Source organism: Sceloporus occidentalis, unplaced genomic scaffold, assembly GCF_023333645.1.
Source record: "Sceloporus occidentalis isolate IW3139 unplaced genomic scaffold, rSceOcc1.0.p SCAF_107, whole genome shotgun sequence".
NCBI classification, from domain to species: Eukaryota; Metazoa; Chordata; class Lepidosauria; order Squamata; family Phrynosomatidae; genus Sceloporus; species Sceloporus occidentalis.
The window spans coordinates 1,391,154-1,446,633 of record NW_028317087.1 but is presented as its reverse complement, the minus strand read 5'-3'; the positions used below and the strand labels follow the sequence as shown (position 1 = coordinate 1,446,633).

The 55,480-nt window shown below is 41.1% G+C and overlaps 1 protein-coding gene and 1 pseudogene across 1 annotated transcript in view; both read left to right on the top strand.

The window, feature by feature from the left end:
• The first annotated feature begins 9,356 nt into the window (after nucleotides 1–9,356).
• Nucleotides 9,357–36,366, top strand: LOC149283249 (SLAIN motif-containing protein 2-like; annotated as a pseudogene).
• Nucleotides 36,367–50,412: 14,046 nt separating this feature from the next.
• LOC149283248 (putative sodium/bile acid cotransporter 4) overlaps nucleotides 50,413–55,480 on the top strand; it is an 8,424-nt gene continuing 3,356 nt past the window's right edge. The window contains exon 1 of the mRNA XM_089497788.1: nucleotides 50,413–51,062. Within this exon, the coding sequence (XP_089353914.1) occupies nucleotides 50,413–51,062 (650 nt within the window). The remainder of the gene's footprint in view (nucleotides 51,063–55,480) is intronic.

Here is a 55,480-nt window from a genome sequence, read left to right as displayed (position 1 = left end):
AGCAAAGAAGGCACAGACCACTGCTTAGGGCAATAATGGCACAGATAAGCTGTTTGGGGGGCACTGACAAGCTGGGACCAAAACAGACAAGTTGTTTGGTGGTTAGGATGGCACTGATTGCCTGCTTGGTGGCAAAGGCACTCACAAGCTGTTAAGGGTGGCACTGTGGGGCATGTTGCTTGGTGAAGTTGGGGGGCTCTGGGGAAATTTTTACCCCTGGTTACAGCCCTAGAAGAGGGCAGGTCCAGGTACCCAACATTTCTGGATAATATCTACCCATTGCATGCCTGTTTATTCAATGTTTTGCAGAAGGTAACATACTTTCTAAATTTCTTGTGATAATATGTTATTCTGCATCTTCACTCCAGTGATGTACATCCCAACCTTAACCTGTATTGTGTGTAAATTCTATGTGGCTCCAAATTTTACTTTCCGGAATCTCCCTTTTTTTAGGCTTTTTTTTTTTTAAGGCTTTTTTTAGGCTTTTTGATATTTTGTTTTAGTTTGTATGTCTAATATGTGTATATTACATGTCTTGAAGTTGAAAACATAACATGGAAATAGCCTTATTGATACAGGAGATCACCGAGTCTTAAGCTGATACCATTAATTGTCCCAACATAGAAAAAGGTGGTCACATAATGCATTGGTGTCTTCTTCAGATGATTCCATCTACAGGAGAAAACTCTAAGGTCCCAAAAGTATATGAGAATGTACCTGCTTTTCTTAATAGACCAAATAAAAGCTATAATTTTTAAATGAGTACTTTATTCTTGGAGTGTAGAGGTATAGTTTACCCCAGTAAAGAAGCATACATATAAAAGGAACAGTACTTGACACCCTTTCCTATAGAATGTATATTGTGAGTATAATGTGGGTACTTTAATGTGCATTCTTTCAAAACTAAAAAATAAATGCTGCAAAAACTACCCTTTTCTTCCTTGATCAGACATTTGTTGTCACTATTTAGCTGCTTGAAGCTGTCAATTAGTGGCAGAAAAGAGCTCTCAATGAAATCAATGGGGGATTTTGGCGGATTCTGAAAAATCCTGGCATGCATTTGCAAAAGGGACCACAGGAAAATTTAAAAGGACAACACAGCTGCCATATGCATCACAGTGATGGAAGGAGCTTCCTTTGAAAGTAGTCTGTGATATGCTTTATTCAAAAACAAAAGGAAGAAAAGTTCACGACCCAGTGCTGGAGCTGACGGGAGGTAGGTATATCATGCACATGGAGTTGTGTTCAGCTGGAAGGAAAATAGCTGGAGGAGAGCAAAGGGGCAAATGCATATGGGGCAATTCTGCAGAATCCCACTATGCATTTTTACAGCTATCATATGCATTAAAGTGTGAGTGGCGGCTTGTGAGTTGGCACTCTCCAATTTACCTACAACCTAACCTTATAGATAGACCATTGCTAGTCATTAAAATATGCTAAAAAATGTAAAACTATTTAAAATGGCATTGTTGTTTTATGTATGTTCGTAGTGATTTGGTAAACTGCACTGTGTTATATTTCTCATCCAGTTCAGGAAACCTAAGAATAAAGATCCAACATATGAATCTTGAATGTGTTTTTATATGTTTTTATTTTCTGGATAATGTTTACATTTTTATAAACAATCTGTTAACAATAAACTGGTTTCTGTCTGTATGCTACCTGCTGTAAATTATCAAGAATAATAATAGCGCACAATAAGTAATTCCACATTAAGTTCGTTCCCTTTGTTTCCTAAAGGAGCTCACACAGAACAAAACAAATACCAACTGTAAATTATACCCCAGGGTAAATAAAAAGCCTGTTCATTACCCAAGAGGCTTATCAGCCGAAACAGATCATTAGATCATTGTATTAGTATTAGTTGAATGAGCTCATGTGGAAAGTCACAACACGCCGAGAACTCCAGTCTTCCCAATGTCTATTGCCATGGAGCCCATAACTTGAGGCCCTTGAAAAGCTATTTATTCTCAGATTGAGTGTTAGATAAAAGAAGATTTGTTCTGTTGAGGTTGCCGTTATATAACGGTCTGGTGTGAGAATGCATGATAAGGACTGTTTTGGTTACAAGCTGCTGTGTCTTGGAAAATATCATTGGGTATAAGTGAAATCAGTGCTCGTGTACGTGTAAACACATTGAAGGGCAAATACACGCAAGATACTTAACACAAAAAAGATTAGAGCAAACACCTTGTACATGAATAGAAATAAAAAAGGAAAGGTGTCAGATGTTACTAATATCAACATTTTCTTGCACATCAAGAAGCATTGGGGTTCCTCTAACACGTTGGGCCGCTGTGCACAGAGGTTGTGTAAATCTCAAAAAAATTAGCCTAAAAAGAAGCAACACCTTGCTAAATGCACACAAACATAAGGCATAAAGGACAATAATCGCTGGCAGAAAAACACATGGGCACAAATATAGGAGAAAGTAACTAGCATGTCATTAAATTGATCTAATATAGTGATATTATAATTCACTATTGATTTCTTACCCCCATCTTCCTAGATGGACTTCCAAACAGTCAAAGGCATGTTTTGTATTATGGGTGCTGGTGGAGACATGTGGACAAGATATGAAACATGTCCATTCCTGGCCTCTCCACCCTGATCATACTCCATGCCCTACTCATAATATCTTTAACATTCATGTCAAATGTTGTTTCCTATGGAAGCTTTAGATGCAGTTATGACCCTATACACCATGCACTGTTGTGAAATAAGAAACGTAACACTATTTGGAAGTGCTGCCAAACATCACGTTCCTTTATTTCTAAAATAATACATTGGCATGTATGTTTACGATCCATTGTTGGAAGCCGGAAAGCCTGAGGCAACCCAGCTGCTCCTTATTTCTAGGACTTTAGTCTTTGCAATGGCTCATATAGATGTTTGTGATGTCTTTCCTTGGATTGTATTTGGTTCGGGAAGCTGAAGCCATGATCACATTTAGTTCTGGCTGGCTTAATCACCTCTACACATATATTTAGCAAACATGTATAGGTCTGGCTGCTGTAATTTCTAGAGAAAGCTTTAACAGTATCATTATTTAATAACAAGAAGCCTATAATTACATAATGGAGGAACCCCACCTCTACATTCATTAATTGCAAGGACAATGGTGTTCAGCAGGCATTAATTAAACAACATTATTCAAATCAGACAAGTGTGGTCCCTATAGCAACCAAATACTAATAATCTTCTGCCAGCCTGCTTTCATGATTGTTTGCATAACGATAACATCATGATAATCCTCAAGATTGTAAGCTTGCGAGCAGGGCCCTCTCCACCTAATGTATCGGGTTGTCTTAGTCTGTCAATTCTCGCCTTGTCATACCCCTTGAATATATATGTATTGTATTAAGTGCTGCGTAGATTGATGGCGCTATATAAATGAAAGATAATAATAATAATCATAATGATTAGTGTTCGAAAATGAACTAAAAATGGGTTATTTAACTTTCATATAACAAAATATTTCAACTGATTTCTTATGTTTTAGACCAATAATTTTTCTATCATTTTTTCTGCACTTCTACATTAGTACACTTTTTTGGTCTTTGAGCAATACATCTAAAAATGTATCTTTACAAGGTTGATGGAAACATTCACTTAACAATTAGGGCAAAAAACTGGTTTCTAGTAGAAAGCCTAGTCATTTGTGATGATTGAAACATTGATTTACTTAGGAAAATCACTAAACTATGAGGCTAACATATTTTCAGTGTACAATATAAGGCTATATATTCCAGGACCCAACAGTTTGTCTATTTACCCAAAGAGTTCCAGTATATGCTGGTTATTTACATAGTACCCATAGAGGTATTTTGGCTTGATGCTGCCCTAGGCCTAATGCAGCTGCCCCCTATTATTTGCCTACTCAGCTGCTGTCTACCATGCATACTGGGATATGACATATGCCAGTGAGATTCATGTACAGTGTGGGTATGGTCACTGTGGAGGCTGTGCCAGTTACATCTCTGATCTCCCCAAGCAGACCAAGGATAAATGGCACCCCATGGAGCCTGATTACCCAATAGGGCAATGGAGCATCCAGTTATGCGACAGAGAGACAGCTGTCCCCTGGAACTGCCACCCTAGGTCTAGTATACACTTATAATATCACTAATGTCACTTTTAAATTCCTACAGGACTTTCAGAACATCTGCAGGGACTTATCTCCAACAATTAAGACATGTATATGTAGAAAATTTGTTCACGTGTAGCTCCATAAAGTAAAGCACAAGTTCTTGTTCACTAAGTTTCCACCTGTTAGGAAATCTACACCAGCAAAAGGACTTTGATGGAATGATCCAGGGTACACATTGCCATGGTGAGGAAAATGCAAGCAATTATAAGGTGGAACTGCCAAGTCATACAGATCTTCAAGTGTGTATTCAAAGTCATCCTCCCAGGATAAGCAAATATTTCCTTGCACAATAAAGCTCCTACCAGTCGCTTAGAATCCTCGACCAGCCTCTGAAGATTGTCATACCCTGTAACAGAAATTAATAAAGTTTGACGGCAAATAAGAATCATTTAGCCCTTCTAGTTTACCCATTTATTTCTCCTGTTGTAAACACATCAGACCTCTTTCTGGTCTTTGGTCTAGTCTTACGCCCCTACAATGCACGTTCAAATTCCCTCACTGTATTCACCTCTACCACTTCTGTGTGAAGGCCACTAATATAACTTTAAGGCCAGCGGCCAATAAAAGGATACACATGAGGGTGGCTGATGGATAAATGTGCAAATAAAAGAACACAATCTGCCAAACAAGCTGCAATTAAAGTGGGAGGCATATTGGCACACCTGAGAACGTCCGAGGTCATGCAACCTGGAGGCCACCTTCTTGAGGGAAGCAGCTTAGTGAAGGGGGGGTCATCTCCTATAAGGGCTTCCTCCGTCTAGCCCTTATGCACACTTTTCTTTTTGATACAAGTGTCTTTGTCAAAAAATTATTTCTCGGATACTGATTGCACAAATGCAACAGCAAAAATCTCACTAGTTGAAGCTAGCCTGTGTGTTTGTGATTTGCAGAAATACATATGATAAAATCCTTACGATTCTCTCTTAGCTGTTGTTTTCATACGTAAAGTAAAACCAAGCTGTGGACATCCTTTGAAGTCATACTGCTACTTAATAGTGATTGATGATGATTTTGACAAGTGGTGAAGGTGGTACGGGGACATATTGAGCAATCCATTGGGGCTCGGATTCTCTTACACTGCCACAAAATGTATCAAGTTGCTGTATGTATCCATCCGGTGGGCACATTATGCCATTTTATCTGCTTATGGTCTTAAAGTGTCAGGGCTGATTTTAACGCTCAGTCCGGCCCTGAACCCAACATAGAAAAAAACAATAGTAGGGCACGTGTATGTTTACAAAGAAAGAATCTCTTCAACTCTCCTGTGTAAAAATAAATGATGTGAGATCATGACGCGATGGAATGCATCCAGTGTTATTAAACGAGTCTTGAAGAGTACTGGTAACTCCCATGTATACACATAATAAGGTGGGTTTTCAATAAATATAATACTTATTATAATCTGTAAAGACCTGCACACTGTTCTATTTAGTGCACTGAACCGTTAAAGACAGAATTTAGGAAAGTGACATATTTTATTAAATAAATCTCGCAGGTACATTCAACATACCGGTAAATATAAACTAAATGTCAAGGTAATCCATTCAAGTGCCTCCAAAACAAAAGCATTGTTTTCACGATATATCTCCTTCAAATATAGTTCTCAATACATGTTTGTACTTGTAAGCTTTCTATGTGTGCTTCTATGTATGTGCTGTAATCCCTTTGGTATCACCGCAGCATTGAATAAAGTCATTTGCGTGGCACCTGCTGTCGCTTGTCTGGAAGTAAGCCAGGAAAGTGTCCACGGTCTCGTTTGTAACCTTTGATGTATTTCAAACTCATTCAAGTCACAAAAGAACAGGCTCAATACACAACACTACACCGACACCCTTCCCATGCGATAACAATAAGGCTTAAATAGGATTCAGATTAAGTCATCGCAAAATAATATTTTTCAACTGGTACTGAAATGAATATTAGCAGCATAAAAGCTTGTTTCCAGTTATTAATCTCGACAGAGTGTACTGATAATACATTTATTGTGTTCACAAGTACAACTTGTAAAGCATTATGCAAGTGATCGTTACAGTGACTTTACAAGGCAGAAGAAAACAGAAGCGTGGGCTGATAACAGTGGGTCTGGTCAGTAGTTTGGTTTTCAGACAGTAAGTCGTTCCTCTGAGTCCAGCAGGCAGTCCTAAAATCAGTGTACAAAAAATGTAAATTAAACCGGCTTGAATGAGAAAGGTCAATGTCTTAATAGCCCGTCCTATGGTGCATCCCCCACTCTGGAGCATCTCAAGGTTTAGCTCTCTTGTGCCATCAAAGAGGAAAAATCTCCTATCCTATTATCAGCATATCAGTCTCATCCTGCCGCAAGCGCTGTCCAGAACAGAAAAGCAAGGCAAAACTCCTCTACACAAGAGAGCCAACAACCCCAAGTTTATGCTTCAGCCTTCATGGGCTTCTTCAGTGGGGAAACAGTTAATATTCCTCTGAGCAAGGAGGTTCATGTCTGAATTCACCATTACTCTTGGGGAGAATTCCAAAGGGAGAAAATGTGGACAAAAACGTACAAGACTAGCTTTTTTAGCCTCTTGTATACCCTAGGTGCTCCTATTTGTATTTAGCACTGTGGAATGCACCTGTCTGGCATTGTTGATTGATGATAACGAAGTCAGTGCTAAAACTGGAAATATTAGCAGTAGATGAAAAAGGCTGAAAAGTATGAAGAAACAATTTCACAGGGCAGGCTTTGAAAATGATTTATGTATTTAACACGCGGTACACAGGGGGAAGTCGAACTCAGACATGCAGATACACCAGATCTGCTAGAACTTGTAGAATGTCCTACTAGAATCTAGAGGAGGACATTCAGTGGCTTTGGAATAAACATTTAGCTTGTATACGATGTCCACTGAACTCTGATAATCTGTACTTTACATAATTTTCCATCTGTCCTGAACTGCCGTCATGTCTGCCATGTAACATGTAGCAGCTGGAATGGACCTGAGCAGGTGATATGCAGTGCTAGATGTGTGCCGTAGTCAGGGCCGGCCCAAGGCAAAATGCTGCCTGGGGCGAATTTTAAAATGCCGCCCCCCCCCCCCCGCTTATTTACCCTTCCTCGCCGCCCCCCCATTATCTACCCTTCCCCCCCTTGTACTTACCTTTCAGCAGTCCTGCGGCGAGTCTCCCTGTTCGGTCTCGGTGCCGGCTTGTAATGCTGAGCGCGGGAAATCTTCCGGCTCTCAGCATTACAAGCCGGCACCGAGACCGAACAGGAAGACTCGCCGCAGAGGAGAGAGAGAGGGGCGCCGAGCGGGTACTGACTGCTTGGTAAGCGAAAACCACTCGGCGCCCCTTTCTCTCTCTTTCCCTTTTAAAAAAAAAAAAAGGGGCTTGGGGCAAAGTGCCGCCCCTTCAAAAGTGCCGCCTGGAGCGGTTGCCCCACTCGGCTCCATTGTCGGGCCGGCCCTGGCCGTAGTACTAGGAGCTGCTCAACTATCATCCACATAAAGATACATGTAATAGCTGGACTGTCCCTCTAAGGAATTCTAATTGGTTTTCAGTTCTCTGTTCATCTGTGAGATGCAGAGTTAAGAATGTATTTTTTTCTTAGGGCAAATGTTTCACCCAGTGAAGTATTCTGGACTAGGCTGACTAGACCTAGGCCTCAGGTGGCAAGTCCAGGGAGCGGCAACCCTTCTGCCACATCTTGGGCCATCAGACTTCCTATAGCGACGCTGCTCGATGGCCAATTGAAAAGGAAGATCACCAATCACCCCATTAACACCACAGACCTCCATAGTTTCCTCTTGCTCAGTACCAAAAGTCTTTAAAAAGTGGAGTGCTGAGATATGATGTCATAACCCAAGGCAGTGCCGAAGATAAATACGCAACTTGTTTCACCAGCGATCTCTGCTTTCTGTGACTCCTAAGCAAGCATTTTTGTTTAGAGGATTGGGGCAGAAACTAAAATCAGAAAGCATACGCGCCCGTACACTTGTTACAATACAGGACTACACAACATGTATAATAATGTGTATTTAAAAAGTGCTAAGCACTAGACAAAAACCCTGTGATGGACTAATTACCTTTCATCAACACCATAAATTAGTCACTGGGATTAGGACACTTTGTTCCTAAGAGGGCGAGTCTCTTTAACAACAGAGACGGGTGTTTGGGGTGTAACATGTCTTCATATCCTGCAGACCTGTACTATTCAGCCAGTCTAACAAATGAAAGAGACAATCCAGCTGTCACAAGTACAAGCTAGTCATTAGAGCCTGTTGCTTGGTTAGTTTTGTCGGCGTAGGCAGAAAGACCTGCATGACAACATCGGTGACCTCATAAGGAAGAGCGAACTGGAACTTAACTGATGCATGATGCCAGCTGAGCGGTCTCTTTAAATTTACATGGCGACTACATAGCAAATGCCACAAAATGGCAGTAGTGAGTACACCGCACATGTGCAGCGGCAAGAAAAAGAGGGGGGGACGCAGATGCCTAGGGGCCTAGGGTTGCACTAACGATAAATTCACTGCTACGTAAAACTGCTAAATGTTTTTTTTTTAAATGTGACTCATACTAAATGATGTATTATAGATACAAAAAATATATCTAATGAAATGCCCATCTGCCATTGTAAAAAACATATATATATAAATTGTGTGGGTAAACCAAACATAACTAAATTTAGATAATCAGCAAAAAGACGTATAGTAAGAACGTAAAAAAAAGAAACACGCTCAGATTTCGCACAGTCGGCACGTGATTCGCTGTGGAGTCTCCATTAATAGTCACTCCAGTTACCCAGAACTCAGTAAACGTTTTTCCTCCAGAAAGATGGCCGCTCCTACGTAACTCCGTACTCAGCACCAAAAACACACTTTCTATCTCTGTCAGTAGAGTAGAAAACGGATCGCCCAGATCAAATATGTCTACATCGCCTCGGATGACGTACTTCTCGCACACGCCCGTCGACAGCTGTTAGGCAAAAGCAGCCAAAGGGCGTGGCTAGAGCGAATTGCCACGTCCCTTCAGGGCGCGGTGATGTACCCAAGGGAAGGAAAGAGAATTGGCAAGAATGCGATTGGTTTAATGACTGACTCAGGGCGTGGCCATATTTGGCGACGTCCTAACCCGGCCGCGTCTGGGCGTGGCTATATCGAAAGAGTGGCAGTTGGTGTACGAAGCCGGGATTTGCGCTCCTTCTGGGGTTGAGCTTTCACCGAGGGTCAGGAGCGACAATGCGTGTACTATGGAGGACGTGCACCCCAACATGAATGCGGACCAAGAGGTGCGGAAGCTGCAAGAGCTTGTCAGGAAATTGGAGAAGCAGAACGAGCAGCTAAGATCCAGATCCTCACTGCCCCCGGGCTCTCCCAGGACCCCGACATTACCCACACCCCCTATCCTCCAAAACAGGCCCCATGCCTCCCCGCAGACCGCCGCCGCTGCCTCCACCCTGCTGCTTCTTGGTAACGGGGGCCATAGTATGAGTCCGGGGCCTATACTTCAAGAGAAGGGCGGAGGGCGAGATGTGGCCGCTTGGGAGGAACTCCTTGAGGCAGCGGCAGTGGAAAGGAGAAAAGACGGGGACGGGGAACTTCTTCTGGACCAGGTGGTGCCTCTCCGTAAGGAGGACATGGATAGGATGGTGGCTTTTGAGGAAGATGAGACCTGGTAACTTCTTTTTACTTACTCTTCAGCTTTGGCCTTCGGAAGTTTGGTCCATGCGCCACCCCGTCGGTTCTGTCAGGCTATTACAGTGTGGGAGGTGTGTGATGTCCTACAGCAGCACATAGGCTGAGGCAGACTTGTACACGTTTGTGAAGTTTGGGGGGGCTTGGTGTTGCCCCTGCACATGGGATCTTGCGGTGCTTTGAATGTATGGGTATTGGTGATGTGCATTTGTATGGGAGACTGGTTGTGTTATTACTAAGCTGTGACTTCAAACATCTTATATCACAGTTTATAAATGCATTATGGAGGACAAACCCCAGTGAGATTTTTGTAAACAAAGTGCCGAACCAACCCTGTATCATGTATAGGTAACATGTTGAGATGAATTATCATCTTAAAAGGGTAATTTAAAGAGTCCCAGGAACCCCCACTGATAAATAAATGCCGGGGAAACCGCTAAGTATTTTCACGGGTATTCATTTAAGATGTGGGACATAAAGGCATCCCCTCTGTGCTCCAACTCTTAACGCTGCTGGTTCGAAGTGCAGAATCCCCCTCCGTGCGTTTACAAGGGGACACCATGGAAATTTAAAGGGACCTCTCGGCTAGCGTGGGTTAAAGTGCTTGTGATGGCTGGCGTGTCCTTTTAACAGTGGTTTAGGTCAGTCCGCCCTGGCTTTCCTGCAGAGCAGATGGTCCGTAACACATAGTTATCTCTTGCAGAATGTTAACTCTTGTACAAACTTATTGTTTAGACTATATACCCCTTTAGTTTTCTTTTAGAGGGGTACATTCACATACTGGCAAATCTACAAGCAATATTATTATTTAATGATTTATATAGCACCATCATATTCCACAGCGCTGTACAACAGGTAACCAGGAGATAACAGAAAAAAGAGGTGAGACTGGTCCTGCCCAAATGAGCTTGCGATCTAGATTAGTAGATAAGTGTAGAGCAGCGCTGTGCCCTTACCATGAGTTATGCAGAGTCCACTAGCCCAGCAGGGCCTTGGCCTGGAAGTGGCTGCAGGGTTTGTTTGGCTTTGGCTGCCTGTTGCACACCAGCCATTGGAAATAAAAAAAAAAAAAGCAGCTCATTGCCTGTTTTCGGTTTCTGTGTTTGTCTTTTTTCTTAGTTTAATGATTGCTTATTAATGTAATACCCACGCATGTTCGTTAGCCACAGTAATAATTAGTTTCAACCTAACGGCTGGGTGTATGGAAAGGTGAATTGATAGTGATCCTTCAGTATGATATAATGTCGGGTTTATGCATCGGCGCCATATTGGTCATTTAAACCCGTGGAAAGTCTATTGACTTCTTTAGCCTGTGAACTTTCACGTTTCCTCCCGCCTGCGTCTCCTAGTCCCTCTCCTGCTTCAGACAATACTTACAGCCAAATATTGTTACTTTTTACCTATTATGGCTGGGCTGCCCCTAACAGTGACACTTTTACCTCTTATACTACACCCCAAACCAAATTATGTCTTGCTTACCTGTTGCTCTATAAAACACACGTTGAATTACAACTTGCACTTTAAAGACTTCACAGATCGTCACACTGGGTTTATTAGGCGTATTTGTAGAACACAAGCTAGAGGAAGTTCAGTGATTTTTAAATCCCTGCTCTCTAATCCCAGTCTTTAAACATAAGTAAGAAATGCCCCATTTACAGAGTTCTGTCTTTCCAGATCATTGGCAGCTGGAGCCCGTGGAATGCTGGACCATGTTATAGAATCTTTGTGTTGAATGAATAAGAGAGCGGCAGATAAACATTAAATTGATTAAATATGTGCCGGTATTTGGGATGGCGTTCGGCTATCGGATTTCCGGATCATTCCAATGAAGCGCAGCACTGTCCCAGTTTACTTTGCAATCCAATGTGAAAAGGTTTGCATGTTAAGGGCTCCGGCCTATGGCATAGGAGTCTATTTATTTCGGCTCTTTCCATCTTAAAGTAGTATGGTGAACTTTTTAATCGCATTTTACAAAATGTAACAATACGGACCAAATCATTCTAAGTGAAATCACCGCTCTAGGAGCCGTGGTTTATGTCAAGCCCTGGCTTACAGATACAATTAACTCTTTCCATCTGCAAAGTATCTGTTGCAGATAGCAGTTCTTTAAATACGTTTAGATTGAAAAATGGAGAAGACATGGATTTCTCACACATATTGCAATGTGAAGATGAATAAGTTGACCCAACTGTTCCAAATGCTTGGTGCCATACAACAGACATGGGGCTGGAAAATGGGCAAATGCATGTGGAGGGGTCTCTTCAGAATCCCTTCATGCGTATGCAGGGGGATGCCATGAAGACTTGGAGAGACCATTCAGCTATCATATACATTAAAGTCCATATAACATCTGGAGTGTCCCTTTAAGTTGCTGATTGCTGTTAATTGGCCTTTGTAAGCACGAGGAGAAGGAGAGATATTGATACTGATATTTTGGGTATCTCTGCCGTACCGAGCCCACCATCTAGGCTGTTATTCCATGAAGCGATAACTTTGGTTATGCTGAAAGTTGTGGCAGCAATCCCCCTGCATGCTGATATACATTTCTCCTGAGTGTTCCTTTAAGGTCACTTTGTCTTGTGCATTATGTATCACCGCCGTAAATATGTCCATTAACATAACATTTCCTGGATTTGTTTGTACAGCATTGCCTAATTACTTATGGAAAGCTTTCATATAGTATGGCAGCTCAGCATCTTTATTTGTCTCGAGCTAATGGAGTGCTCTGTCATAAGTATATGTCAAATAATGTGTTGCTTCTGAGCTGCTGCTAAGACTTAAAAAACAACGTCATACGATAAGAATATTATTACAGATGTACTGTCATGTTTATCAGAAATGGGTGCCAGACCCACAGGTTGGTCATTTGGTTGGATATAAGAAGGTAAATGTTATAACGGTTTTATGGTGTATGAATGTTATTTATATTAGTATCAGTTATGATTTGAAGCATATAGCTTTATTTGGTCGTATACAATTAACACACACAGTCATACCTGGGAACTCTCCGGGTTTGGTCGGGAGAAGTTCTCCAGGTCAACAGATGAAACCTCCGGGTCGCGGGAGCGGGGTCCTGACACTGACCACACCGATCAGCCATAACATTATATCCTCTGACAGGTGAAGTGAATAACACTGATAATCTTGTTATCATGGTACCTGTCAGTGGGTGGGATATATTAGGCAAGGGCCAAAGGTTGATGGCTAGATCTTCTCCAAAACTCCAGCTCTTGTGCGGTGTTCCCGGTCTACAGTGGTCAGTGGTCCAAGGAAGGAAAGTTTAAAGCACCTTGAGTAGCAAAATAAACTTATCTGAGGTAGAAGCTGCAGCTCTGGCTGCCTCCTTTGTTGTCAGATGATTCTCTCCACTGATTGGCTGCTTGAATCAATGGGAGTTTCCCCATGAATGAACGGGGTCTGAATAGACCCCCATCCGCAGCATTCATGTAGCCAAATCTGATGCTGGCTGTTAAGTATGTCGCTTACCAAGAAATGCATGCAGTCGGACGCATCTGCTGCACGGAAAATAGCTGGGAGCGGGCAAAGGGGAAAACGCATATTGGGGGATTCCACAGTATATTTCCTCGCGGGACACCACGGAAATTCAAAGGGACTTCACACCCATCTCATTCATCAGACTGCCCATGATGGCTGAAGTGCCATTTACGCATCGCACCCATCCCTCAGCATCTCCCCACTAGCTAAGTTATTATTATTATTTATTATTATCTTTTATTTATATAGCGCCAACAATTTACGCAGCGCTTAATACAATACATAAGTTCAAAGGGTATGACAAGACGAGGATTGACAGACTAAGACAAACTGATACATTAGGTGGAGAGAGTCCGGCTCGCAAGCTTACAATCTTGAGGGAATGGGGTGACAAACATATGGCACAGAGAAAGGGTGAGAGGTGGTGCGGGGGGTATCAGTGACGGGTGAGAGGTAGTGTGGGGGGGTATAAGGCACAGAGAAAGGGTGAGAGGTGGTGCGGGGGGTATCAGTGACGGGTGAGAGGTAGTGTGGGGGGGTATAAGGCACAGAGAAAGGGTGAGAGGTAGTGTGGGGGTATCAGTGCCGGGTGAGAGGTAGTGTGTGGGGTATAAGGCACAGAGAAAGGGTGAGAGGTAGTGTGGTGGTATCAGTGCCGGGTGAGAGGTAGTGTGGGGGGGTATAAGGCACAGAGAAAGGGTGAGAGGTAGTGTGGTGGTTGTCTCAATGACAAGGAAGTTCTAGCAGCTAAGGTGGAATGCTTCTCTGAAAAAGTGGGTTTTAGATTCCAGAGATATGGGGCAGCGCGAGTGAAGTTCACTCATTCACTACAGTCACTGTAGCTTTAAATAAAACTTTTAATAGCTTTCGCTACTGAACAAAGAATGGAAAATATTTCTGCAAGTTGCCACGTCAAAGTATTAGTGGAGGACACCACGTCTCTGTGCTGGAAGATAAACCCCACATTATGTGGCTTATGTCATCTCGGTCTCCATATTGCCCGCGTAGAACTTCCAGATCAGGTCGTTTTCTGCGTTCTTCTCAAATGGGTTTCTTGTAATTAGTTTAAACTCTATTACATGGGCAATAAAAATGTCTGATGACTGCATCATTGCAGAATTCAGTTGTGTGCACATTACTGTGCCTGTTGTAATTCACTTAAACCGCTGTTACATTTAACTGTGTATGAAAGTCTTTGTTCTTTATCCAGATGGGTCGATGATATAGAAAAGGAATGGCGTGGGGTGGAGATTCTCGGGTTCTGTTTGAATATCCAAGCTTCTTTAGTAATGTCTGAGGAGACCTGTTGTCGATGTGATGTCATATGTAAACTGATGGTTTGCCCCATCTTTTGCTGCCATCTCCACTGTCCTTTCAGTCTGTTATGAATGTTCTAAGACAGGATCTTGCTGCCCTGTAGTCTTTGGAAGCGAGCGTCTTATCTGAGCCTAGCAGACCCAATGGTTTCTACATCAAGAAGTACATTATGCTCCTTCGCCATATCGCATGGTCTCACTCTTCCTTTTTCATGTGTTGGAAACTGTCAACCAGTGGGGTTTATTCACTAAAAGGAGAGTTGGCAAGAGTGTTGTGGTTTTAACTCTCACACTTCAGTGTTCATTATAGAGAGCCAAACCCATTGAGCTTCTGCTGCAGGAAGAGCACGGCTGGCCCTGTATAATGCATGAAGAAATCTTGTTGATTTAATTAGGCTTCCACTTTGGATTATGCATTATACAGGGCCAGTTCAACTCTTAAAGCTGGAGAAAGTTGCCAATGCTGACCCTTCATAATGAATAGGGAATTGAGTTAAAATCAGTGAATGAATGGAAACTGATGCCTGTAGAGCTTTTTCATCATTTATTTTTGCATAGTTGAGCTAAGCTTGCGGAACAGTTTGGTTTCTTGAGGTCCAAATGTTTATCCTTAAGAAGGCTGCCAGATTTACCCTTTGGGGAGTTAAAAACTTAGTTGTGCTTAAACATAAACTACACGAAAAGAGCACATACGACACGTGTAGAAGCTTTGTAGCGTAGCTTAATATTGATCTCCCGGGGTCAGTGTCCACGAGGAGGCATATGATAGAGACTCCGGAGAAAAGCGGCTAGAAATAGGGCAAACTGGCTAACAGGGCATCTGTATTTCAACTGCATTGTGTTTTTGTCTTTAAAAAAATAAATTAATTAAAAAAAGCCAATTCTCAGACAACATGGGTTTCTTTTTCGATAAAAAAAAAAAAAAACGGACCTTTACGCCTCTAAACTGTAGGATTTTGTTGGTGCAAAAGGCAATACAGACTGTTGGGCACGTTGCAGAACCTCTTTTAAAGGGACTCTACAGCCGTTGTGTGCACTTTAATGCAGGGATCGACAAATCCCAGGTGCCAGGTCGCCATGGCGACTGATAATTTTGTCCTGGCGCCTGGGTGTTTGTGAGCCAAACCTAAAACTGGGTTTAGGATCCAGATCCCCTGCGGCGCTGCAGGGGACTTGGATCCTCCTTTCCGGCAGCAGTGGACGTGTGTGCGATGCAGACAATCCGGCGGCTCCACCCACCCTCCTCACTGAACGGGGCTGTCATCGCCCGTGAAGATCGCGCTTTAATGCATATGATAACTGTATGGCCCCTTTAAATATCCGTGCTGTACGTTCTGCAAGTGCATGAGAGGATTCTGCAGGCGGTATACTCTCTCGTATACTCTCTGACATACTCCCCTCCAGTTTCATACATGAGCAACGTTTATTACAAGAAACCTCCAATAAATAGGCAGGCAGTATGTCTGAGATCACTGTTCACGGCATATAAAAGGATGGTTTTTCATTTATATCCATTGCTGATTTTGATCTGCTCATAATAATACTTGGTTTCTGAAAAGTAACCGATCTGTATCGATGAGAAGGCGGGTGGTTGTTGGGTTTTACGAATTTATAAAACTTGCAGCGCAGATCCGTATATATACTGAACCGGGATTTGGTGAAAGTAAATGAATATAAAGTGAAAGCAGAAGTCCTGCTGACGTACTCGATAAACAAGTCAGATTTTTCTCTCAGGGTATGTAGCATTTTCCGGTGCATGTATAGCAAGTTTAAAGGGAAAAGGCTGCAGGCACTTATTTCACAAAACTCAAATGACTGACGGATCACAACGGACAGCTGTTCTGGTTTTATGATTTCACAAAATAGTGGGGGGTTTTTTACGTGGGTATATGAATTGTCCCTTTTAGTAAGTGATTTAAGTGTACCTCGGCTCACAGGGGGAGCTGGAATATGATTGCATCTATGATATTCTGAGTGGTCTACATATACCATCATCCCCCAATGATTTTGTTTAAAATGGACAGTTTAGTTTTTTGTATAGCCCCACCATAGGGGGATGGATGTTAAAGCACTTTAACCTTTAGGGGGGAAAATACTGAACGTGGAAGCTGTAGCTCTAGAGCTGCTGTGCATCGCCCTCCTCGGTGGTCCCATTTTACGCCATTTGTGGTTGCTTTAGGTAGCCAAACCATGGCAGGGAAATGCTACTATGGAAATTAACGGAAGATGCTTTTAAGCACGCATGTGTGAGGTCTCATTAGACCCCTTTGGAATTTTTGGGAAAGCCAGCACTGCAGCTGGGGTGGCAAGTATTCTGTGCATGTGCCTTGGCTAGCAGGATATGTGTTCAGCTAGCCCAGGAGCTGGGGGTGGTGAAAGCAGCAAAGCCATTTTTTTTTTATTGTTTAGGAACTAGTTATCTACTTTTCTGCTATGATGAGGACTATTGCATGTCGCGTGTTTGCAGAGTGTCTAGTAGCGGGTAGGGTTATTTGAAAACGTGTATATTGGAACGATAAAGGCCCTAAAGAACGCACATACAGCATGCGATGGGCCTGGTAATAATATTTCAAGGATTGAACAAACAAAACCTATGATCCCTACAGCCTGCACCTATAACTCTTTTGTATGTTTCCATAGAAGATTTCAGATAAAGATGGGGGGGGTTGGTTGGCAGTATGGAAAAGTATTCAAAGTCTGAAAATTCCTTCAGGCGCTCAGATTTGGAGGTGACACGAGGCATGTGGAGAAGTCATGCAGATTTCTGACAGTACTGAACTAGTAACTATAAATTCATAGCTTTCACTATTGGCTTTATTACGGTTTTACGGTTTAAAAGCACTGCTGTCTGTCTACAATCGCATGGTGGCGTGTGGCTTAGGGACATGCTCTAGCCTTCATACGCACCGCATTCAACAGCCGTGTGTACCTTTTAACGCCTTCCCCCATTGCAACCACAACTTGCTTTGGGGAAATTACCAGATCAAATCTCTGGCCTTTCATATTGTAAACTCAGTATTAGGGGGGGTTTGAGTCAGGATAAAGGGGCATTCCAGACCTTTTTTCATGTAAATTGTATATTGTAGTTACCGGAGCACATGCTCAGTAGCAGCAGTCAACCCCGTGTATGCTATCTGAACGCAGATGTTTTAGTGGTATACATGTGATTAACTGTTTTTTGTTTTTTTAAGTCCATGCAAAATGAACTTGAAAAGCGAAAAAAACATAAAAAAAAAAATACAATGTTGGTGTCTAGACTGTTCTTTTTAACCCTTACAGTGCCATCTACATAAAAATACGTAGCGGACTAAGTGGACAACAAGCTGTGTCTCCTACGTGGTGGCAGCTTCTCTGGCAATAAGTTAGAGTGAAAAATATTTTATTAATAATAATAAAAATGCTGTCACTGCCTTTAAGCAGTGGTCGAGTCCATGAAGCAGGCAGCTAATATGGCAGCTTGCTACCATGGTAACCGAGTAATGTCAAACAAAATGTTAGCGACAGTATGCGGTCAGATCTATTTTGAGATTGGTTGTCTACCGTAGAACCAGAAAACCCCATTCCCTGCAGTACCCCTCTTCAAATAAACTCATTACACAACAAAAATGGTTCATGCTTAAAAACATTGTGGCTTTATATAGCTTCCGTGGAGTGGAGCATTTTACCGTCTTGGGCAGAATCCTTGTCATGTTGCATAGAACATAAGGTAGTCCTGCAGCCAGTAATCACTCCTAATTGATGGAAGTAAATGCATGCGTGAGCCTGCAGGGAGACGCAGCGCTGCGTATAATGTAGTATTGTGAGAAGGTTTTTCAGCTTTTAGTTTATTAAGAAAGCATTACTGTCCTCCGTTAATAACTTTAATAGACTTTTCAGGGTGTGGCCAGAGCTCTTACAATGGACACTGCAGCCATCCTATGCACTCTAGGATCCTTTCTAGGATCCCTCCGTATGTATTTGGCCCTTTGCTATTTTCTGTACACATCTCCTTGCGTGTGATGTACCTACCACCGGTCGGCTCCAGCGCTGGTGCAGCAAACTCTATGGGCAGAGATCTGTTCAGTTCCTTGTGCGAACGTCCCGAAAACTCTCCCATCGATTGCGCGGAGCACTTTCATATCCATTCTTCTATAACGGCTCTGTCAGTAGAGTTTCTCTTTAAGATTAAAGTGTGCGATGACCATCTTAAATTGCGCTGTTTTCAAGGGGGAATGTTGTACTTTTTGCTTCTGGTTTGTGACAGTGTGATTGCTGTAAGGATTCAATCATGAATTGTGTCAAATTGTAATTTCAGGTTGTATACATCACCAAAGAAAAAGCAAACTCCATTGCAAAAGCCAGTAAGTCCGTTAGTCTGGTGTCGGCAAGTTTTTGACAGTCCAAGTCCTGACCTTGAATGTGCACGAAAGTCACTTATCCATAGGCTTGAACAAACCATGTCCGGTGAGTACCAAAAAAAAAAGCTTTTTAATGGCTAGTATTTAAGGTCTCGCTCGTTATAACAGATCCTGACACCAGTCAAGAGGTAGATGAGCTTAGTTGGTTCAGCTTGTTGTGGAAAAACTACTTGCATTCCTTCCAAAGAGCTACCAAAGCTAAAAATAACATGATGGAAAGAAAGGTGCGATGTTTGGATTGTGATGAATGGAAGAGGGGTTTAATAACTTAAGTTTACAATTCCTTTATTACTTAATAAAACCCAAAGTAGTTATACAGAATCTTTTCTTGCATGATGATCTCCAATGAAAAAAATGTTTAATATATTTGTCCTTTAATTCACCACCTTTATTTCAAGGTCTTTATGCCAGGATTCACACAAGGGCTTGGATACATTTCTCGCCTTTCAGAACTCCCAGCTCTCTGGGACACTTTGTAACAGAAGCCCTCTGGCCAAGACATACAATAGTCCTTTTCTGTTATACGCTGTTGCTTGTTTTAATGCGAGATCCAGATTATAAAACATTTTCCACTTTGTACAGAAAGTCACATTTTGTTGTTGGATTCTGCCGTCAAATCCTTTTCATAAACATGCTGTCGGTGCCCCAATTTGCTTTTGTGGCAATTGGCAATTAAAATGATTTTTTATACAACTCAACATGTGAACACCCTAGCTGTGTGATGCTTTGTTAGAATGATTATTTTAATATTAATATAAGGATGTTCCTCTGAGTGTGTCCCGATAATAAATGTAAACTGCTTTTAGAATGTAATTCCCAACACACTCATCTCTGGCTTGGTAACGGTCTCTACCGTCTCGGCAAATCTATTCTATATATTGTGGGGATGCGGTCTGGGATTTTACAGCACACGCCGTAACACCGAAGACTTGTGCTTTTGAATTTGTACGTATTTTTGTTTCACCGAAACTTCCCAATTTCATCAATTTGTACGAATGGATAAGGAGGGTCCCCTAACAACACAAAGTAAAACTAAGCAGAGGGCGCTGAATTTTCTTTGCGTTTCCTTTTTCTTCACTCGCACTTATGCTGTCCAAATAAAAAGGCGGGAAACAAAATTCACCGTCTGAAAAATAGATGGACCAAGAACGAAATGAAACATTTGTCCGAATAACCATTTTTGGTTCATTTGCACTGTTTTGGATGCTAGAAAAACATGATACTGCTTTTAGATGCAGCAGCTGATGTGTAAATGTGCGTTTCCCCTTGTGGTTGGGTTCAGGATTATACCGTCTTTGGTAAATATACAGCCCCAATACTAGTGGAAACCTATACACTAGTGAGTTCAGCTCCACCTTACCATATCTATGTAAGCGAGGTCCATGGCAGCGGCTGAGGATAAAGGAGATTGGGCTAAAGGAGCAAATAACCGAGTGCGCCCGAAGTTAAATTCACTAGTGATGTGTTGGGAATACTTTAAGAAGGTGTAAAGACAACGTGCCATGTCTTTTAGTGTGTGGTTTGGCTTTGTCAGTGGTAAAATCAACCAAATTTGTTTTCCAGCCAGCAAAAGACACAGTATGTACAGCATTCCTTATAATTCAGCCGGCTACGCTAACTCATACAGCCCAAATGCTAGTGGAAGCCCGTACAACAGTGGGTTTAATTCCCCATCCTCCACCCTCGTGAGACCTCCGGTGGTGAGGCAGCTGGTACTGCCTAGCAGCACAGGTGAGCACGCAAGCTATACGTTCCTTATGCGTAGAAACCTTTCTCTGCCCAGCTTTCCACTTTCTTACTCACACCATGGGTAGTTATAGTCTGGATATTATACCGAGGGCTTAAGTGGCAAAAGTAGCTCTCATAATGCTGTCTTGTTTATGATGTATAAAGCTTACGCTATCTTAACCTACCCTTATCTGTGGACCTTTTGGGGTAATGCAGAGCTGTGTATTGCAACGTGTTACGTACTATAAGTGGAGCATCTGCCTATCAGAAAATATTGGTTTTAGTGTCTGTTTCTTCATACGCTCTATTTAATTTCTGATGAATTTTTATTTTTGGGTTCCATTATAGCAAACTATAGAAATAGTGCTGACAGAAATCTGACTCCCATCAGCCCTCAGTCATCTATAGACAGTGAGCTAAGCACTTCCGAAATGGACGATGACTCAGTCGGTTCAAGTTACAAATTAAATGATGTCACAGACGTCCAGATATTGGCACGAATGCAAGAAGAGAGTAAGTATTCATGTGAGGTGCTTGGCTTTCAGTCCATGGCTCATTTCATTTTTGCTCAGGACAGTGTTGTTTCTTAGCACAGGACAAAAAATCACATTTAATGGATTTTTCACAATTTCTAGCGAAGCAACACTGACTTGGACTGGTATCATATATAATAATAAAATTAATATAAAATACAAATGTTTTGCTTGGCAACATATATGGTGAACTAATTTATTGGCTTAAAGTGACTCCATCTTAGTCGATGTATGCTCCTACATGTGCTGCATACATACAGCTATGACTGCCACAAAATGCAGCTTTTCTTTTGTTCCGATAGGTCTTCGACAAGAGTATGCAGCTTCTGCATCACGGCGAAGTTCAGGTTCTTCCTGCAACTCGATGAGGAGAGGGACATTTAGTGACCAGGAGCTTGACGCTCACAGCTTAGAAGATGAAGAGGAAGCGGTTCCTCACAGTATGCACCTGTCCGTAAACAGGTTCACAGCCTCTCCACGCCACTCACCACGGCCGTCTCCTAGACAGTCACCAAGACACTCTCCACGCTCGAGATCTCCAGCACGAAGCATGGAATATAGAGGAGCATCGCCACAGCCTATGATCAGCCGCTTGCAACAACCCCGACTTTCTCTTCAAGGCCATGTTGCAGAGATGCAGACAAATGTAGTGAAAAATGAAGGTAAATAACCACAAGCTCAGTGAGCTACTTAAAATTGTAATTGTAACGATCTTTGACTATCCGGAAATCAAATTAATGTAACTTTCAGTGGAAAGTCAAGTAAGTTGGGGTGATAACATTTGTCATTTTATATAGAATGGAAAAATAAAAAAATAGCATTTTCCTTTTTTAAAAAAAAACTTTTAATATTAAATAATCTTTCCCTTGGTTCCCGAAGGTTTAATTAAATGATCAGCACGTTAGCTTGTCTAAACAACACAGTGGGTTGACATTGTGTTTGCTCCTGAACCTTGTCACTTGGGAGTAATGGAACCCTAACTTGACGGCAGAAAACCGTTTGGGCTTTTAAGGCCATTATACGTAAACACAGATGCACATACCTACTATATGACTGGCGTTAGAAGTCGACCCCTCAGGAAAATGAATTTATGGGGTTTCTTGGCGAACCTATATGCTGCTGAAAGACCGGAACAGTGAAGCAAGTTTAGTTTACTTTGAAGGTCCACTAAGAATGCTTAGGTGTTACTGTCCCTTTACTACGTGAAAGACAGAATAAAGTGTTTGGGTCCAATCCACCAACTATTTAAAAAATAAAATTTAAATCCCATATCAAGTACAGTTTTTACATGGTCGTTAACAAGAAGTTATCATATGACAACCCTTATGCATTACAGTATCACATGGTGTTTGTGTTAAATACAGAAACCTTGTTCTTGTATATGCAGTGTAGTTTTCAATTTGTAAAGTAATTCTGCCAGAGGTCTAGAAGGTGTTCAGTGGTGTATGATATGATCTTCTTCCTGCCAAAGGCAGATCCGCCGGAGCTGCCATCGCTTGACAAGTGTGTTCTCTATTCCCAACTCCCTTATGGTTCAGTAACTTTCTGATGAGTGCTCTTGGGTGTCCAGAACCTTTCATGTGCATAGTCAAAATTTGATTGATGTCGGTAAGTTTTAACTATTCCTAGACATTCAGCAAGCTTTAGTGCAAGATATAGGGTCAAAGCATAAATTGTTTGCATGGTAGACTGTTAAAGGGACACTCCAGCCATCATATGCACTTTAATACATATGAAAGCGGAGAGATGACTTTAAATTTTTTATGGTCTTCCCTTTACCAAATGCATTAAGGGATTTTGCATATTCTCCAAAACACATTCCCTGCCCCCCCCCGACTCCCTCTATGGTTTCTTTCTATTGGTTCTTTTCCCAAAGTACCACAGAAATTGGTTAATGTACATTTTCTTCATCACTTTATTTCTATTTATTTGTTGGAAAACTCTGTCATACAAGTACATTTTTTTCAATAAAATAATCTGGGCTTTTTTCTGTTTAGTCTGTGAAAGCGGCTGTATGGAGTGGACGTTCTTTGTTAGTTTATATCAGTGTTGATTTAATTAGCCATTTGTTCTTGGTTTCCCTGCTTGCCTCCCATTGCAAGCACAGCATCAGTAATACATTTTATTTAAAAACACTAAGTGTATATAAAATATAGTACTGTAGCATGTGTAAAAGTAAAAAAGCTAACTTAGAATAGCAAATATTTTGTTACAAAACTTGCTTACATATCAGGACATAAGTTATCTATTCCTTATCAGGTCTAAAAATTAGGTAAATACAACCTCAGATGAACAAGAACACATGACATATTACACCGTGTCATTTATTTAACAAAAATAAAGCCAAAATGGAGAAGCTGTGTGAAAAATTAAGTACAGTTTGATTCAAAAACCCCTTTAGCAGCAACAACTTGAAGAAAATCATTTTCTGTATGACATCATCAGTCTCTCACATTGCAACACCTTGATTCCTTTCTTTTTCAGCCATTCTGTTGTAGATTTGCTGGTGTGCTTGGGATCATTGTCAAGCTTTAGCTGTTGGACAGCTGGCCTCACATTTGACTCTAGCATGCTTTGGTATACAGAGGCATTCATGGTTGACTCAATGACTGCAACTTTCCCAGTTCTTGTGGCTGCAAAAACAAGCCCAGATCATCACCCCTCCACCACCATGCTTGACAGTTGGCATGAGGTGTTTGTGCTGGTATGCTGTGTTCAGTCTTCGCCAAATGTGGCGCTGTGCATTATGGATAAACATCTCCGCTTTGGTCTCTTCCGTCCAAAAGAAAATTGTTCCCAAAGTCTTGTGGAGACTTTCTCCTGGCAACCCTTCCAAGCAAACCATACTTGTTTTCTATTTGTACTGTCATGAACTTTACCATGCTAAATTAAGCCTGTAGAGTCTGAGATGTGACTCTTGTCACAGTCTGTCTTTGGGGTACATCTGCTAGGATGTCCACTCCTGGAAAGATTGTCAGCTGTCTTGAATGTTTTCCACTTTTGAATAATCTTTCTCACTGTAGAATGATGGACTGTTTGGAAATGGCCTTATAACCCTCCCCATATTGATGGGCAGAAACAATTGCTTCTCTAAGATCATTGCTGATGTCGTTCCTCCTTGTCATTGTGTAAAACACACAACTGCTAGAACTGGCTTTTATAGAAATATTCACACTTGATGATCAATTAATCAAAGGCATTTGATTAGCAACATCTGTCTCCTACTTAGCTTCACACATGGCTTCTCCATTTTGGCATTATTTTCATTGGATAAATCATGACACGGTGTAATATGTCATGTGTTGATCTGAGGTTGTATTTACCTATTTTTTTTGTTTTAGACCTAAGGAACAGATGGTTATGTTCAGATAAAACCATAGAATCCAAAGAGGGTGTACTTTTTTTTTTCCACACGACTGTATATCCAAATGCTTAGGAAACGTTTATAAAATGTATTATTCTTGCTTTCCATCTATTATAGTGTTTTTCTCCCCAGTCTAAGCTTTTTGATCAATGTCTATATAAATAATACTTTTCTCTCCCCCCCCCCCCCCTCAGAGAAGTTAAGACGCAGTCTTCCAAATCTCTCCAGGGCTACTGGAATTCAGACCGTAGAGGCTGTGAAAAACAGCAGAAGTTGTGAATCAAATTTGCAAATGCCAAATGGAGGAGCAGCTCGAGCCCCCACTACATCTAGTAAGTACCACATAAGGCGAAAAGTATGTGGGGTTAAAAATCTACAAAGATTACAATGGTTATTTTCCTTATTTCTATTGATGCTTTTTTTTGGTGGGGGAGCTGACGGCTTGTAGATTTTTAAAAATTTTTTACTTAATGAATTTTTCCTGTTGTCTGTAAATCTGATTTGGACTGAATTCTTCAGTGGGCGTGCATATGTATATGTATGTGTATATATATATATATATATATATATATATATATATATATATATACACACACACCGTATTTGCTCGGTTATAAGACGACCCCCCCCCCCCCAAATCTGAATATTAATTTAGGGGGGAAAAAAGAGAGCCTGAATATAAGATGACCCTATAGGAAAAAAGTTTTACCAGTAAATGTTTATTCATGTAAGCTATTTTTTTTTAATAAAAGCTATGATTGAGAAAAATATTTTGGTTTTATTTCCTTCTATTTTCCAACCAGTTATGCACATCTGCCCCAGAAATGCCTTATACCCTCTAAATGCCACTGTGCCCCATGATATGCTTTTTAACCCCCTATGTGCCACCCTGCCTCTAGAAATGCCTTATACCCCTATATGCCACTCTGGCACTAAGGGGGTTAAAAGGAATATGGGGCAGAGTGGCATATAGGGAGGTTTAAGGCATTTCAGGAGGCAGAGTGGCGTATAGAGAGTTAAAAAGGCATTTCAGGAGGCAGAGTGGCATTAAGGGGGTTAAAAGGCATTTCATAGAACACTCTACCTCCAGAAATGCCTTATGCCCCCCATTTAACACTCCCCCCCCCCCCCCCAAAAAAAAAAACTTACCGGTGCTTCTGACTCCCCTGTCATGTAGCCGGGGCACCGTGTAGATATCAGACTGTCAGAGATCAGAGTTCCCGGTGCCGCACCAGTGCAGGGAACTCTGATCTGACGGCCGGGGAAGGTCTGCGAGATGGACGCAAACAACCCCCGCTGCTAGCCACACCTCCTTCCGGCTGCAGCGTAAGTTGTCCATGCAAATCTCGTAGACATCTACACACTGGCCTGGCTGCACACCGGGGACTCAGAAGCACTGGTAAGTGGGGCGGGGGGGCGGCAGGAGGATCCAGGTCCCCTGCAGGGGATCTGGATCTTAGTCATCTCATAGTCAGACCTATTTGAGGTCTGATTATAAGACGAAGGGTATTTTTCAGAGCATTTGCTCTGAATAAAACCTCGTCTTATAATCGAGCAAATACGGTGTGTGTATATATATATATATATAATGTAAAAGGGTGAAGCCGTATTAGTCCAGTAGACACGATGTCAAAAAATAGAGTATTGCAGAGTATGCGGTGATACCTTTTTTATTGGACTAACATAATATTAAAAAGACAAGCTTTCGAGAGTTATCCTCCCTTCATCAGGTCCGAAGCAATACTAATCAACATGATAGAGGTTACAACTTAAAACAAGTGATGGTATAAGGGGGGGGGGGTTGAGTGGGGTGTCGTAAATAATAGGTCTGGAAGTGAGAAATGCAGAGAGGTGGAGAGAGAACCCAGGGACAGAATAAATAAACTTAGGGAACCAATAACCACAGTAAAACATCAAAGAATGAACCTGCACCGAAGCTCCATCAAAAACCACGAGGAAGAAAAATATTGCACCCCGGTAGGACATCATTTCACACAGAACAATCACTCCATCCAAAACCTAAAAATTAAAGTACTCAAAGGAAATTTCAGAGACTCTCAGGAAAGAAAAACATTTGAGATGAAAATGATTACACATTTTAACACCATAAAAGAGGGACTTAATGTGGATTCTGGTTTCCTTACACACTACCAGAACTTCATATGAACTTCATCTAGTCATCCAATGTCTAATTGCTGTTATCTTTGATGTTTTACTGTGGTTATTGGTTCCCTAAGTTTATTTATTCTGTCCCTGGGTTATCTCTCCACCTCTCTGCATTTCTCACCTCCAGACCTATTATTTACGACACCCCACTCAACCCCCCCCCCCCTTATACCATCACTTGTTTTAAGTTGTAACCTCCATCATGTTGATTAGTATTGCTTCGGACCTGATGAAGGGAGGATAACTCTCGAAAGCTTGTCTTTTTAATATTATGTTAGTCCAATAAAAAAGGTATCACCGCATACTCTGCAATACTCTATTTTTTGACATCGTGTATATATATATATATATATATATATATAATAATGTGTGTGTTTTGTATTTAGATGTATCCCTTTCCATATTTTCTGTGTGAAGCTTCATGGTCATGTAGCTTCTATAAACACCATAGGCTGCTACTTCCTTGTTGACATAGATTTGTGTTATAAAAGTAGTCCAAATGATTAACAGAGATATTGTGTTGCATGTCTTGTAAGTTTACTGGCTGCATGTTGCAAACCACAATCCGCAAAATGACATGTGCTTGGTAGGTCACGTGGGCTTGTAGCAGGATTTTGTAAGTGCTTTTCGCATGTTGGCTGTCGCATACCAACTAACAAACATAACATTGCTTCCCTTTTCCCATCATGTGGAAGTATTCTAGTAGCCTCCATGTAATAAGATATACCTCTTTATTCTTCACCATCAGTGTTTTAAACCTTGCGTAGTAACACTAAATTCTTAGTGAGAGGTCCTGTGATTCTTCAGCTCATTGTCTTCTCAGAGATTTCTTTTGCAAGCTGTGGCTGTTAGGAATCATAATTCAGATGTTGCAAAAATTAAATAAACTAAGATTTGAAAAGAGGTTTCTGGTCTTTGTTCTCCACAAACAAACCTACCACCCCAGTGAAGCCCCTATCTGTCCTTGGTGAGAGAGCTAAATAAATTGTGTGTTTATCCCCATTTGTAATTCAGTACATAAACACGGAGAATGAATGATTGGCTAACTCTTGTATTTCCCTACTTTCGCTTCCACCTCTGCTAATAAGCAAACTGCTCCTGGGAGCTGCTTCCATTTTCTATGCCCATGAATTGGAAGGAGAAATACCACTGGCCAAATATGAGCTGGTTATAGTGTTGTGGAAAGGTCTACTGAATTGAGTATCACTTACGCTATTACAATGTTTGGTAGCAAGTAGGGATTACTACTGTTTCACAGACCAGTCGTTCAGGGTCTCCTGGTAATGTGATCATAGTTTCCATGTAATTGTGGCTTCCCCTTTAATGGTTACTCTAACAAGTACACGTGTTAGGCACCCTTCTCCCAGAGGCAGAAATAAATGCAGACTTGTCTAGTCCAGTTGATCACAAGATGTAAGGACACATGGCTCACATATTCATAAGCTTAATTACAGGTTAATATTTTACTATAGGTATTTTTATGAACATCGTTCAAGGCTTACCTTTCAGAAATCTCTTAATGGAGTTTAAATCTACCACCTTGCTCCTGCTTTACCATATTTGACTTTTGTCATCCCAATATACACTCCCAGAAGAAGATATTTTCAATTAATTTTGAATATATTGAAGATGTAAAAAGTCACTCTAGTCCAATAATGTCTTTAGGAAATGTGATCCGCCTTGAACATTTTGTTTCTGCCTCATTATTATGCACGACTACTCATTATACAGCACTATGGCTTCCTCACTCGGCAGTTTGAATCATAACACGTAAGGGTTATGCATTCTCCAGCTTACCTCACCTTTCTAACACTACAATCCCTGGATTTTTTAGGCAAATGTAACTCTTCCTTATGTTTTTAACAGCAGCAAAAAGACAGCTAAATATACCTCGTCCTTCCCAGAAAACAAAGCAGGGCCTTCCAACTTCATCCCCTAAAGGAGGTAATGTCCAGTCAACCCATGATCAGACCTTCGGACACCTTCCTGTTTCTTTTTTGGTTTTGTTTTTTTGGTAGAACCTCAAAAAATACACTTTGCAATTGTTAAAATTCAAAATACACTTTAGTGGTTGGTAACATGCAGGCATCTTACATTTTTCTAAATTCTAACGAGCATGCTGAAAGAAGACAATAATGACCAGTTCCCCTAAAAAGACAAGGCCTGTAGAAGTAGTCATTGGGAATGTAATAGCCTTCTTTGGGCTAAATGCGGCAGCACGACCAAGGGCTAGTGATGTCATAAAATGAATTTCTCACAGTGCAAATGAAATGTTCACATTGTATCTTGATGGTTTTGTTCCTGATTTTCACATTTCCTTTAAACCAATTCAGTAGCAAGACAGGTTTCAACAGATTTGTGGTACACGTTGGAGCCAGCCGCAAAAGGCAGGAGCCCCCATGCTGTATTATATGACCCGGCTGCGCTCCAGCAGCCCAGTAGCCAGCGCTGTGTAGAGGAGGACACGTCTACTAGCTGTGCGTTCCACAAACGGAACCCCCAGGAGCCAGGCTGTAGTTGGAAGTTGACCTGGCCCGGGGGTTTTGTAGAGCCATGTAATAAGAGTTGGACTTTGAGGTGTAGCAGGATCCATTGGGTCTCTACAGTGGATTGGTAGAAAAAAATACATCAAATCTACAAAGTGCAAGCAGTTTAAATACTGCCACGTCATTTATATGAGATGCTGTGTGACCCATGTGAGGGATTTAAATGTAAACATCTTGGTAAAAATATGTCTTGCTCCTTGGTTACACATTATTTGTTGAGTTTTGTACAACACTGCCACGGGCGAACAGACAATAAACACAAAAATACAAAGTACGAGTAAACAGGACATAAGTAGTTACAAAAGGCGAGGAGGGTGAGCTTTTCATATATCAAAATACTAGGATTCATTATGCCATAGACAGGGCTGCTCAACTCTGCTGGCTTCTTTGTTTTCTTTAACCCCTTGGCTGCTAAGCCATTTCCCGCCCTGGTGCTAAGCTGGTTATCAGCATTTTGGTGCATCTCACGTTTAAACGCGTTAATAAGTAAATTTCTTAGGAATAAACTATACAAACCATTTTTTATTTTTTTTTCAGCACACCCAGCAGATTCCAAATATACCATTTTTATATGTGTATGTTTCATCAGGTTTTCAAAATATAGCCAAAAATGGGAAAAAAGTGTAATTTTTCACTTCCGACTCAAAAAAACTAGTTTGTAATTTTATTTTTCTAAACTCTAATATCAAAAGCTGTGCTGCTAAATATTTGTAGTAGGTAACCGGTCTAACATGAACAGTAGACTCTGTTTTTCTAATATTTTATTGCTAAAAGTTAAATTTATTAGACTATCACAAAAGACATCTTTAAATTTAATGCATGGCTGCCATCAATTAAACAGCTCTAGCTGCCCAGGATGTTAAAATATGCCAACAAAACTATATATTTTTAGAAACTACACCCCCAGCCGCAGAAAATGAGGTCTTTTTTGTATTTGTATCACAAATCTGACGTGCACAACAAATAAATGAATATCACACTTATAAAAATAAAAAAAAAAATTAAGTTAAAAGCGCCAAGTTCATTTATGTCTTGTGCACTCCAGTCTTGTGCTACTAATACATGCAGCCCCTCATTTGATGCGCCAAGGGGTGTAGTTTCTGAAAATATATACTTTATGTACCATAATTTAACTTCCCAGCTGTCTAGAGCTGTCTAATTGCAGGCATCACCCCTAAATGTTTTAAGACAATTTTTTAACAAGATTCTCAAATCTGCCATATCTGAAGTTAAAGTGGTCTAGACATCTGGGAAATTAAATTAGGGTACATAAAGTACAAATTTCAAGAAACTACATCCCTTGGCGCTTCAAATGAAGGGCTACATGTATTTTTAGGACAAAAGTTGAGTGCACAAATAATGATGGAATATGTCGCTTTGGCTAGAAAATGTTTTTTCTAACCATAGCGACATGTTCATTTGTGTCTTGCGCACTCCAGGATTGTACTAGAAACACATGCAGCCCCTCATTTGATGCGCCAAGGGATGTCGTTTTTGCAAATATGTACTTTTTGTGCCATAATTTAACTTCCTACATGAGCAGTAATGCCACGTCAAGGCTTCAACCCTAATTACTGACCATTCACAAGCCTTTCATATCTCCATTCACTCGCAGAAGCACACACCATACTTTCCATACATTCACTCACAGAAGCACACACCATTCTTTCCCCTTACAATCCCAAAGAAATGATGGTAAAGGGAGAAAAAAAAAAATCACTTTTACAGCAAAAAAGTTGTGCAGTAAAAATGCAAGGAGCTCCAGGGATGAGATGGTTACTCACGTACCGCACAGGCTAAATGGCTAATTTTAATAATATTTGCAGTTCATCAGGATTTCAAAAATTGTCTCTCTCTACCATTGGCTAAATTTAACCCCATGATCAAATGGACTTTGGGGTTAAAATTTAGTATCGGCCATTTTTAAAAAGGGAATGAGACTTTTCATAGCTATATGATCACTGTGGTAACATTGGCTACCACAGTGATTATTTAGCTAGAATACTTAAACTTTTTTTTTTAAGTTAAACTAGTTTATGTTTAGATAATTTAATTTGGGGGTCTCTAGGCAATTTTGATCTTTATTTATCTGTCTTTAGAGACCCTCAAATCAATTTGTTTACTTTTTGTACGTTTTTATTTTTTTTTTACTTAATATTTTTTATTATTTTTTGGCATTATACCATTGGAAAGGTGAGGCGATTACCTTTCCAATGGTATATATTGGGGGTCTGTAGCTGCTTAGATGCCTGAGGTACAGGCATCTAAGCAGCGTGCCCCCATACCGCTTTAACTGACAATTGTCAGTTATTAATAAAGTTGCGCGTGCCGTCACCGGCCGGATTGGGTGGCCCCGGTGGTGCCCTTCAGTGTGAGGGGCAGATCGCCGGGGTAGGTGGTGATGGGGGTCCACAGACCTCCATAAAGGTAGGAGAGTGCTAGCGACGGCATGGTGCCGTCGTTAGCACCTGACTGGGACTGCTAGCGACGGCACCATGCCGTCGTTAGCACTCAAGGGGTTAAACAAATTAATTAAAGTACTCCTTTTGAAGTACCTGGGAGCTAGGAAATCATTTCATCTTCATATAGTGGGTGTGTATGTGAACCTCTTATGGTTCATATGGCCTGTGAATCATACAAATTGTACCCTTAAACAACAACAATTGAAATATAAGATCACAATAGAGACTAGATTAGCAATTTCACTAGAATACGAGTGCCTTAACCAGAACAATAAATATATACGTAGATCTTTGGATACATATATAACCAGGTAACCATGGGACCAAGATACTGTTAATTAGGGCTGCAACTAACAATTATTTTAATAATCGATTAGTTGGCCGATTATTTTTTCGATTAATCGGTTGGCCTCTCTCTATTCACCTTCTTATTTTACTGACATAATAATAAAAGCTACAAGAACCCAAACACAGTGTTTCTCAAACTAGGTTTTAATACAAAGTTATTAGTAAATATTAATTCATATGTTAACTATTTTTCATATTTAATAAAAACTGAGAAAAAAGCGTTTATTTTCTTTTATTTACCAAACTGCCCCCAGTTATGCACATCTGACCCCCAGCTTGCCACTCTGCCCCCAGATATGCCTTATACCTCTTATATGCCAGATTCCACTGTGCCCCCTCATATGCCACTGTGCCCCTGATATGCCTTATACTCCTTATATGCCAGTGATATGCAACTGAGCCCCCTGATATACCTTTTACCCCAGATATGTCTTATTCCCCCCTGATATGCTTAATATCGATATGCCTTATACCTCCAATATGCCACTCGCCCCCATTTATGCCTTATACCTCCCTATATGCCACTGTGTACCCTGATATGCCACTCCGCCTCCCATAAATGCCCTGTACCACCCTGAAATTCATTATACTCCCTGATTCACCACTCTTCCTCCCCCAGATATGCCACTCTGAAATTCATTATACCCCCCCATACACCACTCTACATCCCCCTATACACCACTCTAACTCCCCCCAGATATGCCTTTCTGCCTCCCTGAAATTGATTACACCACTATAACTCACCCATACCCCACTCTGCCTCTCTACCCGGCTCCCTGGTGTTTTGTGAACCTCCGTTGATAGAAGCCTCAGCATAAGTGAAGGGCAGTAACGTAGGCTGTCTGTGCGCATCGTGCAGACCCCCACCAGCTGACAGAGAGGATGATACTCTGCAGGAGACCTCGATTCTCTGTCAGCCGGTGAGGGTCTGCACGATGCACACAGACAGCCTCCGTTACTCACCTTCACTTCCGCTGGGGCTTCTACATCACATAATGCTGCCACTGCATCGTAGGAGCGGGAGCGGATGGGAGAGACGGAAGTTGTCTGTGTGCATCGCACGAACACCCACTGGCAGACAGTGAGGGGAATCCAGGTCCCCTGCAGCGTTGCGGGGGATCTGGATTAGGGCTGAAACAACGAATCGATAAAATCGATCATAATCGATAACGGAAATCGTTGTCGACGATTTCCGTTATCGATTAATCGAGTGATCGATTCGTTGTTTACTTACCTCCGCGAGCGTTCCCAGCTTCTGCAGTCTCCGCCTTCTTTTAGTTACGTGACGCGTTCCGGAGGTAAGTATTCTTCATGTCTGTGCGAATCGCTCTGTGCGAGTGGCTCCATTCGCACAGAGCGGTTCGTGGGGGTGGGGTTTCAGGGGATGCAGGGCAGGGTGGGGGTGGGGATGCAGGGCAGGGTGTGAGTGTGGGGGCAGGGCAGGAGACTGGGTGCAGGGCAGAGTGGGGGTGGGGATGCAGGGTGTGAGTGTGGGTGCAGGGCAGAGTGGGAGACTGGGTGCAGGGTGTGAGTGTGGGGGCAGGGTGTGAGTGTGGGTGCAGGGCAGAGTGGGGGCAGGGGCCAGGGCTGGGTGCAAAGTGCCAGGGCTGGGTGCAAAGTGCTGGGTGCAAAGTGCCAGGGCTGAGGCAAAGTGCTGGGCGCAAAGTGCTGGGCGCAAAGTGCTGGGCGCAAAGTGCCAGGGCTGGGGCAAAGTTTCTTGAACAGTAATAGTCCACCTCTTTTCAGAATGTTTGGGGTTATTTTGTTTCATAAATATTGTGTTTGGGTTCTTGTACTTTGAAAATATTGTTTTTTATTACATCATAACAAAATAAGAATGTTAATGTAAATTTTAAGTTGTTTTTTAACATCCAGTTCATTAAATTATTTTAAATAAACGAAAAATTTGCATATTGTTTTTTTTTTATCCGATTAATCGAAAAAATAATCGGCCAACTAATCGATTATTAAAATAATCGTTAGTTGCAGCCCTAATCTGGATTCTAGTGTTATAATCCGATCTCTGTTTGAGGTCGGATTATATAAAGAGAGGAGTTTTTAAGAGCATTTGCTCTGGGGAAAAAACCTTTTTATAATCGATAAAAACCGGTTCGACTAATCGCTAATGAAAATCATTGTCAACGATTTTCATTATCGATTTTAGCGATTAGTTGTTTCAGTCCTATTAATTGTAAAAACTACATGCTTGTTTTATAACGACTTGTGAGCTGTCTTGAGAGCTTTATTTCTTTTCTAGTATATGTAAGTTTGCATCCACTTACTTTTAATCCTGGTGTGTTTTTGGGTTTGGTAATCGGTATATGCTGTTTGTGGGGGCTTGCATTTTTTCCTGGACTGATCTGTTCTTACGATACGTTGGTGCCGAGCTCACTGGATTTACTCATGGCTTGAAACTTATCCCCAAAACTGTAATTCAACGTTACATCGCAGTTTGCGGTTGCGTTCGTCTTGGTGTTTTGGTCAGTTAACAGAACTATGGAAGTGCAGCATTTAAACTGTATAAATATCCATAACTACTATTATGGACAAGCCTGCAATGGCTCAATGCTTAGTCAAGCTTGTAAAATGGGAAGGAATAAAAACCACAGCCAGGCAAGCTCAAGTATCTCCATTAGGAATTACGGGTGAGTCTGGTTCAACTTCTGCTAACTTCTATACTCTTAGTGTCTGCTGTGACATTTTGTCTTGGTAATGACCAAACTGAAGCTTGACTAAATGAGCTCTCCTACGGACTTCAGTGCTTCTAACACTTAGGGTTCATAGCTTACCCATGGAGAAAACGTATGTACCTACATGTTTCTGTATAGTAGCCGTTTTGATTTGTTTCACGCACGCCGGATGGGATCCATATGAAGGTAGTCATACTGCTTTGGTGGGGTAGTTTTTTACCACCTTCTTAGTCATCTCACCCCTTGAAAAGTGTATAATTACACATGTTCACCCCCAGTGACCTTTTACGATCCCGGTGTTGATATGTTCTCTTACCATTCACAGTTCCTTCGCCGTGCAAGTTTCGCTCCCCTGCCGCACCATCTCCGTTAGCGATGCGACAGCCTATGAAAGCTCTAACCAACCATGGTTCGGATGGACAAGAATCGGTCAATGTTTCACAGAACAATCCTTCACAGCCCCCTCCTGCCCGATCGGCGAGTCCTGTTGGGAGAACCGGCCCAGCCATGAGGAGCGGCTTGCCCAGACCCAGCATGCCTTCAGGTGGAAGCATACCAGTGCCTCGCAGCAAACTCGCACAGCCCGTTCGGAGGTAAAAGGAATTCAGATGCCATCACTGTAAGGAGGCTCTCTGTTTGATATTATTAGTATTGCTCTTAATAGTTCTGTCTGGGGTGACCAGAAAAAAAAAACACGCTAGAATAAGAATACCGGCTAGTGAAAGCAATCATTGTGTTCCATGAGCATAAATCTGGTTCTGGGTATTCTATTCGTAATGAGCTTCATAAATAGTGGGTTGTTAAAGTGTTGTGTCAGATATTGCTGAAGGTTTTAACTCGGTAATTTTTATATATGATATAAGTGTAAGGGGAGCTGCTGGTACCCGGCAGGTAAATTAGGACGTGTCTTCAGTCTGCTAATTGGTCTACATCTTGTGTAAATGAACAAGTAGAGGAATTATTTCCTCTCGGTAACAGTGTCATTGGCAAAAAAACAGAAATGAAAAGGACACTCCAAAGTCCCATACAGCCTCGCCAACGAAAAATGCTTATTAAAAGGACAGTTCAATGCCCAGACAGCTTCACCAAAGAGCAGTGTATATTAATGTACTTTTAAAATGCAATATTTACAAGGTTAAAATAATAAGTAGAACACAACCTTAAAAAGGGGAAGCTGCAGCTCCCTGCCTGCCATGACCTGACAATTCTCACCACTGATTGGCTGCTTGAATGCTGTATAGATTATTTTACGTCTATAGCTATGCCTTAAAATTGCATGCAGAACTGACACTTGCAAGGTCATATATTGCTTGCACCAGCCTGGAGAATATAAAATATATATATATAGTTTTGCTGTAGTTATATATACAGTTTTACTGTAATTCAGCTTCTAGAATACAAAATGTAGGTATGTTTTTGAAATGACTTGTGCATCTTTTTGTGTTAATTGTAGGTCATTGCCAGCCCCCAAAACATATGGTAACATGAAAGATGACAGCTGGAAAGAAGGCTGCTATTGAACTGCAAAACCCCTGAAACTTCACTGCTTGGTGGACTGCAGACACATAGCTGCGCAAACCACCTAGATAGGACTGTTTGGGACTTTGCAAACCAGTCCCAGGTTTTTCTGTCTGTATCTAAAACAACGGCAGAATTTGCAAAAAGGAGCACTTTATTGACAATGACATCATATACCTTTTTATAGTCATACAGATGTTTTATTTCTATTTTCTTTTATTCTTGCTTGCTATATTTTAGCCTCTTAGCATCCACAACCACTGAAAATTAACAATGGATTTGCAAAGGAGTGACAACATTGGGTAACATTCAACATTTTTGCAAAATACCTTTTTAATGCCAAAGAGAAAAAAAACTCCATTTTATTTTCTTTTATTGTCAATCATATAGTAGACACTGTACATTTCTTTCCAGTTATGTAAACCTGCAGCATTTTCATAATGCCTGGAATGCAAAAAAAAGGCTTTTGCCATAATGTGAACCAATCTAGTATGATTGTTGGTCCTTACACTACCAGCATGGCTTCATGTGTGCATTACAAGTCCAGCTGGCAGAGAAACCTTTTGGGTGCAAGTTCAGGTGTGCAGAATATTTAAAATATATAACACACCCCTTTGGCTTTGGCACACATACATATACCACCTGGGCACAACAGCACATCAATATTACACAACGTGTCACATTTCTTTCATCTCATTAACTTTGACTATTGTATGCATTAGATTCTTAAGGTATGGTATCTTTGGCTGCAGTGACAATGTAGATGTGGAAAGTTTAGCATGGCTCTGGTATTGGAAGAAATCAAAAAAAGTGGCTTTAAAGAGCAATCATTACATATACAATGTATGTATTTTTTGTTTACCAGAAGGGCTTGTACAATCTTATTTTTTTTTTTTTTATATATATATATATAGAAATATAAGCAATCCTTGCTTAGTACAAAAACTGTGTGGCATGCAAGAGTTAATTGTTGCTGAAGATGGAGGCTGTTTCCTTCTATGGAGATGCTAAATACTTGGGGGTAAGCCATGTACAGAAATTCCAGGCAGGAACCAAGCTGGAAGATCACAGGATAGAAAACTATGCACTTGTGTCGCAAAAAAAGATTTAGATAGGAAACGACATGCAATGCCAAGCAACATTTAACCCATTCACCACCAGACACCTGCTGCCAAGAGGGCCAGCGGTTTTCTGTGCCTGGCACTGCAGTCTCTTTTGACTACGTTCTCATTTTATTGATCTCCGGTTCGTCTTTTTGTTTTACACTTTCATTAGCTTTTACATTGTTTTACACATGTGCATCTTTCAGTGTTTCCAATTATGTATATTCTTACATATCCCATATTTTAACATTGGTCGGCACCTGTTTACAGACTGAGACGCGAGCGCTTGTTTTGTGCTTACACTGCATAGAACAGACTCGAGGCTCTTAAAGTCTTGGCTTTGGCTTCAATATACATCCTTTACATTAGGTACTTCTGTGCTGTATTCAGTCTAGAGCCTACAAATATGTTTGGGTTAAATGTTCTTGCACTTCTTCCAGGCATTTTCTTAATTTTTTTTTGGAATTTTAGTGAAATCAACAACTGAAGATTCTACCACTGCAGAGCATGTTTCATATGGTGCTTACATAACTAAAAATGGGAAACTAATGGAATCCAATTCTGTTTATCTTCTTGTGTAGGCAGTTACTACAGGATGGAGATCTTCCAATAATTCTGTGAAACCTCACCTGTCCATGTGCACGTAGACCTGCATACTGATAAGCTAAAACAATAAAAGCTATTATTGTAACCACGGACGCGTATAATAACCAGTAGTTTTGCCATAGTTGGCAAAAAAAAATCCATCCTCGTTGGACTATTTCATTGGATGATGAGATCATTTTTCATACTTTGCACCAGAATCGCATTTTGTTCACAAGAATTATTATTATTCTTTTAATGGTAAACACCATAATCTCAGGTGTTCAATCTGGTGCTTCTGGTCTGTCAGTAAATCCCAACACATTGAGAGTTTGCTATAATTTAATGCAACATAAACATTTCTATAATGCACCGGTTTACATCTGCTATTGTTTGAGTTCACTGTGTTTAGGTAGTAAACTGACTTAAGATGAATTTACAGGCGTTTCAGGAGTCCTCTGCATCCGCAGACACACTGGGCCCTTTGTCTGGCATCCATTAGGTTCACTTATTAAGTTTAAAATAGACCAGCTCAGGAAAAGACATCTTCTGGCCCCTGATCACTCGACTGATAGGACTGGTCCACACCAGCTGGGATGGCAAAGCAGGACTCTTCCTGGATCTCCCTTTTCCAGGGAAATTGGTTTGTTTCTGTACTTCAAGATATTGAAAGAGGTGTGGATATGATAAATAGTGCCTATGATTTATTTATGTTTGCGTATTACAAAATTTTTTTTGTAATGTGGATTATTTTTGTGCCAATGCCTCTGAATTGTCATTTGTATGTACGAAAGCAGATTGTGTATTTCTTCTGCTTCCAAAGTTATTTAAATTTTTGTATGCGTGTTAATAAAAAAAAAAAAAGTGTACAAATTGTAAAAATACAGATTTATTCTTAACATTAGACTCATTGATTATTATGTGTGGAGTTCTATAAGTGGATTATTCGGTTGTTGGGGTTTTTTTTTCATCATAAAGAGGGGCAAGCTAGCTGGGCCAATGCTTCTTATCTGCTTCAAAAAGCAATGCTGAATATTTCAATCAAAAGAAATATTCAAATTTTGTTGTGGGTGTGGAAAATCTGTTAGAAATACATCTCAAACTGATTTGGAAAATAGAAATTATTCTAATTAAGTGTCAAGATGGCCCTGGCTTCCCTTCACGAGTCACAGAAAAACAGGACAATGATTGTGCCAGCGCAGTACTTCATCATGTGAAGCTGCTGCAAAAAATCCAGTCGTAAGCTACTTTAGCAAAAATGACAAGAATAGACTTTGTAATAAGTAAATGGGCCTTGGATGTTAAGTGCAGTAACTGTTTCATTTCCCCTCATAACCATTAAATGATGCACATCCGTTTGAGCTGTTACACTCACTGTCACCAAAACTGCCAGTAGTTTATCATAGCGTTTGTGAATGTGTTATCACATGAGCCAGAGTAACTGGTTTAGTCTGACCAGTATAAAGCCTTTGGCTATGCAAATGGTTGCTTATTGTACGCACGATGCCTGAATTAAACTGAGTGTGTAAAGTCAAATGCATATACAGTGCTGTGCTAAAGTTTTAGACAGATGTGAAAAATGCTGTAAAGAAAGATTAAAAAAAATAGACCTTTTAATAGAATAAAAATCCAAATTTGGTGTGACCATCCTTTATCTTCAATACAATTTTCTAGGTACACTTGCACAAAGTCAGGGATTTTGTAGGCATATACGGTAGTTAGGTGTGTGATTAAACCATTATACCAAACATGCTAAAGATCATCAATTTAATATTTATTTTGAAACACAATCATTCACAAACAAAAACGCTGTGTGTAGAAGGAATAAACCCGGGTGATTTGCTAACAAGGTGAGGTAGCTGAAGGCAGTTTAAGTCATACACCATGCTAAGTCGGCACAGCAACAAGACACAGGGAATTTATACTACATCGGCAAGGTCTCTGCCAAGCAGAAATTATAAGGCAGGTAGGGGTCTACAAATGTTCTATCCAAGCTCTTTAGAAGAAGCACAAAGAAACAGGCAATGTTGGCCATAGATACAGTGGTTGCCCAAGAAAATTTAGTGTAGAAAATCATCATGCTTACTTCCCTTTACAATGTAAAAATGTCCAGGAGTAACACCAGCTCTGCATTGGCAGAAAGCAATGAGACCCTGATACACCATCTACTCTCCGGAGAATTCATACATCTTAACTATTTATTAAAACGTAGGAGCTGGGGTGCAGAAAAATGGCAGCAGGTTCTCAAAATGTGAAATATTTGACTGTAGCAGAAGGCAGTTTGTTTGCCGAAGGGCTGGAGAGTGGTACATGAATGAGTGTTTGCCGGCAACAGTGAAGTAATCTGGAGGTTCCTTGTTTAGGGCGGTATTTCTTCAAATGGAGTAAGGGATTTCATTAGAATTAATGGTCTCAATGCTGAGAAGAACACGCAGATACTTATCATGCAATCAGGGAGACATCTGATTGGCCCCAAATGTATTCTGCAGCATGTAAATGACCCCAAACAGCCAAAGTCATTGACAACTATCCAGGGCCGGCCCTACAATGGAGCCGTGTGGGGCAATTGCCCCTGCGAGCCCTCTAGCTCGGTCTCGGTGCCGGTTTATAATGCTGAGCGCCGGAAGTGATGTCAATTTCCGGCGCTCAGCATTACAAGCCGGCACCGTGGCAGAGCAGGGAGACTCGCCGCAGGACTGTTTAAAGGCAAGTACAAAGGGGGGGGTAGGGTAGATAATAGGGAAGGAGAGTAGTAGTCCTGGAAGTGGTGGTATGACCCCACAGAGCCCTGATCTCATTAGTATCAAATCTGTCTGGGATTACATGAAGAGACAGAAGCAATGGAGGCTTCCTAAATCCACAGAAAAACTGTGGTTCTCCAAGATGTTTAGATCAACCTATTTAGTGAGTTCCTTAAAAACTATGTGCAAGTGTGCCTAAAAAAAGATGCTATTTTGAAGGCCAAGCTAGATCATGCCAACTATTGATTTGATTTAGATTTTGCTTTTGCTCACTCACTTGTGCATTTTGTTAAATAACAAAAAATAAAATATTAGCGTATCTGTTTTTGAACGCATTCTTACTTTACAGTATATTTTCACACCTGCCTAAACCATTTGCACAACACTGTACATGTCTTGGGAATTGCATAGTCAGGGAGGCTACTTATCCCACCTTACAGATCTCTAGCCAGACCTCATTGTCTATATAGTTCTGGAGTGAGTTCAGAGAAGGGTTGCTAAAATGCTGAATGGATAAAAAATGACAAGAAAGACTAAAGGATTTCAACATGGTTTGGAGAAGAGAGATATAGAAGAAGCACTAACCCGACAAAAAAACAAGAGAGGAGGTTATTTCAAAAGAGAAGTGTTAGGGCAAAACGTCACAGAACAAAATGGGCAGATTACATGGATCTTGACCACTACTATAAAAAACACTTATTAAACTTTATTAAACAGTGTCTATTGTTTTCCAAGAGGATTATTTTGAGAAGATGTTCAGTGTTCCTGCCCTCAAACTCTTACTCCTAAGAATATTTTGGCCATAAACTTTGTGGAGGTTTCTAAAAAATGCCTCAACTAACCATAAAGATTTCAAACAGCAGGCGCACTCGAAAGAAGGAGGAAGAGAAAAAAAAGAAAATGTAAAATAATACTAATTCCCTTGCTTGAACTGCTTTCATGGTTCACTAGCCAGGTTTCTAGATCTGCCCTAAGAAAAAGTTAGATTTTGTATTGTGCTTGCCAGATGCCTTGTTAACACTTTATATACCCTGAATGTAGGCCTTTGCGTGACAATTATTCTTGGTTTGGACTGGATTTTTGGAACATTTATAGCGTATTGGTAGGTAACTATTGAATTTGGGGTTCTCAGTTGATACTTTATGGTTAAGAAAACACATACGCTAATTTATTACATCGAGATGCAGTAATTCAAAACAAACACCAGGTGTCAGCTGTGTAAATCATCGCACTGCGACAGAAATGTAGGCACATGCAATAAACAAAAATTTAATTACACTTGCCATTTAAAGTTTATAAAATTATTGAATACATTTAGTAGTTGTGCTGGATCTCCAGTAAGGAGGACTATACACTCTCCCTCTATACATCGATTACGCATTCGTGGTTTGAATGGGTTTGTTTTAAACTTTTCACTGGAAAGGTGGAGCAATACGTTCTATCCATGTGTTATATCCCTCTAGCATTTACAGGTAGATACCTACAATTTGCCCTGGCACTTAAAGGCAAGTGGATGATAAACGACATGCATGCAGCCTCCTACTCGATACATACCGTATTGGCTCGGACATAGGCCGCACCCTAAAAGTTAGGTGCTTTTTGAAAGAAAAAAATTTCTTAGTAAAAAAAACAACACAATGGAACAGATATGCTGCCACTCTCACCCCGCGAGATATGCTGCCACTCTGCCCCCGCGAGATATGCTGCCACTCTGCCCCCGCGAGATATGCTGCCACTCTGCCCCCGCGAGATATGCTGCCACTCTGCCCTCCCCAGATATGCTGCCACTCTGCCCTCCCCAGATATGCTGCCACTCTGCCCTCCCTAGATATGCTGCCACTCTGCCCCCCCGAGATATGCTGCCACTCTGCCCTCCCCAGATATGCTGCCACTCTGTCCCCCCAAGATATGCTGCCACTCTATTCCCCCCGTGGGAATTCCCGGCAAGGGAGATTGTTAAAGCACATCGTGCAGATGTTCCGGCAGCGGGGGCTGTTTACGCACATTACCGCTGCCGGTGAACGTCCGCACGATGCACTTAGACAACCTCCCTTGCCGGCACTCCCCCCATTGAAAATGCCGGCAGGGGAGGCTGTCTGAGCGTATCAGAGAGTAGGATGCAGGTCCCCTGCACCGCTGCGGGGGATCTGTATCCTAACCCTGCTGCCTGCCCGGCTCCCGGAACTGCATGTCCCGGGCGTCGGGCGCTAGACCCCGAATATAGGCCGCACCCCCACTTTACAGACTTAAAGTGGGGGGGGGAAAGTGTGGCCTATATTCGAGCCAATACGGTAATACTCTTTTTCAGGATGTGGCCCTTGTGTGTCCAGCAGGCGGCCACCATACCTGGGAACGCTCTGGAGTCTCTGGGGGAAACGCTGCTTCTCCGGGTCTCTGGGTGGCTCTGCTCTTTCGGCATTTGGCCACCTCCACTCCCTGCCCAATTCCCCTCACACGCCCATTAAATCTATATCTGGGCTAGCCCCATCTCTGTTTGCAGCAAGACCCGCCCCCTCACTAAACCACTCCCTCCTGCAAAGGGAGGGCTCCAGGTAGCCAGGTGGTGGCCACACACTAAATCAATGGATGTGCCACGCAAGCAACCATGAATGTAACTGGGAGGGGCCATCTGGCCAGTGCCGGCCTAGCAGGCAATATAGGCATTCATTATTATTTACATGTAAATGGCAAAATCTATTCCAGTTGGGCAGTAAGCGCTTGTTACTGCACCACTTACTAATGAGTAACAATTTAATGTGTGATCTTTGTTTTTTCAAAACCCTGGATTTTAGGTGGCTCAGAGAAACAAGCATTCAGCATTTAACACCAAAAGTGTAACAATCATCGTGAGAACAGGTGGAACAGCACCTTGAAAAGGTTGCTTTAGTTTCATGTGTAATCTCCTTTTCTGCTATTACCTGGGAAAGGACCTGTATAAATCTCCCACACCAAGCCATGGAGAGGCTGAGGCTACGCAAATGGAGGGCTAGCACCCATTCCTGGTCTTCTTGCTTCAGTAGACATTACGTCATGCTCTGCTTTATATTCATCTAGCAATGCATCTAAGTGAGGTTGAGTCTGTCTCCAGGTGGATATTAAATCTTTCTAAGCACAGATCATTATCGTTCCATCTTAATATTACGTACAAAGCAGAATGGAAAAGAAAATATAACTCTTTGGCTGCATCTTCAAGGGCAACGATAATTAAGATTGTCCCCTTTTTTATTTTTATGAATCTCTGATGTATTTTGGTATTTTTAATTTCCCCTTTTGTTGTTCTGTTATTTGAAAGAAAAAAAATGACTGTTTATGAATAACAATACATTGATGGTTTTAATAAAGTGTATCTTTACTAAATTTACATTAAAACGACATATTTAATAAAAGGTCAATGATAGAAAGGTCTCATGCACACTTACATTTTGTGTAAAGTTCCTATGGGGATATATGTAATTGTTATTAGTGATTTACAGTTAAATAATCTAAGATAAAATATGAACGTCTGTCCAGTGCAATAATATAGTGCCCTGTATTTCAATATATCAAATCAATTAATAAATTATTCATGTATTTGAATAAATAATAACTAGAGCACATGATGATGGATTTATACTGTACTATAATATATATATATATATATATACACACATATACATAATATAACTGAATGAAAGAACTCTCCTTGCAATTTAGAAGTTCATTGAGAGTGTGAGTGTCATTCACAACTGTGAATCAATTTATTATTGTATTAAATGTAGAACAATATACATCTTATAATGTAAATTTAACATCATACATTTTAGAAGTTGAAGTTTATGAGTTAAGAGACATTAATGGTTGATCTGGCTCTCAGCTATCAGTTTGATTGTATTGATATTTTGAACATATGCATGTAGTAAGTATACCCGCTTCTACAGTTTATGATTGAGGTCATATTAAAAACGTATTTTTTCTTTGTCTTAGTGACAGTAGCTTCACCCTTGACAAGCATAAAACGCAATGATATCAGGCATTACGTCTTTTATTCAATGGGTGCTATAAGACAAAGCCTGTCTTGAAAGTGACATCATGCTTGGATGCTGGTATTCCATTTCTAAGACAAAAGAGAATTGCTGAGTGACCTTCACAAAATATAGCTGCCGGAAACCCCAAAAAGTGACCACTTTAAGTACATGAATAGTTACAGAAAATAAGTAAAATAAAAAAGAGAAGGTCAGCGCTAATAAATCAAAATAAAGAATAAAAGCAAAACCTAGTCCAAAATAATATGCAACAAGAAACAAATGTGTTAATAAAGTTCTTAATTTCTAACCTTTTTAAATATTTTGCTGCTATTACTATATTTTGTTACTATTTATATACAAAAGTGTTGCTATATTTTTTGTGATTTACCGGTATATAGAATTTGCACTGATATTTATAACTTGTTTGTCAGGGTCATTATTTTGATTTATTAGCACTGACCTTTTTCTTTTTTTTGATTATCAGCTGATCTCCTCTTTTTTTAATTTATTTTCTGATTCCATTACATTCCAAGGCCAAAAATTATTTTATCTGAAATTTATATTATGTATCCTTAAAATAACAGAATTCAACACCTGCACATTAATTCATGGATGGTTTATGTATAAAAAGTTGTATAGAAATGCTGGAAAACAAGCATTTTCTGGCAAAATCATTCCCAGGACAATCTTTTGAACCGGCTATTATTATTTATCATTATTATTATTATCTTTTATTTATATAGCCCCAAGAATACCATATTTGCCCGAATATAGGCCTCACTTTCCCCCCCCCCCCCACTTTAAGTCTTTAAAGTGGGGGTGTGGCCTATAATCGGGGTTTACCGCAGGAATGCGCAATTCGTATCGCCCGACGCCCGGGACATGCAGTTCTGGGCGCCGGGCAGGCAGCAGGGTTAGGCTCCAGATCTCCTGCAGAGTGGCAGCATATCTGGAGGGGGCAGAGTTGCAGCATATCTGGAGGGGGCAGAGTTGCAGCATATCTGGAGGGGGCAGAGTGGCAGCATATCTGGGGGGGCAGAGTGGCAGCATATCTGGAGGGGGGAGAGTTGCAGCATATCTGGAGGGGGCAGAGTTGCAGCATATCTGGGGGGGCAGAGTGGCAGCATATCTGGGGGGGGCAGAGTGGCAGCATATCTGGAGGGGGCAGAGTTGCAGCATATCTGGGAGGGCAGAGTGGCAGCATATCTGTGGGGAAGAGTGGCAGCATATCTGGGGGCAGAGTGGCAGCATATCTGGGGGGCAGAGTGGCATATCTGGGGACAAAGGGGCATATCTATAAGTAAGGTGCATTGAATTGGCTATTGGTTTTCTGTTTGTATGTAACATATGTTGACTAACTGCATAATAGATACCAAAAATGTTAAAATACAGTGTGTTAGTTAGAATACTGTTTTACTATTCCACTAATGTGTATTTTTTCTAAAAATCTAAATTTTTCTTTAAAAAAGCACCTAACTTTTAGGGTGCAGCCTATAATAGGGTGCGGCCTATAATCGAGCCAATACGGTATATATATTCAAGGGGTATGACAAGACAGGCTAAGACAAACCAATACATTATGTGGAGAGGGCCCTGCTCGCAAGTTTACAATCTTGAGGCTAGTGCAGTGACTTTGCCTATCAATCCAGATTTGTCTTTGATGCTCCTGACCCGGTTGTCCTGCACTCTTGTTCCTCGATTCTTGTGTCTGACCCAACTTGCATGGTGGCACTTCTCCTGTATCCTGATTCAACTTTGATGTTTAGATAAAAAAAGAAATCTAAATTCCACGTGGTAAAGTGATTAAATGTCAACTTTGATGTTCCAGACTCCTGGTGCTTGACTATGCTTGTTCTGTGACTTGGTCTTCTGGTTGACCACTGTGAGCCTCAGGCTTCATTGATGCTGTCTGTTACCATCAGGCCCCTGGCTCCACTCCTGGGTCCCTTTACCCTGTCCATTTGTTACATGTTGAGTCTATGAGTATTGCTTACACACTGTTAGTTCAATAAATTACTGTGCATCGTGAAGAGCCAACCCTAGCCAGCTTCTCCTGCAAGAGGGGTTGAGTTGGCCCTGCATAATGCATTTTTTAGTTGAGGTACTGTTCAAGAAACCTAAATACATTATACATGACTAACCAAGTTCTTCTAGCAGGAGGATGTCTAAAAGATCAACAAATGAACCAAATGCAACCATTTTTAATGGCGAAGAATCTTCTTGAATCTTGGTTTTTAAATAAACCTCATATAACCAGCGTGAAATGGACAGGCGAGCGTGTTATTCCCGTGTCTGTACCATATCACACGCTCAGTCTTTCATCATGATGCCGGAGTCTTTGACGTTTCCTTAATGTGTTGTGTTGTTTGTGTAATAAAATGGCAGAAAGCATCGGTTTTCTTGTTCTGTGCTGTCAGATGATCTTGTCACTGCTGTCTAATCCTTCTCTGAAGCTGGAGACGGATGTTACTTAGATGTGATTGGAAAATATTTGGTTGGTAACCCTGTCAAAAAGCCCAACATTTCCACAGATCTGAGGCTTGTCTGGGGTTCCTTGTTTTCATTCTGAAAAGAACACTCAAGCTTATTCTAAATCTCTTACGCAGTAATTGTGTTTACGGTTTACTGCTGTCAAAACCCACTGACCCTCTTATTCCTTTAAAAGCAAGTCTGAGGAAAGCAGTGCGGCTCATCCGACCCCTTGTGATAAATCCATCTGTATCCAGCTGCCATATCAAATCCAACATGCGCCACGGGGCTCTGGAGTTGTTAATAATCTTTATGATTTACTGTATGTATTAAGTGATGAAGTTATAAAATAGCACACAGATAGGGAACGTAAACAAATAATATATTTAGTCACTGACGCGCATGGACATAGGGTAAGGCATTTGTACATTTAGAAAGCAGGACATGCTTATTTTTTCTATGTTTAAATACCTTATTTAAGCCATAATATTAATGTACATTACTGTATACTCTGCTGATATTATATAAATGCAAGATGATAATTGTGATAATAATAATAATAACAATAATGAAGAGAATAATAATATTATTATGGATAATAATAATAATAATAATCCTGAATCCTGAGGCCCGTATGATTGGTTGAAGTGACGTGTATCTCTACACCTATATAATGCAAACATATCCGGTTCCAGCAGGTTTTCCTTGGAGATGCACAGCTGCGAGTACATATGAGTGAGGGAGGGGGGCAGCCTAAACAAGATTTCCTTCTAAATGGACCTGATGGTATCAGAAGTGTCTGGGGACAGATACAAACACCTGCTGCACCATCTGGACTCGTGAAAGAGGTCACAGATACCCTCTTTAATTTTGGTTCCAATTCATCACATGCTAAACGTATAACCATATGAATAAGAATATAAGAATATGTTATAAGTTAGAAGAATATGTTCTTATCTATCATTTGTAAGCATTTTGCAGAGAAACAAAAAACTATGAGTAACAAGAAAAAAAGTTACCTATTCAATATTGGGGATCCGTCACACTACATGGCCATATATTTCTTAGCCGGCCGCTACGTCAAAGTACCCCAATTTTGTTGAGTCCTTTCTAATTTTTCCTGGCTGTATTGCCTCAAGGAGACTGTGCTGCATTTTAACCCACTGAGACCTCATGCAATTCAAAGCCCTCTCTGGACACCATTAATGAGGCACCTGTGTGTTGGTGGGAGCTTAACCTTAATGTTTGGTCAGAACCTGCAAATATACACAAACAATACAGAAAGGGAAGTGCACCCAAAAAACATACATATTCAGATTTCGGGGCGCTGCTGAAATGACCAGAGAGGCCGGCTCCATCATGGTTGCGACCCTGGTTGTTACAGCGCTGGATTAAGAAAACAAATTACAGTGATAAACAGGGAAAAACAAGAAAATGACATGAAGTCATTTTAAAATATATTTTACCCATAGACTTAGATGTTCAGGGGTTTTATTAGAGGGCTATCCTCTGAAAACAAGGACCTATTGTATTTGTCACCTCATCCTAAGCACAAAAAACTATTGGACCCATCAAGCTCTAAAAATTTTTAATAAATCAAATAAAGTGAAACTTGTTGTAGATGGGCCATTGCCACAACCTGGGCTATTTATGCTCAAAAAACGTGTGGGGCCTGGAAATAGGTGGGCAAGTACATGCCTTGTCCGCCATCGTGCATCTAAAAGATGGTCTCCAGAACTGCAGCTAAAGCTGGACTATTCTGTAATGTTCTGATGTTAAGGCTAAAAAGTATGTTAAGGACACAAAAGGGTTTGAGAAAACTCTAGTTTCGTTCAATTGCCAGAGCAAACAAATTGTGGCTGGAAACAGGATTCACAGGGTTATGCAGCTTTCATGACCAGCATGAGCTGTCAACAACCAAGAACACTGTTCATTAAACATTAGCAACATGCAAGCATCACGCCAAGCACTTCGATTAAGTTTTTAGACCCCAAATCGTGGAGCGTTTTGTTTATCCACAAGTCTGTAAACTCTCCCAAGTAAGTAAATACACTATTAATCTTTATTTTATTCCAAAATGAGTGGGTAGCAATGGTGGAGGATCTGTACTGCTCCGCTGAGCTGTCTGCATGGTACAGAATCTGAGAACTGGCGATGTGCATTCAGCTAAACAGCCTGTAGAGGGCGCTGTAACATGCCCTGTGCTTCCAGGCAGACGCTTCAACATGTGTGCAGACATTTCCACCAAAGGAGATCGAAGCCAACATCCCAGTGACAAGCCTTTATGTTCTCCCAGTTTCATGTTCTTCATTTTATGAAATGTTCCCCCTTATTTAATTTCACCGTCATTAAATTATTTATTCTTTATTTATTGTTATCATCATTAAAATATGTATTTATTTTTTATTTAGGGTTACATCATTAAAATATGTATTTATTTTTTATTTAGGGTTACATCATTAAAATAATTATTTTTTATTTAATGTTACATCATTAAATTATTTTTTTATTTTTTTATTTAGTGTTATCATTATTAAATTATTATTATTTTTTTAATCTTACCGCCATATACTTTACAATCGTAGAAAAGTGCCAAGCCAGCCACTAGTAACTCCTTTTAAATAAAACTGATTTACCAAACTAAATTAAACCTCTGTTTGTATGACAGCATTCCAGCACAATAGGTTTTTGTATTATTTTCACCTCCTGTTGTAAATCAGATACTTCATATTCCATGTGTAGTTCATGATTTGCAGTATTCTTTTTTGTTGCGGTTTAAAGGTCTTTTGCAAATGTAGGCAATCATAGACGCTCCTACTCCCATGATGCTCAGCCAGCTCCTTGATGACTGCTCCCATCTCTTTTGCTGGGGATGATGTAGAAGGGATATGGAATCCCTTTTAGCAAGTTCCAGTGAAAGGAACTGGTGTAGGAGCAGAAGCTCTCTTGGCAAGTGATGCTTGGTGGGGTGCGGTCAGGAGGGTGAGGTGAATGGCTGCAGAAGATGTGATAGAAGTTCATCCCAGCTTCTGACAGTCTGATTACCGTCTGGCTACTCCTTGGAGATGAGATAGAGCAGTCTCCTCCCTCCCCTTCTCCTCGGTAGCAATTCATTCAGGAACAAGTGGCTCCCAGAAGCAGCAGCCACAATGGAGAACTCTAGTGCCACTTTTATGGACAATGTAACCGAATCTATTCTATGGAACCTAAAGGACAATGTTACCCAGGAGAGCTCAACTGAATACTCACTATGGGACTTAAAGGACAATGTGACCCAGGAGAGCTCAACTGAATACCCACTGTGGAACTTAAAGGACAATGTGACCCAGGGCATCCTGACTGAATATCCACTATGGAACCTACAGGACAACGTGACCCAGGGGACCCCAGGGCTGGCTAATGCTAGTTCTACTGGAGATATCTGGACTGACCTGAACAGTGTCACCATGATGATGCAGGGATCCCTGCCCCAGCCCCTCGCCACCCCTGTCCCATTTTGGAATACCCCACTGAACCACGGTCTCAATGTATTTGTTGGGGTGGCCCTGTGTGTCACCATGCTGGGTCTGGGCTGCACAGTGGAGGTCTCTCAGATTGGGGAGCAGCTAAGGAGACCTATCGGGGTCCTTCTTGCAGCCATCAGCCAGTTTGTGCTCATGCCAGCGGTGGCTTTTCTGCTGGCTCTGATCTTCTCTCTGAATGAAGTGGCCGCGATCGCCGTGTTGCTGTGCGGCTGCTGCCCAGGAGGCAACCTGTCCAACATCATGTCCCTTCTGGTCAATGGAGACATGAACCTCAGGTACAGCACCAGCCACAGGGGGCAGAAGGCAATACTGATGGTGGGCTGGGGTTATGTGCAATATATGTGGCATTTAATGGCCACTTAGGAATATGGGAGAATTTGCTCTGTTGGCCAGTTAAATGTTTGTAGTGGCCACTTAAGGGTCTTTTCATATAATTCTATGCTATTGTATTATAATGACACATAATGAATATCACCCAGGTTAGAATACCTACTGATGAATACCTCTACCTCATTGTAGCTGCACAATAGAACTCTCATGGATAAGAGGTTACAGCAAGGGTTAACGTTGGTATGCATGATATAAATTTATTTTATACATTGATTTTCTACATAATGACTGCAAATATATGACATATATGTCTAAAAGTTTCATTACCCCACCAATTCCTGAATACATTAGCAAAGTAAGAGGAATAATTATTCTTGAGCAAATAACACTGGCTCTCAAAGGGTTAATATTCTACATACAAATTTGAAACAGGACACATTTCTCACATTCCGTGTATTAGATGTATAATACCGTGTATTAGGGTCACTTAGTACAGGGGAGGCCTGGATGATAATAAAAAAAGTACCCCAAGTGAATGATGAAGCCAAGGAAGAAACAGCCCCAGCGACCCCAGATCCCCAGCCCCAGTGACCCCACACCAGCAGCCCCAGCAACCCCAGACCACTAGCCCCAGCGACCCCACACCCCCAGCCCTAGTGACCCCCTAACCACAGGGACCCCACACCACTAGCCCCAGCGATCCCATACCCCCAGCTCCAGCGACCCCACATACCCAGACCACTAGCCCTAGTGACCCAACACCCCTAGCCCCAGAGACCTCACACCCCCAGCCATATTAACCCCACACCCCTAGCACCAGTGACCCCACCCCCAATGACCCCACACCCCCTTTCCGATCACACAAGCAGCACCTATTTGGCATTTGCCAAATATACTGCACAAGCATAATTGAATGTCCTCATAATTCAGACGAACTGTGATGCCGTTTCCATTGGAATACATTCTAGTTACATAGTTACATAGTTATATAGGCTGAAAAAAGACATGCGTCCATCAAGTTCAGCCTTTCCTATATCGGTTAATTTGTTGCTGTTGATCCAAAAGAAGGCAAAAACCCCCAGTTTGGCTCTTTCCAATTTTGCACTAACCAGGGAAAACTTCCTTCTTGACCCCAAAATGGCAGTCAGTTGATGCCACTTTGTGTTTTTTTAACACTATATATGGCAGATGTGTAATATGTAACCAACCCTACTTGTCATGTAGCCTATACTTTCTAGGCCCCAATATAATTGTAGGACAGTTTGAAGGTCTTGGGAATGTTCCCATCAACTATTTAAATGGAATAAGGTCAAAGTGTCTGCACAGTCCAGTTTAACCCCATCCTCAGGAATATACTAATTGTACACCATCATCCATTTTAAGTATGGTATTGCCAATGTATATTAAGTGTGTGGGAAGACTATGGTAGTGCTATTGGCTTCTTCCCAGTTGGCGGTGGGGCTGTTGATACATCAGCTGTTTTTTTGTTTTTTTTTAAAAGGTAGCTATTTATATCTGTAACAAATATTTTAACATTATATATATATATATATATGTATATATATATATATATATATATATATATATCGTAATAGAAAATCTATAGACATTAGCCCCACACACCCAGCCACCAAAATTCTCCGCTTGACACTAAACCACCCTACCGCTGTGACATCATTATGCACCAAAGAGCAACACAGTCTTGGTGACATCGCCTCCTTCAGGCCAATGAAAGTAAAAAAGATTGCACTTGTGGATCATTCTTATTGTCACATAATATTTGGGTTGCTGTATACACAGCCATGGAACACTTGTTTCTTAATGCAAATGACGCACATAATATCCTTTATATAGAGGCAAGCACTTAATAAGTTGAATTCCAGTTTGTCATTTAATAGTATGAAATAATATTTTTTTTATTAGTAACTGATGCTGAAGTCAGAATGGAAGCTATAGGCTGAGTCTCCTATCACAATGTTGTGCTAAATTCTGGCCAAGCACACTGGGAGTAGTGGTCCATCCTGCTCTTGAGCCAGAAGATCCGTGTCCAACAGAGTGTAGAATATTTAAGAAAGGTCACTACAACAATCTTTAGAACAGTTTGTAAGCAGACCTGGAAAATACATTTTCAGGTGCTATTGATGTGTGTCATGTATGTGTAAACAATTACTACATTTATGTATGGCAAGATTATACTCCTAGAGCCTTTGTGACTATACATTTCCATAGTGAATAGACGGATTAATATAAATTATGAATAGAATGCTGTCTGCACAATTGCGAATACAGATCCACTTTTAAGGTTCTGTTTCACCTATACTTCTGAATTTAAAATTTTTTTCACTAAATTTAGCATTAAAAAATATGATTCTTAGTACTGATAAAAGGCCAAACCTTTCTCAAAAATATTTCTGCAGGGAATTTTAACAGAAGCCACACAAAAAAGATGAAATCTTCAGAGTAAAGAATAACTGACGGGTCTTTTAAGGCTTATTTGCTTAAGATGTGATTAATGGTTTGTCACAGTGGAACTGAATCTGTATGGGTGAAGCGACGTTCAGGCATCGGTGAGGCAAAGAGTGTTTGTCTTACTGATCCTCTTCATTCAACTAAACCAATATACATGAGTAGGGGCATCCCCAATGTATTGCGCATGCATGAGCACCGCTGTTTTCTCTTCAGGATCAGCATTCAAGATTAAACCCTGTCTGCATTTGTCGAAAACTATAGCCCACAGGGCACCCTGGTAACAGGGGTGCCCATCACAGGTCACATAACGCACATTATTTGACCTCGTGGTAGAAGCAGCAGCTTGCACACACACAGTAACAGCTGAACTAAACATAAAGGCTCCATGCACAAGGGAAGAGTGTGTGAGAAGTGTGTGAGGAGGAGAGGGTAAGTCAGACGGAGTGGGGTTTTTATATGTATGTACAGTATACGTGTAAGATGTTAGAGTGTGTAAGTGATAGCATGTGTGTGTGTGAGCGCATGATGTTAGCAATTGTGTGTGAGCGTCAGCGTTATATCAGGGGTAAACCAAAGGTTATTGGCTCCTGGGAGAGAGTGTGTGTTTGTGTACAGTATGTCTGAAGTTACATTTATTGTGTGTTAGTGGAAAGTTTCCATGTTAGTATATATGTGTGTGTTATTTACTGGGAGCAAAGAGATACTGCAACCATAACGCCACTAACCATAGGGTTACCTCCTATAGTCTACTAAACAGGCTGACATGCAGCTGTCACAGATGTGCAGTTTTGGAAACTTTGGAGCTAAAATGGGGTTAACAGATTGGGGCTGAATAGAGAGTGAATTGATGGTTTAACAGAACCGGGGCAAGCTGAAGAATGCTTATCTGAATAGGTGGCATTGCACAGAATGGATGGGGGAAAGAGGGCTCTGATGGTGTAACAGGATTTATAGAAGCCACAGCAAACTGTAAGAAACTTCAGTCCATAGTAACTACCCTATAGTGCATGGAGCAGCGCGTCTCTTTATACAAACGATAATAATGCTGCCCTCTACGAGACACTTCTTCCGTTACAGAGGCTGGAGGAAATGCTCTACTGGTTCAAATCAACACAGGGATTCATTTCACTTTAATGCTGTGTTTTTTTCCTCATGGGGTTTATTAACCATTCCCTTAAGAAACATAAATTATCAGGACTAAAAGTAGGTGTGAGATTTGTACACTCATTACATAAACATGAGGAAGAAACCTCTGGGGTGCCAAACGTGGAGTAACTTTACATGTTTTTCTATGTTGGTCCAGTAAAATGTATCAACCTTTACTAAAAACTCTAATGATAAAAAAGGAAACTCATAGTTCTAACATTTACCCATCAGCATGTGTGGGGGATATGTTTTTATATAATGTAGGGACAAATTAATAACTGCTACTAAATAGAGCTCTTCAGTCCGCGCATATCCATGCATATTTGGGTCATTTGTTTTCTCATGTTCTTAGTGTATGACAAATAACCACAAAGGGCAATGGCAGGGGCTTCCATCAGAACTGTGTTTGCTTTTATTGTGTGTCCAAGAGCAGTGAAGTATCCTGGGCTAGGCCCTGGCCCCCCTGCTGCAAAACCAGAGGCAGATCACCCTCTTGGACCTCCCGGTGTCCTGCTGCTCAACGGACTGGTTACAGGGGAGATCTCTGATCTGCTCCACTGACTCATCACAGCCTCCATAGACCGAATTAGACATCCTATTTGGGCGCTCTGTGTCTTAAAGGCATGACGTGTCTTACTGCAAGGAAGAAGCCGACTTTGGAGGGGGCGGCGAAAGCTCCTCCTGCCATCTGGGCCATCTTACCCCTAACGAAACCGCTTGTTATGGATGGATGGATGGAGTGTCCCTT